Source organism: Dipodomys merriami, unplaced genomic scaffold (assembly GCF_024711535.1).
Source record: "Dipodomys merriami isolate MVZ:Mamm:240054 unplaced genomic scaffold, mDipMer1.0.p SCAF_14, whole genome shotgun sequence".
NCBI classification, from domain to species: Eukaryota; Metazoa; Chordata; class Mammalia; order Rodentia; family Heteromyidae; genus Dipodomys; species Dipodomys merriami.
Window position 1 is genome coordinate 8,458,976 of NW_027202715.1, and position 71,576 is coordinate 8,530,551.

The 71,576-nt window shown below is 45.5% G+C and overlaps 1 protein-coding gene across 1 annotated transcript; it reads left to right on the top strand.

The window, feature by feature from the left end:
* The first annotated feature begins 1,833 nt into the window (after positions 1-1,833).
* Positions 1,834-57,818, top strand: Sh2d4b (SH2 domain containing 4B). Its single transcript, XM_070020374.1, has 8 exons — positions 1,834-2,017; positions 6,893-7,052; positions 8,892-9,039; positions 16,627-16,774; positions 28,332-28,548; positions 33,629-33,753; positions 51,322-51,542; positions 56,200-57,818. The coding sequence occupies exons 1-8, from the start codon at positions 1,834-1,836 to the stop codon at positions 56,290-56,292; spliced, it is 1,296 nt and encodes a 431-aa protein (XP_069876475.1). The 3' UTR covers positions 56,293-57,818.
* Positions 57,819-71,576: the final 13,758 nt, after the last annotated feature.

A 71,576-nucleotide genomic window follows, 5' to 3' on the forward strand; every position in this document is an offset into this window, starting at 1 on the left:
CACAACGACCACCACCACCACCACCACCTGCCCGAAGACCCGGCCCTGTGCCCTCAGCCAGCCCCATTCTGCAGCTCTGCATGGCTCCCTTGTAGGAATCTGTGGTCCCCCAGAAAGAAAGGACACTGCCAGCAGATGGCCAGCCCAACCCCCTTGGCTCCCTGTCTTCCCATTGTCTGGATTCACCCAGCCACAGCAATAGCCAGGGCAGAGATGGGGGTGCTGGTAAGATGCTGCTTCAAGAAACCGGTAGAGAAGGGGAGCCAGGGGCTTGAGCTGGGGGAGAGTGGAGAGAGAACAAGGGGTGCAGGCTACAAGCCCAGAGCTCCAAGGATCAGCCCTTATACGCCAGCTGTGTATGTGGGGGGACCTGAGAAGGTCTGGGCCTGGCAGGGGTCCAAGGCTGATCAACTGTGCCTGATGACACTTCTTTTGGGGCCCTGGGGGCAACCTGCTTAGTCCTTCCTTGTTGTGTGTGTTGACCTTGCAGAGGACCTTCATTCACTGTCCTCGGGAAGGGAAGGGGACATGAAAATCACCAAGCTGAGCCAGCCATAATGCCCGCCAAATCCGATTCCTTATTTGCTTGTTGTCTCCTGGTGGTTCACAATCTTCCAACCCTTTGAAACCTGGCTCAGGCCCAGTAACTTAATCAGAGCAGCAACCTACTGACAGGGTAAGCCCATGGTCAAGCCTTACTTACTTCCACTGAACTCCAATTTCCTCCTCTCAATGGAAGGGCACTGAGAACAGAGTGGCTTTCAAGCTCATGCTTAGTCAGGAGCTTTCGGTCTTAGCCACTGTAGCTCCTCCCTGCCCTCCAGATTTCATTCAAGCAGGTGGCAATATACTACCTTAGCCAGCACCTCTGATCTAGACTAGAATGTGCCTTCCGGCTCTCCTCCTCCTCCTCCTGCTCCTCCCCCTCCTCCTCCTGCTGCTCCTCCTCCTCCCCCCTTTTTTGGAGGGGTGAACTCCAGCCACTTGCAGCAACAAGAAAATCAACAACTTCTCAGATCAGCCATGGTGGATTTGTCAGTGAGTACCAGCATAGCTTCAGGGGCTCACTTTAGGGGAAAAGGAAAGGCAGATAGCTTATTTCAAGTCCTTGAACCCTACGCTGCCTCTACTATGTCCATTTTATCTTCCTCCCTCACTATGATAGAGATGGGGGGAAAGATCTTTTCTCTCCCCAAAGGCAGAGTTTTAAAAGCATCACCTCAGTCTGCCTCAAAAAGAAGGGTGGCTAGGGTAGAAGGTAGAGCCAGGGGCCAGGGGAACCCAGAAACTCCTGGCTGACTCCCCTGGCTTCTATTTGAAATTGACTCAGAAGACATGGAATTAGTAGGCAAAGCTACCCATGGTTCCTCCTCCTCTTCCCTCCTCTTATCTGCCCGGGAGAGATCAGTTCTCACTGGCCAGGGCAGTGTCACTGATACGGCTGGTGTCATTGTTACCTTCCACAAACAGATCACTCGACACCTACTGACTGGTCCCGGCAGGGCTGGGCTGAGCTGGGCACTGCCCTGCTGAGCTGGAAGTTTGGATCCTTTTCCTTGTTGCAGGTGAAGTCAAGACCCAGGCAACTGTTGAGAAACCCCAGAGTTGGGTGCTCCCACGAGCTGCAGGCGGCTAAGTTCCCAGGGGCCTGTTGTCTGGCCCAACAGGCCTCTGATGCTGTCCTGGGCAGAGATGAGTTGATCGCTGGCTGGGAGCTGAGATGGAAAGTGACGATGCCGAATCAATGACGATGCTGGGAATGGACCTGGAGTGAGGATCTAGGGCTGAAGGGGTGGCCCGAGGCATTGGCCTGGCTGCTCTTTGGGGTGCATCATGCTGCAGCAGATCCTCCATGACATGTACATCGACCCCGAGCTCCTTGCTGAGCTGAGCGATGTGCAGAAGCACATCCTCTTCTACAAGATGCGAGAGGAGCAGCTGAGGCGCTGGAGGGAGAGGGAGGTCTGGGATGCCCTGGCTCAGGCAGACGGCCTCAGGCCCCCGAAGGTGAAGCGAGGTATGTGTCTGAGTGGGTAGAAGAGATGGTAAGGCCGGGCTTGGCTCTTCTGCAAGAAGGGGATTGGTAGGTCGAAGGCTGGGGGCTCGAAACCCGGTGCTGAGCTGTGAGGCCTCATTTGCCAGGTGCTTTTGTCTTTTGATCAAGACCACCTACAGGTCCAGGCTGTAGCAGGGACTAGACAGGGTTATAGTAGATCAGGGAAATGGAGACTTGCTTTGTCTTGTGATAGGTCCATATTCCGAGGGACCACTGGGAGCTCAGATGGTGGTCAGGTGTGTGTCAGTTGCATGATGGGAGAGTGCAAGATCTTAATTAACCCCAACGAATGTTCTTGGCCACTGGCAGTTCCTCCCTTCAAGAGTTCTCAGTGCACCAGGCCTCTTGCTCTGGATCCTCCTATGAGAGGAGGCTATGGGTTGGGCCCGAAGTCCTGCTGTGCATTTAGCAAAAGGACACTGGGCCAGGGCCCAGTGGCCATAGCAATTACAGACAAGAAGTAGGGTGGTTTATATGCGGTCATGTGCCAGTCAAGACTGTGGGTGTGTGAGCAAAGGCAATGGCTCAGGACCCCTGGACGGAAACAAGAAGGCTGCTACGTACGTGGAGGTCCCTCTTGTTTATGCAGTACTCACATTACACTCCACAGTGCTGATCCTTTTCCCTTTCTTTCATTTCCCACAGTCTTCTTCCACTTGACCTTCACATAATCAGAGTGAATGATAGGTGTTTTGGGGGGGAGGGTGCTGAGGGTCATTCCTGGGGCTTCTTCAACTGAGGTCCTCCCTCCCTCGCTTGGCTTTTTCACTCAAGTTTGACACTTTACCACTTGAGTCGCACCTCCACTTCCAGCTTTTTGCTGGTGATATGCAGGGAAGAGTCTCTTTTTGAACCAGGATTCCTCAGATCTCAGCCTTCTGAGTAGCTAGGATTGCAGGACTGAGTCACTGGGGCCCCTAAACAAAGCAGGACTCCAAGGAGGAGACTGGGGCAGGGCTGTGACTTGGCTACAAGTGGCTTGTGCCAAGTCTGAGGCCTTTCTGAGCTGGATTTGCTGGCAGTGGAATCATATACTGGTGGAGATGATGATCTACCTTTCCCCCTCCACCAGGCCTGGGCCCTGAGGACTCCCGAGGGTCCAGTAGCTCCTTCCGGAAGAAGACGGATGACTCAATTTTCAAAATGCAAAAATATTTATACCGAGATTTGTCCTTCATCGATGCCTACAGTTTCATGTATAAATTATATGTCATACACATTTGCGTTTCTGGCCCATAAGATTCTTTTCTAGGTAATTAAATTTCTAGAAATAAGGGGGGCACTCTGAAGAATATGTATGCTTCTCCAGGTCAGGGTCCTGGTCAGAGCTTCAGTTCTGCCCTTAGGAACTGTTTGGCTATGACTTAGGGAGAGGGATGCTGTGCCCCATGAGGCCAAAGAGCTTTTTGCGAGGGAGTCTCGTGCCTAAATCATGTTCTGAAAGCATGATGAAGGGCCGTGAAGGTGAGTTTATATCTGCTAGATACCTGCTCTTCCCCCAATGCCTCCATGTCTCTGTGGGGTGCAGGGCAGGCTTCCTGACCCTAGTTCAAGTGCTGAACCCCACAGAAGGGAGCCAAACCATCCAAGCTCACCCCAGTTGCTGCAGAGTAGAGTCAGGATGCGCATCTTGTGATTTGGCCCTGTTCTGAGGGCTGATGTTTTTCTTTTCTTTTTTTGTCGTTTCTCTTCCTTCCTCATTCAAGCATCTTCCTTCGAGGTCCTCACCCACTCACATGGTATAGAAGAGGCGTCTGCTGTGCCCGGTTGAGCTGTGTGCCAGTCTTTTAGGATCCCTGAACATGTCTGATCAACCTGTTAAGATAGTGTATCTCCTTTTCTTCTTCCTCCTCCTTGCCCGTGGCTGATGTTGTACATGCTTTTAAAAAACTCTTTTTAAAAATGTTTACAAAGTTGTTATTATGAAGGTGATGTACAGAGGGGTTACAGTTACATAAGTCAAAGTAATGAGGACATTTCTTTTTGGATAATGTCACCCCTCGCCCAGTTTTCCTCTCCTGTGGTATAGTTCATTGTATAGTCCAGTGAGTACCACTGCCGTATTTGTTCACCCTTTGTCCTTCCAAAATTCTGTGCCTCCCAGGGAGAGATAAAAAAACAAGGCAAAAGGAAAAGATAATAAAAACAACAGAGGGGGAAAACCCCTCTTGTTTCCATTTCCTGGAGTTCATTTCAATAAATAATATTTTATATGATCAGAGACGCATAGATCGATGAAATACAAATGCTTTTCCGAGCATCTATCTACCCATCTCTTCCCCACCATTCGTAATTTCTACCCCTTTGTGTCTCATTGTGTGGGAGGGCCTTTCCCCAGGCCCTCAAGAGGCCTGTTCCTTCTCATGGGCCTTCCTCCCTGATGCCCCTCTCAGAGAGCCCCATCCTCATCTCTCTGTTACAGTGACCTGGTTGATATTCTCCCCTGCACTTGCCACCTCTGAAAGTAATGAAGCACGCACAACGTACTATTTACCATTTTAACCACTTAGAAACAGGCAAGACAGTGACATTTACTACATTTAAGATGTTCAAGCCAGGTGCTGAACAGACTTGAACAGGCTCACGCCTGTCATCCTAGCTACTCAGGAAGCTGAGATCTGAGGATCGTGGTTCAAAGCCAGCAGAGTTAGGAAAATCCATGAGACTCTTATCTCCAATTAACCACCAGAAAACTGGAAGTGATGCTGTGGTTCAAAGTGGCAGAGCACTAGCCTTGAGCAACAAAGCTTAAGGGCTCCATAACTGACAAAAAATAAAAATAAATTAAAAAAAGATGTTCAGTCATCAGCACAGTATATTCCTAACCTCTGAAGGAAATCTCCTATACACTGCGCATACACATGCTTCTCCCTATTCTTCCTCCCTGGCAACCCCTCAGGGGGTCCCTTTTCCTCCTCCTCCACCTCCTTTTCCTCCTCTTCTTCCTCCTCTTCCTTCTCTTCTTCTTCCTCATTCGCTTTTTCTTCCTATGAAGGAAAAGATCAGAGTGACAGGCAAAGGCCTAAGAGCCATGTGTTCTTTGGGAGCAAGGAGAACACATCCAGATAGAGATCCATCTGACCTCAGCTAGGACTTCCAAATGCTCAGCTTACCCAGTCCCTCAGATCTGTAAAGTACCTATATGTTCTTCATAGAATGTGACAATCATTGATGGAAAGACATACCTGCTTCATGTCCTACTGAGAGAGGGATCTAAATTCAACCATGACACACCTTTAGTTGTAAGACATTTCATGATGGCTTTGTATGTGTCTTTGACCCAATAAAATGATGAATTAGCCTTCTTTATTTGATGTGTTATATCAGGGTTTGAACTCATGACCTGGGGCACCTTTTCAAGGCTGGCACCTTACCACTTGAGCCACAGCTCCACTTCTGGTTTTTTCTTTTTTGCTGTTTAGTTGGAGACAAGAGTCTCACTGACTTTCCTGCCCAAGCTGGCTCTGAAATGTGATTCTCAGATCTCAACCTCCTGGGTAGCTAGGATTACAGTTGTGAACCACGGATAGCCTGGCAATTATTATCATTTTTAATGGAGCCATTGAAATCTCAGGAAGGCTTCATTGCCTGCTTTGAGAAACAGGTAGGAGGTGAAGTTAGAATCTAAGTCTAGATCTACTGATATTCAAGTTTCTTTTTTCTTTTCTTTTTTTTCCCATCGCAACACATAGCATCCTATAAAGAAAGACCCAAAATTTTGGATTTTATTTCTACTTGCAAAGCTTTCGATTCTTTCTTCAACGAATTTCTCTGTAAACCGTAGCTACTAGCCACACATGTGAATAACACTTGGTTTTTCCAAACTCTTCCCTTAATAAGCATGGGGTCTGTCTCTTATGTTATAACAGTGTCTGATATTTTGAGCAGACTTATTTATTTTTCACCTGTATGAAATGTATTTCCAGCCATTCAGTTCACTTACCCAACTGCTAAAACAATGACACCCAGTTTATATTCATTTTAGCAACACCACCATTTTTGAGACAGATCTCCATTTTAGTTGTCAATGGACTCTGTTGTGGCTGTTGGCAATCTCGGTGGCTCACCGCCATTACAGGTGTATTTCTTACATTGCAGTATGATGCAGGTCATGGAGATGCAGGGCCCTAGGCTGCCTCATCTTGCAGTTCCACCATCTCTGATTCCTTCTTTCCAGCCACAAAGAAGGAGGGAGAAAAGGTTCATTGGTTCCTAACAGGCTCCAGCCTGCAGAGACCCAAGTCCACTTCCTCCCCCTCTTGCTGTTCTTTCTGGTCCAGCCTGGAGCACCTGTTCTAGAGGCCAGCTCAGAGAATGTGTTTGTGCTCTATAGAGGAAGAAGGCAGGTCCTGGCCCTTCTGTCAGACAAGTATCTCTCTAGGTTCCATTTTTGGATGATGGCAGTCTGCTCAGTGGTGTGATAGTTGGAGGCCCTGGACCAGTTTTTAGGGCGCTCCTTCCTTCCTTCCTTCCTTCCTTCCTTCCTTCCTTCCTTTCTTCCTCCCTTCCTCCCTCCCTCCCTTCCTTCCTTCCTTCTTTTCTAACTTATTTTTTATTTTATCAGTTGTGGGGCTTGAACTCTGGTCTGGGTACTGTGTCTGAGTGCTTCAGCTCAAGGCAAGTGCTCTACCACTTGAGCCCCAGCATGGCTTCCATTTTCTGGTAGTTAATTGGAGAGCCTGGGTTGGCTTTGAACCAGGATCCTCAGATCGCAGCCTCCTGAGTAGCTGGGATGACAGGTGTGAGCCACTGGCACCCGGCTAGGATGTTTCTTATTAATTAGAAATCAGATGTGTTTCTTCTTCTTTCTCGGTTCTCCTCCCATTGTGGGAGCAGCAAGCAACAAGCACCTCCAGTGGCTGCTGGGAGCGGATGGCGAGGTCTGGGTGTGGGTCATGGGCGAAGGCCCTGGTGACAAGCCCTATGAAGAGATCTCCGAGGAGCTGATTGCTGAGAGGGCCCGACTGCAGGCACAGAGGGAGGCCGAGGAGCTCTGGTGAGGGGCGGTGGCTTGGAGGGCACTGGGTGGGGCCTGAGTGTGGAGCCTTGGTGTGGGGATCCAGGCAGGTTGTCATAGGAGGGAGGAGATGGCATTTGCCTGGCTGGCTGTGTAAAGCTGTGCTCAGATCAGGTGACAAGTAGCATTGGAGTCTTGCATCAGGTGAACCTGTGAATTTAAGTCCAGGTCTTAGCAATCAGCTGAACTGGGGTCTCATTTTCCACATCAGTAGTGTGTGCGTGAGTGCATGCGTGCATGCATGCGTGTGTGTGTGTGTGTGTGTGTGTGTGTGTGTATGTGTGTGTGTGTGTGACAACCCCTTTCCATAGGCATGTGGTATAGATTCACCTGCCTAATACATACAATGTGTTCTGGCCTCTGCCTTCCATGGTTGTCATGGGTACAGTACAGAGGCCGGGGAGCCACCCTTGTTAATCAGCTTGGTCCTCTTTACATTGCTTGAGTTTCTCTCCACTGAACAGACACTTGAGTCCTCTGTAAAGTTTAGACTCTGTCTTCCTTCATCCACAGCTTTTTAGTATTTTCCATCAAATTTGCAAATACAAGTTTGGAGTAGACTCTAAGGTACTCCATTTCTAATGATAGTGAACCAGTTTAAAAATTACAAAGGCATGCAAATAACATTGCAATCTATAGAGTAATAATGAAAACCACAGCCAAGACCCACCATCCAAGATTAACCATTTAGATGATACATGCTTTGAAAGCTGTTTTATTTACACTTTGACAACTCCATTCATATAGATTGCTGATACTATTTAAGATTGTTCTATATTTACTTATGTGACAAGCCCAGTTTATTGGTTCTATTGAAAGACATGATATGTGTGTGTGTGTGTGTGTGTGTGTGTGTGTGTGTGTGTGTGTGTGCCAGTTCTGGGCTTGAACTCAGGCTCTGGGCACTGTCCCTGAGAGCTCTTGCTCAAGACTAGCACTCTACCACTTGAGCCACAGCTCTACTTCTGGCCCTTTGGTGGTTAATTGGATATAGAAGTCTCACAGACTTTCCTGCTTGGGCTGGCTCCCAAATATAATCCTCCCAAATAGTTAGGATTATAGACATGTGTCACTGGCACCCAGCAATATAATTGTTTATACTATAAAAAGTCTCTGATGAACATTTTGTATTTCCAATTCTTGTTTTTCTGGCTTCTAGAATGATCCTTCTGACTTATGTTGTGGGATAAGCCACCAAGAGAGACCACATGAACACAGAGTATAGCAGATAGAAAGTCTTTATTAGCTGGCTGGGACTACACTGGGTAATCAGATGCCCAAGGCAGTACCAAGCCTGTTCTGAGGCCCCCTTTGCTCAGGGGTGGAAAGTCCCTAAAGTTCTCTCCTGCAGGTGCAAGCCAAGTGGGAAGTTACAGAAGTCAAGCATAGCATTGAGCTGGGGCAATGTGACCCATTTCTAGGACCAGCTCTCTGACCCATTTCCATGACCCATTACTTAGGAACATAGACGGATCAGTGGATACATATATTTTTAAATGTCAAGCCATAGGGAACTAGTCTCATGGGTGGAGGTGCAGTGCTACCTTTAAGATGGAGTCACAAAAGCAAAGTGCAGTTACAGAAGCTAAGCGTAAACTCTAAGATGGCGAGGTTTGATAAGCCCTATCACACTGACATTCCCCTGTGAGAGTACCTATTTCTCTCCTCCTGTGCAAATATGGAGTTTGGTTGACCTTTGATATCTGCCATTCTCCATTCCAAGGAAAAATTACTCATTGTTTTTATTTGAAGTTCCATTGTGACCTGGACTTTTGGTTTTTCACTCAAGCTGATTCCTTTTGGGTACTCTCTTGGAAGGAGACAGAAAGAGGCAGAGATCACCAAGAAGTTTCGAGATGCTCTGGCCAATGAGAAAGCCAGGATCCTGGCAGAGAAGTGGAAAGTGGAGATGGAGGACCGAAAGGCTGCCAAAATCCTGGAGGAACGCATCCACGAGGAATTCAAGGTGAGCCACTGCATGGGCTTCTGGGTAAAGCCACCTGCTTTAGCCCACAAGGCCAGCAGGGCTGTTTGGCTCAGACTTTTCTTCATGAGACCGGAAATCAGGCATGTCTGAGCAGAAAGGAAATGGACACACCATTTGAGTCCATCCATGCCTCTAGTCAGATGAGGAAACTCAAGGTCCGGCAGGGACAGAGAATGGGCAAAGTCCACATGAACTAGACTTGGATGTTTGGGCCAGTGGTGAGAGGAAATAGCAGGTTCTCAGTAGACTTTGGGAGTCACAAAGAGCAATTAGGAGTTGGGTCTATTGGCTGGAAGGATGGAAGACCTTTCCTGCTGGATGGTCACACTGAAAGGAATGGCTCTCAAGTCTTTGAGAGGATGCTTTTGAGTTGAAAGAGACACATATTCACAATGGTAGGTACTCTTTAGGAAATGCTCCAGGAAAGGACAGCTAAACAGCTCTTATTAGGTTCTGGCTAGCTCTAACAACTCACTTGTAGCATTGAGCTTCCTCAGGCTATCTATCTATCTATCTATCTATCTATCTATCTATCTGTCTGTCTGTCTGTCTGTCTGTCTGTCTGTCTGTCTGTCTGTCTGTCTGTCTGTCTGTCTGTCTGTCTGTCTGTCTGTCTGTCTATGTATCTAGTGCCAGTACTGGGGCTTGAACTCAAAACCTTAGGCTCTCACTTGACTTTTGAACTCAAGGTTGGTGCTTGAGCCACACCTCCACTTCAGGTTCTTCTGCTGGTTAAAAAATAAGAATCTCATGGAATTTTCTGCCCAGGCTGGCTCTGAACTGTGGTCTTCAGATCTCAGCCTTCTGAACAGCTAGGATTACAGGCATGAGCCACCAGCACCCAATAGTAGGTGCTTTAGTGGGGCATGGTATCATCCATAGCACAGGGACATGGCACCCAAGTTATAGTTTGGTCCAGTCTCTTTGAATGAGACTTTGGGGGGAGCTGTTATATAGAGGTGCAGATGTGGGGTCTATGTATATGACATCTGCCCATTCTATTCTAAATGGCTTAAGATCCCCACACCCACCATAGTGACAGCTTAAAAAATATCATTTATATTGCAAATATTTTCTCAGGTTTTTTCTTGGTTTTGGTTTTGGTATTTTCAGATGTGCAGAAGCTCAAAATTTTTATGAGCCAAATGTATTAATCTTCTTTTTCCATTGTCTCATGCTCACATATATACATATACATGTATGCATGTGTTCACATATTTATATATACATATGTACATTATACACATGCATACATACATACTTACATACACATATATGCACACACATATGTGCAAACATCTTTTCTTTTGCCTGTTGTTTTGCTGAATAACTTGGAAGGAAGTTCCATAGCTCCTGGCACTGTGGTGTAGGTGTTAGCAAAGGCATTTGTGCAAAGGGCCAGGCTGTATTTCAGGCTGTGGGAGTCCTACCTTCTGCCCTATACTGTGCAACTCTACCTTTGTAAGATAATAGGAGCGACAGACAATATGTGAAGAGATGCATGTGGCTGCTTCCACTAAGACTTCATTTTTAAAAATAAACAGATGCCAGATCGGGCTTGGGAGAGTTAGTTTTCAAAAATCCTGATAAATCCCTCAGACCTTTCGGGAGCATCTCCTGTGAACGCAGGCACCGTCCTGTGGAGTAGGGGTACGCAGTGGCATGCCTACTGCAAGCAAGAATGCTTCTGTAATCATATGTCCAATCCAGTCCGCAGTGGGGGAGAGATTTGTGTTATTGGTTTGGCTGATGACTATTTTAGTCGGCCGGGGAGGAGGAATACCAATTCTCTTTTACTCTCTCCAGCAGTGACTGTCATCTGCTTCTCTGTGGGCTCCCTCCTCCACAAGGCTGAGCTCAGATACTGGGAGCTGAGTTTGGTAGAGTTGGGTGCACAAAGAAGATCATGTTCCTGAAGGAGATTCTCTGGTTGATGGTCTCCCTGAGAGTTTTGGTGATAGAAGGGGTGGAAAAATTGTAGGAGGCTCTGTGCCAGGGTTCATGGTGGAGTCGGTAAAGCTACCTGGCATGACCCGAGAGTCTTCACCTTCGAGGGACTCAGATGTAGAATGTCGGTGTCATTTCCAATGGAAGAAAGAAGTTCCAGTGTGTCGGTTTTAGAATATCATTTGTTGAGTGTGAATGTCATCCTGATATGGGCTGTCTTTGTTCTGAGGAGGCTTGGGAACTTGTGTTGTATTGAGAGTTCTGGAGGGGCTGCACAGGGCAGTGTCTGTGGGGAGCATCTGATACAGGGCCCTGGAGTCATCTCGGGTTTACCATCTTGGGTATTTGGGTGAGATCTGTTCCTTATGCACTGGCTTGCCATTGTGTCAAGCTCTTCATCCCAGGAAATAGTTAAACATAGGCTGGAACATTATCTGAGAGGTTTCTGTAGAAGATTCCAGACGGCTGGTGGCAAATTCTTCACTACTGCTTCCTCTGTGAGGTAGAACTTATTTCTCCTCATGTGGAGCCTGTGCTATCCTAGAGACAAGCTTTGATGTCTACAACACAGCACAAATGACTAACTGCCACTTAACTTTATATATATATATATATATTGGGTGCTGGTTGCTCACACCTGTAATCCTAGCTACTCAGGAGTCTGAGACTTGGAGGATTATTGTTGGAAGCCAGCATGGGTAGAAAAGTCCATGAGACTCCCTACTTAATTATCCTAGGGCCAAAGAGGGTGAGTAGGATGTGTCAGATAGGACAGTACCAGCTGAACAAGCAAGTTGAACAAATGCTGGCGAAAACATAGAAAAGTGTGTGTGTGTGTGTGTGTGTGTGTGTGTGTGTGTGTGTGTGTGTATTTACAGATGATTCACTTAAGCAAACAAATTAAAGTAAATAAGGATTATTTTTAGCTAGACTATTACCCAAGCTGGTCTTGAGATTCTCCTGCTTCAGCATCCTAAGGGATTACAGGTATAGGCCATCAATTTTTATTTAAATTTTAACGTATAAAAATGTAGAAGGTAGCACAAATATACAGGAACATGCAACTCACAAGTTCAACAAGTATAAATATTCTTCCATGTTTGCTTTATACTTGAGAAATAACAGTATTTCTGAAGCTGCTAAAGTATAATCTTTATATTCTTTCTCTCCCTCCCTTTGAATGCATAGTTGTAGTTTCTTTCTTTCTTTCTTTCTTTCTTTCTTTCTTTCTTTCTTTCTTTCTTTCTTTCTTTCTTTCTTTCTTTCTTTCCTTCCTCCCTCCCTCCCTTCCTTCCTTTCCCTCCTCCCTCCCTCCCTCTTCCTTCCTTCCTTCCTTCCTTCCTTCTTTCCTTCCCCCCTCCCTTCTTCCCTCCCTTCCTTTCCTCCCTCCTTTCTTCCTCCCTCCTTTCTCCCTCCCTCCTTTCTCCCTCCCTCCTTTCTCCCTCCCTCCCTCCCTCCCTCCCTCCCTCCCTTCCTTCCTCCCTTCCTTCCTTCCTTCCTTCCTTCCTTCCTTCCTTCCTTCCTTCCTTCCTTCCTTCCTTCTTTCCTTCCCCCTCCCTTCTTCCCTCCCTTCCTTTCCTCCCTCCTTTCTCCCTCCCTCCTTTCTCCCTCCCTCCTTCCCTCCCTCCCTCTCTCCCTTCCTTCCTTCCTTCCTTCCTTCCTTCCTTCCTTCCTTCCTTCCTTTTTTTTCCCTTTTCTTTCTTTTTCTTTTATTTTGGTGCCAGTTCTAGGGCTTGATCTCAGGGCCTAGACAGTACCCCTAAACTTTTTTTTCTCAAGGCTTGTACTCTACCACTTGAGCCACAGCTCGACTTCCTGCTTTTTGTTGGCTATTTGGAGATTAGTGTCTCATGAATTTCCTGCCCAGGCTGGCTTAAACTCATAGTCCTCAGACTTTAGCCTCCTGACTAGCTAGGGTTCCAGGTGTGAGCCACTGGTGTCTGGCTCCTGTTTCTATTTTATAAAATGCACAAAGACATAAAAACATAAAGCATCAATTTCTAAGGCTGGATTCAATTTTTTACTAATTTTATAATTTTATAAATAGTTCATGGTTTTCACATTTTATTTATTTCTGGTTTTATTTATTTTTTCAATTCTTTCCTGATGACTTTATAAGTGGTTTTCATTTGGGGCTAGCATAAAATATACTGTAATAGTAAACATCCTGAGACAACTTTCTTGTACATATATGGTATTTTTTTTCTTTTTTTCTTTTTTTATTGGGAGAATAGCATACAGAGGAGTTACAATTCCATGGGCAAGATAACGAGTACATTTCTTATCAAGCATTGTTGCCTCCTTGTTGTTTCCCCTTCCCATACCTTCCCATCCTCCTCCCCTCCCCACACCCAGGTATTTTTCTTTCCTTTGGTGGAACTGATGCTTGAACTCAAGACTTTACACTTACTGTACAGTCACTCTACTACTTGAGCCATGCCTTTAGTGTTACTTGGTAATGTATTTTATCTGTGCAACTCATAAGGACAGAATGCACAAATCTGCAGCCCTTTAACTGCCTCTCTTACAATGTTTGTTTTTGGGAGCTGATCTTTAAGAAACCTGCTACCCTAGATTACCATGCTGTAATGACAAAACAAAACAAAATAAATCCAAATTAGCCACAGAGCAAAAGTGGCTAGGGGCATTGAATTGCTAGACATGTCACCAAATCCTTCCTTAAGCCACTAGCCCATCCCAGGGGTGAGCCCAACCATGGCCTGACCTCAGCTGAGACCGTGTGGAAGAGAAAAGCCATCCACCAAACCCTGCCTGAACCATTACCCCATAGAATCATAAGGAAGTTAAATTGTTATTGTCACCAATTCCAGTTTCTGGTAGCTAGTTGCTCAATAACAGGTAACCGAAGCTAGCTTTTCCAAAGGGATTTATGATGTCTGGATTGGGTTAGTAGAGATAAACAATCAAGCATACCTCTCTCTCTGCTTCCAATGCTCTATGAAACATAGAGCTCATGTCTGTACTCCCAAAGATGGCTATAGAAGAGCTGAAGTTCTGTCTTTCCATGACATGCCCAGGCATAATTACTAAACCATCTCGATCAAAGAATGGCCTGGTTGCTGGGCACCACTGGATATACCTGTAATCCTAACAACTCGGGAGGCTGAGATCTGAGGATCATGGTTTGAAGTTAGCTGCAGCAGGAACGTCTGTGAGATTCTTATCTATATTTAAGCACCCAAAAAAGCCAGAAGTTGAGCTGTGGCTCCTGTGGTAGAGCACTAGCCTTGAGCAGAAAAAGCTCAGGAACAATGTCCCATGATCATGGTTTCAATCCTTGTTTTGAGAGTGGTTCCAAAAAAGTTGTTACTGCTCTTATCATTGGTCAGAATAAACAACTCCTCATTACTGCAAGGCTAGTCTTTCCCCTGAGGATGCTTTATTGTCCCTTTCAGTTATGGTCCCTTGTCATAAGGATGTTATCCTAGTTTTAAAGTGACTTCCATGACTAGAGAATGGCTTCCAGCAAAGACACATCCAAAATGAAGGCAGGGATGTTAGTCTCTCTTATTTTTAGTTAATTCTTGGGCCCAAGAAAACAGCAAAAGTAGCTTTCAGGCATTTCTCACAGTATTGTTGTAGCAGGCCAACACAAATAATGGTGATGCTGGCTGCTGGTGGCTCACCTGCACCTGTAATAATAGCTACCCAGCAGGCTGTGAGCTGAGGATTGCAGTTTGAAGCCAGCCCAGGCATGAAAATCTGTAAGACTCTTATCTCTCCAACTAACCACCAAAAAGCTGGAAGTGGAACTGTGTCTCAAATGGTGGAGTACTAGCCTTGAGCACAAAAGCTAAGAAACAGCACCCAGGCCCTGAGGTCAAGTCCCAGGACTGGTGCCAAATGCTTGTATTCTATTGGTTAATGATTCAGGTAGGGTTTCTTCCTGAAGCAGCATTTGCCTCCATGATAATGATGCAACATTTGTCTCCACGACATTGTCCACTGGGTGAGCAGACCCAGGCCTTTGTGAACTCCTGTGCTGTTACTGATGCATTATTAGGTAAGGGGGATTTGAATAAGCTGGACAGCTTAGAGGGCTTTGGGCAACTACCACAGGCCAATCAGTCCATTTCTGGATGGAATGGGAGAGTTGTACATCTCCTTCTTGGCTGGGTTGGCCTTTGGCTCTTCAAATGTATCTTCCAGTATCTCAGAGTGGCCAAAGATTTCTGATTGTCATTTAAAAAAAAGAAAAAAGAATTTTTAGGCAACTTCAGTAGTGTGAATTGAATCATTTTAGCAAGACCTTGGAGAGAAAGACACAATTCTGTGTGTTTGCAGTTGTGAAATGTTTTCCTTTTGTCATCTCTTTGCTTGTAAAGAGCTTGCCTTTGTCACCGTAAATGGCCAGTCATTTTCCTTTGAAAGAACGTTGCTGCAGACTTCTGACTCCCTGGGTGATACTCCCATTCTTAAAGTGAAGAGGTGGCACTGTCACTTAATGTCACTTAGTGTCCTCTTTCATGTTAGTCATAGCTGGGTGGAGTAAGAAAACCACTGTCATCTGAGATGGCGAGGCCCCATTTATCCATGGCCCTGTCCCTGGTTCTTCTCTGTGTTCTATTATGGGATGAATCATGTCTCCCCTAAATCCATATATTGAAACCCTAACTTCTGGTAACCTCAGCATCTAACTATTTGGACATAGGGTGTTCACAAGAGTCATTTAAGCTAAAATGAAATCTTTTGGATGAATTGGGCCCAAATTCAATAAGACTGGTGCTCTTCAAAGAGGAGGAAATTGGACAAAGATGGACACACACATACACAGAACAAAGATCATGTGGGTGGAAGAGATGGTGGGTGGGGGGAAGTCACCTGCAGCCTAAGGAAAAGGTCCTCAAATGACCCTCTGTACAACAAAAATATTTATATAGATACCATATAAACACATATACACACCCAAAGTGCACCGTATGCACACATGGACATGTTAAAATGAAATGCCCTTGTATACCTAGTCCATACTATGGATATTTTTTTTCATAAAAAGAATGAAAGCAGCTTTTCTGATGTGCAGACCTCAGGACTGTGAGGACAGGTAGTTCTCTCGCTTTGGCCCCTCAGCCTGTGGGGCTTGGTTATAAAATCCATTCAATGAGTGCAAGGGAGTAGGAGCATAGGTCTAGGCAGGGGTTGACTGGCTGCCTGCAAGATCTCTGTAGGTGGGGCCTGCGCCAACAGCATGGCAGGCAGTGCCTGGTGGGCCAGTGAGTGTTGGGATCACCATTAGAAGGCCACGAAACCCACTGTGCAACTTGGGAAGGGCTGTTACCCCAGGAGGAGTGATTTTTTGTGTCCCTCACTTTACCTGTTTACATTGTTGTTTCTCCTGACGGAGAATGGCTCAGGCTCCTCTTACTATGCTTATTTTTGCTTACAGATTTAGAGTTTACAAATTAACCTTCCATATTTCAACCAAATTGATTCTTCCCGAGTGTCCTGATCTCAATTGTGTTGGGACTGAGATCTGGGTGGGTAGGTAGGAGGCTCATCACCGGCGTACCGCATCCATGACGGCTCAGACCGGATCTGCTTCAGCTTCCCAAAGGTCTTACTCTCCTCTAATGTCAATCTATCTCCATGACTTCCTAGAGGAAAGAGGAAGAGGAGAGGAAGCGAGGAGAAGAGCAGATTCGCCTCCAGGAGGAGCAGAGGGCCAAGGAACTGTACTGGACTCTCAAACAAGCCCACCTCCACTGCCAGACCAGCGAGAAGGAGGAGAGAGAGTGGGAGGAGCAATGTGAGTCACACCTGCTGCCAGCCCAAGTGTCCAGCCCGCACCTCCACCCCCCACGTACTGAGGAAACACTCAGCCTCCCTGCAGTGCCCTGAGGTACCCACAAGGCTTTGCCCATGTGCATGGTCCTGCTGGTGGACCCAGCAAGGAAGGGCGCCGGGCCCAAGGGGCTTATGTGTCTTTTCCAGCGATTTCTTACATTATAAACATGTAGGCTAGGATGGCAGAGCTGCCAATAGTTTCCTGGCTCTGTGCTGTGCCCTGGGGGTCCAGTCATGAGTATCATGGTTTCTGTGTTGGAGGGATTCCAACCAGAGCAGAAGAGTGGACTAAAGGTGTGCAGGATACGTGTCACCTATGCTGGTGGGCTCCAGGGGATTGATGAAGTAAGGCTTGATGGTTGGCATAGGGATCACAGAGGCAAAGAGAGGCCTCCAGAGGGAAGCCCACACATGCACATCAGTGGCACAGGCTGTGGCAGGCATAGGGAGTGTGTGGCGGCTGGAGCTTGCCAAGTGATAGAAAGAGTAGCTGGAGAAGGGCTGCAGATGAAGGCCGGGGTTTTACGAGGTGCCTGGAGTTGGAATTTGAGAGGATAAATTTGCAGTTTTATGTGAGGAAAGCAGATCAACATTTCCAGACATAGGAAGACTCGGAAGGTGGCTCTGTGCGCATCTTACCTAAGAAATATTTATAAAAAATACATTGCTGAAAGATGAAATTCTCACCCCGACCTCAACCTTTGCCATTGTTCATGTATTAGGCAAGGAGAAGTGGTATTTCATTATGGCTTTTTTATTTTTATTTTTGTCAACCATGGGGCTTGAACTCAGGGCTTGAGGGCTGTCCCTGAGCTCTTTTGCCTGATACTAGCACTCTACCATTTTGAGCCACAGCACCACTCCTGGTTTTGGAGATAAGCATCTCATGGACTTTCTTGCCTGGGTTGGCTTTGAACCCTGATTTTCAGATCTCAGCCTCCTAGGGGCTAGAATTACAGTCACCAGTGCCTGACCTCCTTATGATTTTTCCTCATGACAGAAGCCACTGAGAGGCCTAGGAGCTGGAGGGGGGAGGGGAACTCCACTCTGGGCCCCATGGAGCCCAGGGTCAGATGCATGGAAGGTGGAGGGAAAGATGGAGTGAGAAATCACAGGCAGAAGCTTTTTTTTTGGGGGGGGGGCGGGTCTCTCTGAAGAGGTAAGACAGGCAGGTTTAGGATGTACTTCCACTGGGCTCTGGATGGAGGCAGCCACTCCAGGTCATTCATATCAGGCCTTGGGGGAAACTATGGCAGATAGCTATTGGCCCAGGTGGAAGGATTTGTAGGCTGGCTCTCAACTAACTAGCTGTAGGAAAGGCTTTCCATGGGAGGGAGTGGGAGGCCTCCCAGGCTCCACAAGGCCCGGAAGTCACAGTGCCAGGCTGTGGGGTTTGGGATCTGGGTCCATATCATGTGTTTTCTCCATTTGGGGACAGGCCCACACATACACATCAGGGGCAAAGCTCACTGTTCATCAAGGGCAGGGTCCAAGGTGATGTGGTTCCACTGAGACCTTCCGAGCCATGGTTCTTCCACTTTTGTTGTTGTTGGTTTTTGTTTCCTTTCCCTAGTATTGGAGCTTGAACTCAGGATCATATAGGTCTTGAACTCTGAACCTGGGCACTGTCCCTGAGCTTTTTTCATTCAAAGCTAGTTCTCAACCACTTTGAACCATAGCACCACTTCCAGATTTTTGTCTGATAGTTAATTGATCAGAGACTCATGGACTTTCCTGCCTGACCTGGCTGTGCATTGTGATCCTCAGATCTCAGCCTCCCAAGTAGCTTGAATTACAAGCCTGAGCCACCATTGCCCAGCTTCACAGCTAGCTCTTTGCCACACCTCTAGTTCTGTGTTTTGCTGCTTATTGGGAGATAGAATTTCTGAGACTTTCCTGTTTGGGATGGCTTTGAACTTCCAGTCTTCTAGATCTCAGTCTCTTGAGGAGCTAAGACTACAGGTATAAAGCTACATATTCCTGATAATTTGTTTGTGTTCCTTTGCATGGAGGTCAGATTTTTTTTTTTAAATTCAATTATATGTGCCAAACTCTGAGAATTCACAAAGTTTTAGGAGCGCCGTGAGGCACAGTAGGTTTTGGTGTTTCTATTTTATTGAGAGAAACTGAAAGCGAAGCACAAATTCAGCAGGCAGACTGGGCAATCTGCTACAGTGAAGGGTTTTTTCCTTCCTTGCTGCTGGACCTGTGCTCTAGCCTGAGGACTAGACAGATGTAGGATATCCGGTTCCCAGGTTATCCACACAGGAAATTGCACAAAGCAGCCAGGAGCCTGCCTTGATTCCTTCCTGCGGAGTTTCTGAAATACACTGCCAAGGAGCCCTTGAACTCCCACTTTCCACTCTCAAGGGGTGTGGGCTGAGGTCGTAAGAGCACCAGTTGGAATACTTGGAATAACAAAGTCGTTTGAATCAGCCCCCCAAAAGGCCACAGAGGTGCTGTCTCCACTGAAGCTCAGAGCTGGGTATCTCTGAGAGTGCCAGCTCCAGGCTGATCCTAGTGACAGTGTGATTTTCCTGCAATGCTTTGGCCTGCAACTCGTGAGAAGTACTCAACACTGCCCCTCCAACCAAGGAGTAACTGGATATATTGCTTGAGCTCCTATTGTGCCTACAGGTACATTTCCTGTCCTGAAAATCTCACACTCTAGATAAAGGGGCTCACATGAACATGTTACAATTCAATGAGATGTCCCAATAGAAGTTTCTATAAACACATGGAGTGGGGAAGGGGATGGGGAGGACCATTTGGAGAAAAGCAAGCTTTTTGGAAACGTCTTGTATAGTAGGTGGTATTTGATTTGGGAAATAATAGGTAGACTGCAAGAAAAGGTGTCATATTAGGGGGAACAGCACTGAGCAAAGTAAGGTCATTATATTGGTCTATTTTCCAATAGGATCACAAAATAACCAAGATTTCAGAAAGGAAAACATTGTGGAGATTAGAAGTCCAGACAGCATAGTGCAGGCTGCAGCCAGGGCCCCATTGGCAGATGCCATCCTAGAGGATGAGAGCGTATATGAGAAAGAGAGATCACGTAGTGAGACAAGGGGCTGGGAAGGTGGCTCAGTGGCAGAGCGCTTGCCTTGCATGCATGAGGCCCTGGGTTCAATTCCTCAGCACCACATAAGCAGAGAAAGCCAGAAGTGGTGCTGTGGCTCAAGTGGTAGAGCGCTAGCCTTGAGCTAAAGAGCTGAGGGACAGCGCCCAGGCCCAGAGTTCAGGCCTCACGACTAACAAAAAAAAAAAAAAAAAAAAAAGAAAAAATTAAAAAAAGAAGCCAGACAGCAGTTCAGCCTTTCTCTTGTAACAACTTGCTCCTCTAAGGACTAACTCCCGTGTTCCCAAGAGAACCAACTTAATATCCCTCCCACTTCCCACTAGGATCCATTTGTGTGTGTGTTTGTGTATGTGTGTGTGTGTGTGTGTGTGTGTGTGTGTATGTGTGTATGTGTGTTCCTGGGGCTAGGACCCAGGGCCTGAATGCTGTTCCTGAGCTTTTTTTGCTCAAGGCCCATGTTCTACCATTTGCGCCACAGTTCCCCTTCTAGCATATTATTTTTTTTTGGGTCCGGTCGTGGGGCCTGAACTCTGGGCCTGGGCACTGTCCCTCAGCTCTTCAGCTCAAGGCTAGCACTCTACCACTTGAGCCATAGCGCCACTTCCGGCTTTTTTCCTTTTGCTTATGTGGTGCTGGGGAATCGAACCCAGGGCCTCAGGCATGCAAGGCAAGCGCTCTACCACTGAGCCACCTTCCCAGCGCCCCCGTCTAGCATTTTGGTGGTTAATTGGTGATAAGAATCTTAAGGACTTTCCTGCTGGGGCTGGTTTCAAACCTTGATCCTCAGATCTTAGCCTCCTGGGTAGATGGGAATAGAGACATGAGCTACCAGAACCTAGCTAGGACCAATTTGTTTTTGAATAAGCAATGAACGCTTAATAAAACTACCACTTTAAGTTACATATTGAATATTGAATAAAATAAGAAGAAAAAAAGGAACAGGTGTTTTCCAGAGTAGGAGGGAAGGAGGCCTCTGGTGTTGGGGCAGGAGCTCCACAGAGCTCACTCAGGATGATGTGAGGAAAGATGAGGTCTTGATATCTACCCCAGAATTTGTCCTTTGAGATCTGGATTGTGGTGAGGCTGGGCTAAGCCTGCAGGAACTCAGTTCTCCTTCACGGGTAGAGGTGGGTCTGTTTTAGTTGAGAGCAGAGCCCACTAATCTCAAAAGCATCCAGGAGCGTCAAAAAGGAGCCAAGTACACCTCAGATACAGGGAGTAGTCCGTATTGAGATCCAGCCCATCAGAAACCTGCTAGAACTCTCTTGCTGCCATTGCCAGATATTGCTCTGTCATGGCCAAGGACAGAAGGGCTAGTTCGAAGTCCACAGCCTCGTGGTCACTGCAGGACCCTTCTTCTTCCTCCTGAGCTGGGTGTCGGCCTCCCTCAGGACCTGTGAGCATGGCAGCCAGTTCAAGATCCACAGCAGCTAGGTCGTCTTCAGTTGCCACAGCTGGAGATGGCAGAGCTAGATCCTGGTCTTCAGCAGCGGGACCATTCAGTAACTCCTCTTCTTCCACCAGATCTGGAAGTTGCTCTCCCTCGGTAGTCATAGGGAGAGCCAGGCCGAGATCCAAGGTACCTTGATGCTGTTGTGGCTCTTTTGTTGCCACAGCCTGCTGTGGGGGCATCTTAGCCGATGTTCCTACTCCGAACTTGAGACCCTCAGCACTGGGGGTCTGGGCTGGGCCATGGGAAGTCAGAGTGTCTTCCTGGCTTTTGTAAGCCTGCCCTGAGCTGGCTGTGACTGCCTGAGGGTTCATCCAGGGTAACCTCCAGGAATGTGGAGGTCCGGATCCAGATGTGGTCCAGCGTCTGAAGGCATGGGCCAGGCGCTCTCCCCACGAGCTACTGAGGCCGGAGCTGGGCGAGGCCGGGAGACCACAAGGCAACATAACGCTGTCTCCACTGTCTCCTCAGAAGTGAGCAGGCTGGGGCTGTTAGAGGTGTGGCTGCCAGGACACCGAGTTCCAGATTCCATTTGGGCCATTGTGAGGAATTAAGGTCATTCCTGTATCCTCTCACCCGAGCCACTTCCCCTGCTGCACACATGATGAGCTCTGGCTTGTGGCTGCCACAAATAACATATCTGCACAGTACCACCTCCCCCAGCAGGTCTGATGCAACTAGTGCCCAGGCTTCCAGGACTAGTATGGAGGATCCTTTCTTTCCTTCTTTCTTTCCTTCTTTCTTTCTTTCTTTCTTTCTTTCTTTCTTTCTTTCTTTCTTTCTTTCTTTCTTTCTTTCTTGCTTGCTTGCTTGCTTGCTTGCTTGCTTGCTTGCTTGCTTGCTTGCTTGCTTGCTTGCTTTTTTTAGGTCAGTTGTGGGGTTTGAACTCAGGGCCTGGGTGCTATCCCTGAGCTCTTTGTGCTCAAAGATAGTGCTCTACCTCTTTGAGCCACAGCACCTGTTTTTCTGGTGGTTTATTGGAGATAAGAATTTCACAGATGGGGCTGGGAAGTTGGCTCAGTGGTAAAGCGCTTGCCTTGCAAGCCTGAGGCCCTGGGTTCGATTCCTCAGCACCACATAAGCAAAAAGAAAAAAACGTGGAAGTGGTGCTGTGGCTCAAGTGGTAGAGCGCTAGCCTTGAGCTGAAGAGCTGAGGGACAGTGCCCAGGCCCAGAGTTCAGGCCCATGACCGGACCCCCCCCCCCCAAAAAAAAAAGAGTTTCACAGACTTTCCTGTCCAGGCTGGCTTTGAATCGAGATCCTTAGATTTCAGCCTCCTGAGTAACTAGGATTAAAGGAGCCACCGGCTCCTGGCCCACTTTTGATTTTCTGCCAGTTAATTGGGGATAAGAGTGTCACAGACTTTCCTGCCAGGTTGGCTTTGAATCGTAATCTTCATATCTCAGCTAACTGAGTAGCTAGGATTATAGGTGTGAGCCACCAGCCCTCCTAGGTTCCATTGTTAAAGGCCTCCTTGACTCTTAGTATTGCCACACTGGTGATCATACCTTCAATGAGTGGTACTCTGGGGGACACAGTTAACCTATAGTCAAAGCAGATGCCATCAGTCATGGGATGTGTTATAATGTAGTCACGGCCTTGGGTTCAGAATGGATAAAGATAAAACAAGAGACTGAAGATAAGAGTCTCTTGGGCTTTCTATCCAGGCTGGCTTCAAATTGGATCCTCAGATCTCAGCCTCCAAAGAAACTAAGATTATAGGCATGAATGAACCAGCAGTGCCTGATTACAAATCAAGAATTGAGAGGTCAAGACCAGGCTACATAGTGAAGCCCCTGTCTCAAGATGAGTTAAACTCCAAGCTTGTCATTCGAACCTAACAAAGCTATTTTGATTAATATGAAGGATCGAGGGAGCCATTACTCTGGGGAGGGGGTGTGGTTTTAATAAAACAGCCAAATTAAGTTCTCCAAGTTAAAAATAAAAGGATGTTACCTCTTTTAGTATCATTTGAGTACAGTTAGTACTTAGCTCGCATCCCCGGCCTCTGGCTTCTCTGAATATTTTCAGGTCATTTAATAGGCCAGTTCATTTGATAATTTTTCAACTTTGTAGGACTGTAGAGTTCAATAACGTCTTGTGGCCCAGAGATTTAGTGATGAACCAGGAGATGCTATTTATTAGTATTGTGTGGTTAGAAATGTAAATGAGATTTTAGAGCAAATAGCAAGACCTGGATCCACACCTGTCCATTTTGTGTGTGTGTGTGTGTGTGTGTGTGTGTGTGTGTGTGTGTGTGTGTGTGTGTGTGTGTGTGCTAGCACTAGAACTTGAACTGAGGGCCTCTTGCTCTTGCTTAGCTTTTTCTCTCAAGGATAGTACTCTACCACTTGAATATCACCTCCACTTCTGGCTTTGTACTGGTTGATGGGTAATAAAATTATCTAGATTTGTCTGCCATGCTGGCTTGAAACCCTGCTGCTCAGATTTTAGCCAGCTGAATGGCTAGGACTATTGGTGTGAATGACTTTGGAGCTCAGCTCACCCTTATCTTTGGTTTATTTGGGTTGCAGTTCCAAACCAACAAGTGGAATCCTATTCTCTTGTCCTTGCCCCCGAGAATGCTGACAGAGCTCAGGGAAAAAGGTGTGTGTGTAGGCTCAGCTCAGGGTCCTGTGATGTTTCTTCCATCCCCTTCCTTCTTAAAGAGAATACCTGGATCCTGGTTTGAAGTCAGATCTAACATGTAGTAGGCTGGGCAGAGGCTAAGTTTGGCTGAGCTGGTGAGGATGGTTTCTGGCCTGGAACTGGGATGGAGCAAAGTATAACTTGGTTTGGGAAGGTGAGCTCAAGGACAATACAAAAGAAGGGATTTTCTATTTGCTGGGCAGGAGAACTGATTGTGCAGGTTCTCTATGGATATCATTGTTACTTGAGTTAAAAGAGGTGAAATCCCCATAATTCCATTGTAAGTAAAAAAAAAAATGTATGAACTGAGAGGACACCGAATCCATCTCAGGAGGAGAACATCCTGGCTGACTCATACAGACCCCTTCACCTTGGGGTGCACATTGGACCCCCTGGTAGTAGTCTGAAGTGTCCCCCAGACTCTGGCTGATGTACTTTGGGCATTACAGTTCTGACAAGTGATCGCCTGAGCCTCTCTGTACCCGATGTGTGCCTTGTCCAGAGTTCTGCCACCTAGAGTTGCTCTAGAATGCCTAGGGGCTTAGTTTTACCAAGGTAGAGTCATTCCAACTCTCCTGTAGTGCTTGCTGGTCCTCAGGGACTCCTGCAGTTATGCCTGATGGTCACAGGAGGGCACTGTGAGCACCATTACTAGCTGGATAAGGATGGTTGGTCATTATCCCCAGGAACTCTGGGTAGGGCTGAGAGTCCCCTCTTTCCTTGGCCCAAGTTAGCTGCTGGTGAAACTTGCTTTAATGCCAACTCACACATTTTCTTCAGGTGACACGGGCCCCACAAAAGCCTGTGTGTGTGTGTGTGTAAGGGGGGGGGCAATCCCCCAACATCTAGGTACCTATTTCCTCTTCTAACAGTGCAGGAAGCCTTCATGGTCCATAGATTTTCATTTTTTCTATTCCCTGAGAGGAACACCTGAACCTCCCTCAGCCTCCTTCCCCTAACCATTTCCCTTGTAAGTAGACACACCGGTGTCCTGATCTCACAGCCTCTACAACAGGACCCTTTTCATAGATGACCTGGTATGTCGAAGCAGCCCTAGGAGCCCCCCACCCCCATACCAGTCTATACATGAAAAGATGAAGTACAGATGCAGCCATTCACATGGCCCACATCTCTCTGTGTTGGAGGGTTCCCCACTGATTTTCAGGGACGGCAGTACCCATCCCTTGCTGATGTTGCTCTACAGGATGGTGCTGGTCACCTGACCTATGAGGGTAGATGCTGACACTACCCCTTGGAGAGAAGAGGAGAGGGGAGGTAGCCTGTCCCAGGAACCACAGGCAAGTTCTCTATAGAGAGGGTTCACCAGGGCCTGGGGGCAGCAATAAAGGATCTTCCAGAGCCACTCGAACTTCCACAGGTAGCTCTTCCTCCCCAGTTCCAAGCCTCAGGCCTCCTCTTCCTCCACCTGTGCCATTCTTTACTGTCAAGGATGAAATCTTGGCTGCTGTCCTGATCTCTCTCTCCTGCTCACTACCAAGCCGTACACTAGCCCACATGTAGACACCCCCTTCTTAATCTCTAATTCATCACCCACTTACCCCTCCATTCTCTCCTCAATCCTTTTCCTGACTATGTCTTAGCTCAGATTCCCTACTATTATTCTTTTGGATTTCTATTTTCCAGGTTTCCATTCTTGCTTTTATCAGGTTTATTCCTACCACAGGAGCTCAATCAAGTGTGTGTGTTTTGTGTGTGTGTGTGTGTGTGTGTTGGTACTGGGGCCTCACATTCTCAGCTTCTTTTCATTCAAGTCTGGCATGCTACTGTTTGAGCCACACCCCCTACTTCTGGATTTTTGCTGGTTAACTGGAGATGAGTTTCACAAACTTTTCTGCCTTCCTGGGCAGGCTTTGAACCTTGATCTTCAGATCTCAGCCTCCCGAATAGCTAGGATTACAGGCGTGAGCCAATGCTGTGCTGCGCTCCGAGGTGATGCCTTTTTGTAGCTTCCTGTTATCTCTGGCAAAGCACAGCAAAACTTGTTAGCTGGTATGTAGAAGTCTTTAGCAGCCAGGCAGCATCCAAACACAGTGGCCTTGTGAAAACCAGAAACACAATTCCTCTGTCATTTATCAGAAAATGGCTCAAGTAACTGAAGACAGCTATGATGACCATGTGGTAACTGCGCCCCCTGGTGGTGTGCAGTGTGTGGCTTGCGCAATCTCAATAGTTGTCCTGCATAGTACTGAGCAGGCACAACCAGGCTCTAAATGAGTGTGTACTATGTACGAAAATGGTAAAAATCCACCCTCTCGCAACAACTAGCCTGTTTGTACCTGTGGAAATGTGGACTGCTCACAGGGATCCTGTCAAAAGGAAACCCATAACTGGGCACTGGTGGCTCATGCCTGTAATTGTAGCTACTCAAGAGGCTGAGATCTGAGGATCACAGTTCAAAGCCAGCCCCAGCAGGCTTTGAACCTCTAGGAAGCCAGAAGTGGCATTGTGGCTTTAAGTGGTAGAGTGCTATCCTTGAGCAAAAATGCTCAGGGACAGTGTCCCGGCCCTGACTTTAAGCCCACATCTGACAGAGAGAGAGAGAGAGAGAGAGAGAGAGAGAGAGAGAGAGAGAGACAGAGACAGAGACAGAGACAGAGACAGAGACAGAGACAGAGACAGAGACAGAGACAGAGAGACAGAGACAGAGAGACAGAGACAGAGACAGAGAGACAGAGAGACAGAGAGACAGAGAGACAGAGACAGAGACAGAGAGAGACAGAGACAGAGACAGAGAGACAGAGAGACAGAGAGAGACAGAGAGACAGAGAGAGACAGAGACAGAGAGAGACAGAGACAGAGAGACAGACAGAGACAGACAGAGACAGACAGAGACAGACAGAGAGACAGAGACAGAGAGACAGAGACAGAGAGACAGAGACAGAGACAGAGAGAGACAGAGAGAGAAGGGGGAGAGGGAGAGGGAGAGAACAGGAGCTCACTATTATGTGTCTTCAGTATTGAAATTGCTGAGCAGGAGGGATAAGAATGGGATTCTAGATACTTATCCAGCAGCCCTTGGATAAAGGATAGCAATTTCTCTACTTCTCAGGATTGGGAAAACTAAGACCCAGAAAGATGAAAACTTGCCCAATGCCAGAGCAGGAGTCAAGGGCATAAATCCCTATCTGTCTGTCACCATCTTGCTGTCCCCTAGGGATGGTAAAGTCCTCAGGGTTACTGGCCCTGATAGGACATGGGATTTTAGAGCAACTTGTAATGGAGTCACTGCAAAGCCTGGTGTGGGGCATGCTGACCCAGTCTGAGTTTCTCACACAATGTCTGGCAGATTTTGTGGGTTTCTTGGTATCTGAAAGTCAGTGGGTCCACAGAGCCCAGTTTTCCTGCTTGGAATGGCCTTCTGCTTCTTTTTGTTCTTGAGAAAAGTCTCCTCTCGATCTCTGCCGACTGTCTTGGTTCCTTTTCTGTTGTTGTGCAGAACCCCTTTGGCTGCTCATTGAAAAAGGAAACAGGTTCATTTTGTCTCAGGGTTCTTGGAAGTCCAAGGGCAAGAGGAGAGGCAGTGAGCACAGAGGAGCCAACCTGCTTTTAACCACCCGCTCTGCAAGAATGAACCAATTCCATGAAATCCAGTCTCACACCTCAATCATGCTCCCTGCCCCACCCCCAACTCTGCTATATTAAAGCAAGTTTCCGCATGAGTTTGGAGTGGGGAAAAACACATCCACCCTCCAACATAGATCTAGGGAAATTCTCCTGCTCTGGCTCCTTACAGATTATGAACTCTGATACTATGTGTGTGTGTGTGTGTGTGTGTGTGTGTGTGTGTGTGTGTGTGTGCGCGCGCACGTGCTGGTATTAGGGCTTGAGTTCCTGCTTGGCTTTTTCCACTCCAGGCTGGTGCTCCACCACTTAAATCACACTTGCAATTTTCGGCTTTTTGCTGGTTGATCAGAGACAAGAGCCTAACAGACTTTTCGGCCTGGGCTGGCTTTGACTCTCAATCCTCAGATCTCAGCCCCTCCGTGTAGCCAGGATGACAGGCCCGCAGCTCACACACAGTATTTTCAAGGCCATTCGGCGGTGACATGTTCTATTCTTGAGGAATACAAAATGCACAAGGCCAGAGAAAAAGGCCTCTCGAATCTCGAACCTGCAGAGTGTTCATTGTCCAAAGACCCCCTCTTCTTCCCCCCCCACTTCTCCACCACACTCCTGGGCCTGGGCGCACGGGTCACTGGAGCTGGGTCCGTGCTCCCTGCAGCTGGGAGCCCCTGACCCGAGGGGTCCTCGCAGGTGCCCTCCCCTCGGCCCCGAGGGTCGCGGACGGAGGCCCAACGCTCCCCTTCTTCCTTGCAGTGCGCAGGTCCAAGGCAGCCGACGAGGAGCGGAGCCGCGGGGCGCAGCGCGCGCGCGACGAGTCCCGGCGCCACTCCCTGCGGGCCATCCAGGAGGGCACGGTCGCCGGCCTCAGCTCCATGTTCCAGGGGCTGGGCCAGAACCCCGCGCGGGAGGCCCGACTCTACCATCACCTCCCCGGCCCGGGCCCCCCACCGCCCGGCGCCGCGCCGGCCAGGTGGGTCCGCGGGGCGGGGAGGAGGCCTGGGGGCCCCCCGGGGGCTTTCCCCTCCCCGGGGCCGCAGTGTCCTGCGGGGGGGGGGGCGCAGGCAGGGGCTCACTCCCGCAGCCTTACAAGTTGGCAGTTGCTGAGCCTTAACTCCTCCCTCGATAATCCCAAGAAAAGCTGTGACCCTGGTCCAGAGCACCGGCATCTACTCAGTAGGCTGGTCCCAGTTGGAAGCCAGCTCGGGCAGGAGTGTCCATGAATGCGATCAGTGCCCACGAGTAGGGTTTTTGATAAACATTCATTATTTATATATTTATTATTCTTGCATTCATTATCATTAAACTAATGTATAATGTTAATACATTCATATTTTAGAAATATTATTTTAATAAATATAAAAATGTTATGAACATATTTTATATTCTTATATATCACATAGTATATTTTATATAGTATCAATATATTAAATACATATAAATACTTTAAATATTGTACATATTATTTTAATAAATGCTTATTTACAAATCAATACTTACTTATAAATAGATATTTACGAAAAACTATTAGTGGGCAGTGGTGTTATTTCAAACCTTCATCACTAACAGTCCTTTGAATCATCATCCCCTAGAAATTAATTTAGTATAATTGCAATCATTGTCTACAAGAAGAATTTCTGAAGTGGGAGCTTTGGGTCAGGGATTCTGTATTTGACCCTCTGCAGGGTTGGTGTGTATTTACGCTCCTTGCTAGCCTGGCCAGCAGGGTGTGGTCCAAGTTTTTCTGTGAGAATAACATATCAGAGCAGATTCCAACTCGCATTTCTTCATGAGAGGGATCAAGCATTTTATATATGTTTATATTTTTTTCTTTTTTGGTGCCAGTTTTGGGGCTTGAACTCAGGGCCTGGGTGCTATCTTCGAGCTTTTCTGCTCAAGGCTGGTGCTTTACCACTTGAGGCACAGCCATACTTTCAGCTTTTTTTTCCCTTCTGGCTATTTGAAGGTAAGAGCCTCATAGCCTTTCCTGTCTGGGCTGGTTTCAAACTGGGATCCTCAGACCTCAGCCTCCTGTGTGGTTAAGATTACAGGTGTGTTACTGGCACCTGCTGCCTTTGTATTTATCTGTGTGTTGATTCTCATGCCAGATTTTCTAAAAATTGATTTCTAGATACTCCTTAAATATTAGGCAGAAATTGTGTGTGTGTGTGTGTGTGTGTGTGTGTGTGTGTGTGTGTGTGTGTGTGTGTGTGTGCATGGTGCCTACAAACACAAGCTGGTACTGAGGCTTGAACTCAGGACCTTGTGCTCTCTCTTCACCACAAAAGGCTCAAAGCTGTCACTCGACCTACTTGAGCTCCACTTGTAGCTTTTTGGTGATTAATTGGAGATGAGTCTCACAGATTTTTCTGCCCAGGCTGGCTTCAAACTGTGATCCTCAGATCTCAACCTTCTGAGGAACTAGGATTACAAGTGTGAGCCATTGGTGTCCAAACTAAGATTTTTTTTTTTAATTTCTGAGAAACATTTTTTTCCCCTCAGCTTGCCATTTATCTTACACTCAGGTGGTAGATTGCACTGCTATGAGGAAATTCTCGATTTTTATAAAGTGAATGTTTTTATGTTTTCTGAGTTTGGGGAGCATAATTGAAAAAAAATCTTTCCTGCTTGTGTGCTTTGAACAAGAAGCCTATTATCTGTCCCTTGGGCGTCTGCGATGAAGCTGCATGGTTCATGGTGTTCCAGGCTCCAGGTGGGCTGTGTGCAATCAGTAGGGGAGGGGCAGCCCCTGCACACAGCAGTGCTACAGTTTCTGGGCCTTACTGCCCTGAGTTCTTTGGTGCAGGCGAATCTCACGTTTGTCCAGGTGGAGGGGTGGGCACGCTTTTGTCCATGTGGAGGGGTGGATGCATACTGCCCAAGGCAGGAGAACCCCAGGTGTGGGAGTGTGGCTGGCTGCTGGCTAGGAGGCTCTTGGGACGCCTGTCTCATCACTAGCATTTATATTCTGGGGAATCAAGTTCCCTGCCTAGAAACAAATCCAGATTCACTGCTTAGAAACAGAGAGACAAGAGGGAGTAGACAGTCCTCACTGTTATTTATAGCCCCATTGCCTTCTAAGGAGCAGAGCCATAGAAACTAAGAGAATCTTTTCTCTGAGCAGCTGTTTAGGGGGGATGTAGTGGAAGAGGCTGAGCGGGGTAGGGTGTCTAGGTCTGCTAGGTAGAGAGAAAGGCCAGGTGGATAATCCTAGCTACTCAGGAGGCTGAGTAATGAGGATCACAGTTGGAAACCAGACCAAACAGAGAAATTCCCAAGATACTTATCTCCAATTAACTAGCAACAGGCTGGGAGTAGTGGTGTGTCTCAAGTGGCAGTGACAGGCTTGAATGAAGCCCTAGTACAAGAGAGAGGGGGGGAGGGAGAGAGAGAGAGAGAGAGAGAGAGAGAGAGAGAGAGAGAGAGAGAGAGAGAGAGAGAGAGAGAGAGAGAGAGAGAGAGAGAGAGAGAGAGAGAGAGGAGAGACAGACAGACAGACAGAGACAGAGACAGAGACAGAGAGACAGAGGGACAGAGGGACAGAGAGAGACAGACAGACACACACACACAATGAGAGACAGAGACAGAGAGAGACAGAAAGAGACAGACACAGACAGAGAGACAGACAGACAGACAGACAGAGACAGACAGAGAGATACACAGAGAGACAGAGATACACAGAGAGACACAGAGACAGAGAGGAACAGAGAGATACACAGAGAGACAGAGACAGAGAGACACAGAGACAGGTAGAGAGATACACAGAGAGACAGAGAGACACAGACAGACACAGAAAGAGACAAAGAGAGAGACAAAGACAGAGAGACACAGACATAGATACAGAGAGACACACAGACATGGAGAGAGACAGAGAGACAGAAATTACAGAGACTGAAAGGAAGAAGAGTGTGTGTGTGTGTGTGTGTGTATCCTCAGGAAGATGGACAGCAAGGTCAGCTGGAAGGTTGTAAGGACAGGAGCAAAGCCTAGAGAGGGGACTAAAGGGTGCTGGGTTTGAAGAACACACTTGAGGATGATGGCTGCTATGTCTGGATGTGGTTTGAGTCTGTCCCTCCCTCAAGATTCATGCAGTGGGGGCTTGGCTCCCGGTGTGATGATGTTCAGGTGGCACCAAGTAGGATCCTTAGGTCTCTGAGGGGGATGGCAGGGGGAGGCCTGACAGGGGAAGGGACTCAGGTAATCTATATGGACAGTTCTGAGCTAGTTCTCAGTGCAGTGAGTTTATAACTTCCCTATCCTGACCCCTGCATTGTATTCTGGTGCCATTTTTTGTAAGGTGATCTGTTGCTGATGAACTTGCTCTTGCCCTGGTATTACTGGTCCTTAGGTTTTTACCAGAGACAGAAGCCATAGGGCCGCCTGCTTTTAGACTTTCAGCTTCTGAAACTGTAAAAATTAAACCTTTTTATAAGTAGTCTGCCTTGGGTGTCGTGAGAATCAGGCTGGCACAGTGGCTTTAAGTGGTGCAGTGTAGCCTGGCCCTCTACTTTTCTTCCAGCATCTTTTCTGTCATCTTCCCTGTTCACTATTGTTCTTGTGTGTGTGTGTGCGCGCAGGTGAGTATAAGTGGATCCGTTGTGAGGCTGAGTTCCATGCCAGTATGTTGGTTCAGGGCTGATATCCAGAATACCAGATGGGGAGTTAGAGTCTATGTTATGCTTAAAGATACAGTAGTGACTTGTGAATGCCAATACTGTTAGGTGGGTAGCAATGACAAAACAGGAATGTACCAGGCTCAGCTGGAAAACAGAGAGGCCAAGGTTGTTCCAGGTGGGCTAAAGCCTTGTTTTATCAGAAGTATTTTCACCATGTTTTATGCAGTGTGGTCCTGCTACACTGACTCCACACATTATTGGAGCCTGTTGTGTGTCATGCGCTGTCTAGCCCTTCCTGGCTCCATTGTAGACTAACTCAAATGTGACCAGGGTCTAAAATGGTCCAGTCCCTGTGTGCACTTAAGAACTGCAATTCTAGCTGGATGTGGTGGTTCATACTTGTCGTACCAGCTAATGGGAGGCAGGGGTCAGAGGCCAGCCTGGAGGTGGTGGTGGGGGAGCATGAGACTCTACCTGACACATAACTAAAGTCAGAAATGGTCTAGGACTTGGCTGAAGTCCTTGGTAACTGAGTACTTGCATAGCAAGCAGGAGACCCTGAGGTCAACCCCTAATTCTGCAAACAAGCAAACATGAAAACAACAACAAACTGTAGTTCTGACATAAATGCAACGAAATCATAGCTCACCTGTGAGAAAGCATCTCAAGTGTCCGGTCCACTGTCCTTAGATTCTTCCCAGGCTCACCCTCCCCCAACCCCCTCACCAATACCCTGTCCAAGGCCAGACAATGGCTGGTTTTGTTTCGTTCCTATTTGCTTTCCTCTTTCAGCCATTTTCCAGAGCAAGCTGTCTGATTTCTCTCTTTATTTGCTCTTCTGTGCTTGCCTTCAAAAAGCGTGGGCTCTAGTTGCCAACAGGATCCCTCGAGAAGGCCACAAATCAAAACTCTTCAGTTGTTGTTGGTGGAGCAGGGGGAGGGGAGAGAGGCAGTCCCCCGAGAACGCATGCATCCCTACCCTGGAAAGCATCATTCTTTCTCTTTTACATCTTCATGTCCTTGTGTCACTCTGTCCTGTGTGGTTCTCTGAAACATGGGATAACACTTTGATTTTTTGGGGGAAAATAATAGCTTTTGCATTATAAGGTGCAAATGGGACTTTTTCAAGTACCAGGGCATTTGGGGTTTTCTTTATAGGCACAAGCATGGGTGTCATGCATATACTCAGTGACCTTCTCTTTTTTTTTTCCCTCCCTCTCTCTATTCATCTCCCTCCCTCTTCTTGTCCCTTACCCCTTCCCTTCCCTCTCTTACTCCTTCTTTCTTTCTCCCTTCTCCTTTCCTTCTCCCTTCTGCTTTCTTTCTCCCTTCTGTTTTCTTTCTCCCTCTTCCTTCCACTTCTCTCTCACCCTTTCCCATCCCTCTCTTTCTCCGCCTCCTCCTTCTCCCTCCTGTCCTCGTCCCTGGCCCCAGCAGGACGTGGGAGCGCCCACTGCGCCCACTCTCCAGAGAAGTCATCGTCCGTTGGTTTAAGGAGGAGCAGCTGCCTCGGCAGGCTGGCTTCGAGAGGAACACCAAATCCATCGCCCCCTGGTTCCATGGTAGGACCACTCTTTTGGGCCTGGTAACAGGTGGTGTCTACTCCTCTGCTTCCCTCTGGGGGGGGGGGAGGAGGAGGAATGGAGAACTTAGGCTCTGGCTGCACTGCCTCAGTTCTGCTCCCAATAGCTTCTTGCTGGAGGCCCCCGGGATGTAAGACACACACCCTATCTGCTTGATGGAGAGGTGAACACCAGTCCTGCTCATTTCCATCTTATGACCCCCATGGCCATCCAGGCTCCACCGAGGAGTCCTTCTGCTCAAGGGTCAGGCAGCTCTCCATGGACTCTGAGCTGCTGGCCAGAAGGGCTCACCTATTGCTATCTGAGTTTGTAGCCTGGGGTCTAGCCGTAGCTCCACACACTCAAATTCTGAAAAAAATCTTGTTGAGGAGTGACGGCTGAATAAATAGGCCACAGTCATCCAAACAGAGTCTTAGAGCTAGGTGGCTCACTGGTTGTCATCTCGTTCCTTTTTGAAGATGTAGAAACTGAGGCTCCACAAGGAGAGGAAGTGTTCATAAGTTACCAAGTGACTTGTAAAATCAAGTTCAAGAATATATCTCACGGCCCCAGTCCAGATCTGAATACACCAATGGCCTTCAGCAGAGACACAGGGCTGTGACTTCAGCAGAAACTGCTGTAGAAAAATCGGGATGGCTTGCCAGCCACCAGTCCCCTGTCTGCATCCCCTAGCTCTTGCTGGTTGACAAATCACCCTGAAAGTCAATAGCTTAAAAACAAAGAAGCATTTATTATTTATTCATGAATTTCAGAGTCAACAGGGCAGCTCTTCTAGTGAGGCAGATGGTTCTGAAGAAGCTTGTTCCTGGGTCTCTGGGCAGCTGGCAGGTCGGTGAGGACTGGCGGATCCAGGATGGCTTCACTTGCAATGGCTCCTCTCTGTTCCTTGTGCTCTCTCAACTTGCCAGCTTTTTAGAAGAAGCTTTATCTTGGCTTTGTTCCTGAGCCTTTACTCCCTAACCAGCACTGAGCTCAGCTTTGCCTGGAAACTCCTAGAATGATCTGATCTGCCACAATGATCATCCATCTGACTTTACTTGTCTCTCTGTCCCACCTACCAGTCTCTTGGAAGCTTGGCTAGTTTCTACCTTTGCCTGTATTTCTCCTGCATTTGTCCTGGTGACAAGAGCTGCTTTGCCACTTCCTGCTAGCCTCTGCATATTTTCCCCCTTCTATCTAGATGGAAAGACAATCCCAGAGCCATTGCTGGCTCCAGAGAGCTGGTATCTTGGTTAGTAGATGGTTGGTAGAGGGAAGATGTAGTAGGTAAGCTCTGGGCATGGCTGTGGTTTCAGTGAAGGCCTTAATGGTGCACAGAAGGAGGCATAAAAGACAGGGCAAGGTCACCTGTACTTCACCCTCACCTCTAGGAGCCTGAAGAGCCCATGAGCTGTGATGTACAGGCAACAAGCTCACAAATGGGGCAATTTAGGCATAGGTAGCACTGCCAGAGGCCATAAAGGTGTGGCACTGTTGGTCCAGGTGACAAATTTTGTCCAATGGGTGCAGTGAGATTGAAAAGGATTAGTCTAGACATATATGCAAGAAAATATATGTAAGACATATATGGTCAAGAAAAGCAGGAGAGAGCCCAGGGGACAGACTCAGTGAGCACCTGAGATTACTCAGTTCTTTTTCTTTTTCTTTTTTTTTTGGTTGGTTGGTCATAGGGGCTTAAACTCAGGGCCTGGGCACTGAACTTTTTTTGCTCAAGGATAGTGCTCTAACACTTTGAGTCACAGCACTACTTCTGGTTTTCTGGTGGTTCTTTGGAGATAAGAGTCTCACAGACTTTCCTGCCTGGGCTGGCGTCAAATGTTGATCCTAAGATTTTAGCCTCCTGAGTTGCTAGGATTACAGGCGTGAGCCACCAAGAGGGCGAGTCCTCTTTTTTTTTTTCTTTGCCAGTCTTGGGGCTTGAACTCAGGGCCTGGGTGCTGTCCTGGAACTCTGTGCTTAAGGCTAGCGCTCTACCACTTGAGCCACAGCTCCACTTCCAGCTTTTTCTGAGTAGTTTATTTGAGATAAGAGTCTCACAGACTTCCCTGCCCAGGCTGGCTTTGAACTGAGATCCTCAGATCTCAGCCTCCTGAGTAGCTAGGATTATAGGCGTGAGCCACCAGTGCCCAGGCTTGTCCTCAGTTTTTAACTAGTAAGAGAATACAGTACACATTAGCCTGGTGTAGTTTGGGTTTACAGAACAAAGGGCACCTTCCAGGAGATAGATAACTGGAGGTCTGGAGGCAGTAGACATTTAGGGCACACAAAAGAGGAAGCACTCATCCTGTCTCTGGATGGGATCATGGTGTAATGAGGAGCATTCCGAATCCTGTGTCTCGGTTGTTTTTCTCTGAAGCACGCAACAGAGCTAACGTGCAGCAGCAGTCATCCGCTGGCTTCAGGCTTTCTCTACACACACCATCCAATCATCCTTCACACAGCTACACCCACACATAGCTCTCCTGGGGCTCTAGGGTTCCCACAACTGTCAAAGCCCACAAAGGTGAGCCACCAAGCTGGGCATCGGTGGCTCATGCCTGTAATCCTAGCTACTTAGGAGGCTGAGATGTGAGGATTGTGGTTCAAAGCCAGCCTGGGAAGGAAACTCCGTGAGATTCTTCCCTCTAATAAACCAACAGAAAACCAGAAGTGGTGCTGTGGCTCAAGTGGTAGAGCGCTCACCTTGAGCTGAAGAGCTGACAGACAGCGCCCAGACCCAGAGTTCAAGCCCCACGACTGACCAAAAAAAAAAAAAAAAGGGTCAGCCACCAGGCAGCAGAGGGCTGCCTTCTTGTCTCCTTTCTATTCTGGCTCTGAAATGGTGTATTCTCCAAAGCATCCTAAGATGATTTTCACCTTAAGCAGATCCTGTCTCTTCCCTGCTTCCTCTGTTTTCCTTTTGTTTGTGTGCAACTATGGTCCTGGGGCTTGAACTCAAGGACTGGGCTCTGTCTCTGAGCTTTTTTTGTTGTTGTTAAAGGCTAACACTCTACCACTTGAGAAACACCTTCACATCTGGCTTTCTGGTGGTCAACTGGAGATAAGGGTCTCACAGATTTTCCTTCCCTGGTGGGCTTTGAGCTGTGATCCTCCATTTTCAGTCTCCTGAGTAACTAAGATGATGGTTTTGAGCCGCTGGCACCCAGTGCTCTGCATTCTTTTATACATGCAGTGGACTGTAAACCCCATCCTGCAGCCCCGCTAGGTAACAAGGCCTACACCCCACCCCAACTTCATCCTAGCATTCCTTTTCTGCCTACCTTGTCCTTGAGCCTTCTTTCTGCTCCTCAGATAAGTCATCAATTCTTGTCACAGACCCCTTTCCGTTGTGATGGCTCTGCTCCCCCTTTGCTATCTCCCTCAAGCTATTTGCATGGCTGATATATTTGCTTTCTCCACTTGGAATATCCTCTCCTCAAGCAGCTTTTCTCAGTTCCTCTCAATCAAACCTTTTCACTTCCTTAAAATTGCTCTTTCCATTGGCATCTGTCTTTTCTCTCGCCTGAATGTAGTAGGCACAGGAGGCTAAGGACCTTATCTGTTTTCCTTAGTGCCCACCACAGTTGGTGCCATGGGAGGAATGACTGAGGGCAAAAGTGAAGGGTGAGAGATGGAATTAAATCCCAGACTTCCTAATTCCATAGAATAGCCCTTTCTTCTTCAAATGGGGCCCTGGGAGGTGGGTGCATCTCCTTAGAGACTAGGAACAATCTGAAAATCCAGAGCCACATGTAAGAGATTTGCTTGTCTTCTCTGTTGGCTAGATGTTCAATAGGGGCTGGACCCTATGTCCTAGCATCTTCACTGTGCAGGTCATCATGTGCAGGTTAGGCTCAGTAACAAGTATACCCAAAGGCTCAATGGCCTTCACTCTTTGTGTCAATGCCTCTTAGGGTGGGTGGGTGGATGGCTGTGGAAGTTAATCTAGACCTCAGAGAGAGGAGGGGCCTCGTCTATCAGACTTGGTGAAAATTTGTTGAGCCACAAGATGGCCCTAAAACTTCTGTATGGAAGTGACACCTGACACTTTTGCTCACATTTCATCAGCCAGAGTCCACCAGGTTGTCAATGGTTTGGAGTAACGGTGGAATCTAGTATAATGACCATTCACCAGGGCGCCACATGTCCACTCGAAGGATGGAGTGGTTCTTTGTGACTCAGTGAGAAGATGGTCAACACTCATAAGGGACTGAGCCAGGCAATCCCTGGGGCTGGCTCTGGGCATTTCCTGCCCCTCAGCTCTGTCATGTTGTGTGTGTGTGTGTGTGTGTGTGTGTGTGTGTGTGTGTGTCCCTGTGTCCCTGTCTCCCTGGAGAGGGCTTGTACATCATCACTACCTTCCTTCTTGTGGATGCATTTTTCTTGTCATGGAAATGCTGCATAGAACCTATGACAGTGCAGCTCAAATGTCCTGTGGAGGGAGGAGGTTGGCACTGTACTGCTTGCTCCTAGGTGCTCATGGCAGCCAATGGAATCAGGAAGCAGAGAGGTGTCCAAATGTTTCTTTAGCTTTATTTTGCAGGTCGATGAAAAAAAAAAGTAGTTAGTTCTATGTCACAGAACAAACTGTATCAGAAATCATGCAGTTGACTTCGTGTTCTGCTGCAGGTCCTACCACACAGATGGAAGGAAAGTGGCTAAGACATGGGAATCTATGATCCCATCCTTCTTTCAACTGTAGGGTCAAAATGTCCTACCGTTTGTCATGGATAGTGACAGTAAATAGTGCTTACATTTCAACATTCCCCTCTCTGGGAAAGTCAAAATGTTAGCAGGTTTTTGTTGTTCCTGAGACATTAATTTTTTTAAAATTATCTTTTAAGTAGTACAGAAGAGAGGCCATTTAACAAAGCAGTTTATGAATACAATACATCTTGATCGGTGTCACCCCCTTTAACCTTCTCATCCCACTTCAACCTACCCTTTTTCCTCACTTTTCTTTTTCCTGTTTTGTTGGTCATGGGACTTGAACTCTGGGCCTGGTACTGTCCCTCAGCTCTTCAGCTCAAGGCGGGCACTCTACCACTTGAGCCACAGTGTCACTTCTGGTTTTCTGGTGGTTTATTGGAGATCAGAGCCTTACAGACTTCCCTGCCTGGGCTGGCCTTAAAACATGATCCTCAGATCTCAGTCTCCTGAATAGCTAGGATTACATGTGTGAGACAACTGGCCCCAGCTCTTACCTTTCTTAATTTTGTGATATCTATGATGAATGTGTCTCTAAATCTATGAGTAAACATGTTGGGTGGTATGCAAGTGGTTACACAGGAATAAACTGATGTGTAAAAGGCTCTATGGAGAGCTCAAATAGTTTAATTATTTAGAAATGATAGGTCAAAATAAGCACCAGGAAAGGGGTACACGCAAGAGGAGGAGTGAGGCCAAGAGGAGAGGGGTAGATGAGTGAAGTGAGGAAGAAGAGGGAGACCTTTTCTTTTTTTTCATAACATTATCTGTTCTTCAAACACCAAAGTCTGGAAAAACAGATATTCAGCTTCCTTCTGTTCCCAGCCCTCAGAAATAAGGAACTTACCAGCCCACAGGCAGCCTGCACCAGCCTGTTAGGGAGTGTTTGTTGCTGGTCGGCAGGGATTCTGGTCTTGCCAGCATAGCACCTTAGGACCTCTTAGCTGGCCCACCATGGATCTCTCCTGCCCCTCCAGGAGCCCCTGGGCTTGGTCCAGCCTGCCCTTCTCATGGTGATAGCAACAGGCCCAGAGATTGATTGGCAGCACGTAGGGCTTTCTAAGTCTTAGAAGCAGTGCACTGCCCTGACTGCCTCATGCTGTTGGCCATGATTTGTCACAGACTGGAGGGGTGGGAAAAACACCTTCTGTCCTTTTCTTGCGAGGAGCTTCAAAGTTGTACATAAAAGGAGGTGGAGTTGGGGAGCCAACAATACAATCTATTATAATCCCAGGGTGGTTTTTTTTTCCTTTCCTGGGTAAGACATTCTTAGTTAATTTAGGTAGATTCTAGTTGCGGGTTGAGAATGACTATGACACCTGGATTTGCACTTCTTCCCCTTTCCTCAAATATTTAGAAGTACCTAGTGTAATCCAAATGGCTATGCAACCCTGAATATGTGACCTGTAATTCCTCACCTGTGAAACTGGCTTCACAGGATACCTGTAAATCCAGGTGACAAAGCATTTTGTCCTTTACAAGGAGCCAAATTGATGTATGGACTGATAGGTTCTGGAGTCTGGCATCAACTGCCTACAACTCCACCTCTTCTGGTACACAAAGTGAGGGAGATGGGACTGGGGCTGGATTTCCTCTGGGACTATAGGTTTCCCAATCAGGTCTAGGTTAAAACAAGTGAAGGAGCTGGGCACGGGTGGCTCACTCCTGTATTCCTACCTACTCAGGAGGCTGAGATTTGAGAATTGCAGTTCAAAGCCAGCCTAGGCAGGAAAGTCTATGAGACTCTTACCTTTGAGGAGCCACTACAAAGCAGAAGTGGAGCTATGGCTCAAGTGGTAGAGTGTCAGCCTTGAACAAAAAGAGCAAAGTGAGAGTATCCAGACCTTCGTACTAGGACACAAAACTACAAAAACAAGTGAAGGAAAAGCAATTCCTTCTTTCTTCTCTGCTCATTGTTATCTTCCAGGAAATAGGGGAAAAAAAAACTTTCAGTCATATAAAAGTACTCCTGAGAAATGCCAGTGCATACAGTCCTAACTTGGAGAAAAAAATCTATTTGTGGACTTCAGCATGTATTTAAAATTATTAAGAGCATCCTTTGCCTGAACATGGGCTCATTCAGAACCCATTTCTCTTCTGGAACTTTACTTATAGAGAACACTTGCAATATGGTCCATGGTTTATTGGCTTGGCAGCAGTCCACTGGCTGTAGTGCAGTTTGCCTTTAGGGCTTGGCACAGAATGGGACTATGTGATCGAGGGTGGAGTTAGCATTGGTGAGTTATTCCTGTGGGATTCTGTTCAGGTGCTAGGAGTGAGTCCTGAGTGGGACTCACCTGGGCTTAAGTAGGGAGACAGCTGCAGTCTGGTGAGATGTTTTTTAACTTTTGGCCAGTCCTGGGCCTTGAGCTCTGGGCCTGGGCATTATCCCTAAACTCCTTTTGCTCAAGGCTAGCACTCTACCACTTGAGCTATAGCACCACTTCTGGCTTTTTATGTCATTAATTGGAGCTTAGAGTCTCATGGCCTTTCCTATTCAGGCTGTCTTAGAACTGTGATCCTCAGACCTCAGCCTCCTGAGTAGCTATAATTATAGGGATGAGCCACAGGGCCCTGGTGGGTGAGGAGTTCTTGGCTTAATGCTTCTTCTATCACACATCCAGTGGGGAGCAAGCATGCCCCATCCACTTAGGTGGTGCGATCTGCAGGAAGCCTGCCAATGGGGGTGACCTTTTCTATGCAGAGTAATTGCTTCAAAGCAGGACAGGAACCTTCTTACACTGGCCATATTTAGAAAGGTACAGAGAAGGCTAGAATCTGTTAGGATCCAAAATGTGCTTCCATCTTTATACGCCCTGTGTACATTGCTGCTTCAAAAGTGCTTGAGGGAAGGGAAAGGAATAGAAATCATTTAAAAGGATGACTTGGGAACTGTGCCTTTTCAAAAAGAGAGGTTGCGGGGTGGAATACATGGAAGAATAGAGCCATCATTTCTCAGTGTTTTGAGCTCTGTCTTGAGAAAAAGGAGGCTATTAAAGAGATGATACCTGGGTCCAGAGATGTAGGTTTAAAGAGGCACAGGGCACATTAGTAGAAGAGAAAGCTCCTGGGGGGCTGCTGTTGATGGTTCTTGCTGTCTGGAGAACTCCCCAGCTGGGGGAGTGGAGGGCTGCTTGCCATGCAAGGTATACTTATGCAATAGTCAGAGTCAAGCAGGCAGCTCCCAGTGTTCGGGACTGTTAAGCTAACAGGACAAGGACACTGGGAAGAGGCTTCTTGTATTAAGGAATTAAAAAGTATTAACTAGTCGATTATTAATAGCAAGCTCTGTTGTGGGCGAGGCAGCATGTTAAGTGACAGGATATAAAATGGCAGACAGAACTGACCACTTTGCTACCTTTACAAAACTGGGAAACAATGGGAAAGTACCCCTACAGAGCAATATAAACAAAAGGAGACGTTTTCAGCTCATATAATTGAAAAGAAACAAAAGTAGGTCTATCTTCAGGCTTTGCTTGATCCAAGGTACTTGACAAGCTTTCAGCCCCTGGATTGTTGTTGTTTTCTGTCTTTGAGTCTTATTACCTGCTATGTTATTTTCATCCTCAATCAATCATCACACAGAAGTAGGGTGCCAACATTCTCCAAAATTCAAATACAGCCAGCAGGGAGGGCATGTTTTCTCCCAGAAGCCCCAATCATTACATTGGTGGATTGATTTTGGCCACATACTCACACCTGAACCAAGCCTGGTGGCTGGGAGTTGGTAATGTGTGATTGGACAGGCCAGAGTCACATTGCATCCTGGAATGGAATAGGCAGAGTACACTCTGTTGGAATTGCATAGACCAAAAGCAAAAGAAGATGAACAGTTTTCTTGTCAGAAGATGGTCAACAGGACTGACCAGGTAAGACCAATCTATAGAGAGAAAAATCACCAGGCTTCTACTCTAGCAAGTAGCCAGTGTAGTATGGAATTAGCATTAGGCAAATAATCATATAAATTTACATCTTCAGTTGAAGTAGGTTCTACCCCAGGATCCTTATGTAGCTAGCTTCAGAAATCATGTTACCATGAGGATTTGGGTCTGGAATATTCCCCGAATAACTGTATGGTAAAGGATCAGTCCTCAAGGTTGGACTGTTGGGAGGCATCAGAAACTTTTAAGAGGTGGATCCTAGCTTGTAATCCTAGCTACTCAGAAGGCTGAGATATGAGGATCTTGGGTTTGAAGCCAGCCTAGGCAGGAAAGTCCATGAGACTCTCATCTCCAGTTAATCACCAGAAAGCTGGAAGTTGTTCTGTGATTCAAGTATTAGAGTGCCTGCCTTGAGCAAAAAAAAAAAAAAAAAAAAAAAGCTCAAGGACAGTGCCTTGTCCCTTAAGTTCAAGCCACAGGACTGGCACAGAAAAAAAAGAACAAAAAGAGTTAGTGCCTAGTGGGAGGTCTTCAGGTTATTGCTAGCATGCCCATGAGAGGGATGGTGAACCCATGGAATCTTCTTGTCTTTCACTTCCCGGCTGTAGGCAGACAGTCTTGCTCTACCATGTATTCCTTGCCACTGCCATTCAGCTTCTCTATGCATGGCCTGAAAGCACTGGGTCTGCCAGGTCACAGTCTAGAGCCATGAGCCCAAATAAATCTTCATTCCTTATAAGTTGATTGTCTTGCGTATTTGTTAAGATGACAGAAGGCTGACTGGCCCAAGTGGCATTAATAATTAGAACCTGGACAGTTGTGGACTTGTGTAGGGTTGATCTTGCGCATAAATATACCTGGAACCAAAAAGCTTGTCCAGTGAAACCCTTGTCTCAGCAGTTTAACCATGATGAAATTTCATTTGGGGTGATAAAAGATGAACTCATTTATCACACTCTCCGTGGCTTCAGGATGCTTTGAGAAACTGTGGCAAATGAAGAGCTTAATAACTCCAGCCTCTTTAATGACATCGTCTGGGAAGTATGGCAATAACAAAGAAAGGGAAGTCACAAAAATGAATGAGAAATAGCTAAGCAGTAATGGAGGCATTGTCAGCTGATGAGGCGAAGCCGCAGTGAAGGCTTTAAGAAATACGCACATCAGATAAATTGAGACACATAAAAAAAAAGGAAACGTGGCGCTTGGCTTGCTTGCATTTCTTTCTTTACATTTTTGTTTTTTTTTCTTCTTCTGAGGATAAAGTGCTAACAGAGAAATCATAAGAGCTCATTTGGTGGCTCAGGTTCAATGCTAAGCTAATGGTTTCAGGGGCTAGAATGGAGTTGGAGGAGGGGGACTGGGGACAGTCACCTGGTTATCTCTGAGGAGGTGCTAGAGTGTGATTTGTGGGTCCATTAGAACCCAGCGACTTTTAAAAGCACAAATACCTTTTCTCTTCTGGGGCTGCCATTGATTAGCAGCAAAGGGGCAAATATTTTATTAGTGAAGCTGTTGGTGTTATTTGAGGGAATATGTGTGGGATCCAGCAAGATGGTTAAGGAAGGCATCAGAGAGCAGTCTGATGTAAGAGTTGAGTGGGAGGGGGGGGCTAGGAGCTGCTGGCCCCTCATGGAGGGGCTGCTGTGATGTGCTGGTAGAGGGCTTGTGTGCTGGGCCTTCTGTACTCCCAGCTCTCTCAACATCCAGACGCAACACATAAAGGATGAATAGAGGCTTCTCTTGGCAAGGCCCATCTGGATTTCTACATTGTCGTGTTCTGTAGATACCCAAAAGGGGGCGCTGTAGCATTGGACATTCTTGAAGGCTTCATCCCAATGGAGTCCTGCACACCTGCAAGCAGGCTCTGCACGTCTATTTTTAGTCCTTGTCAAGGGCTCAGGGTTGTATAGTTGGTGTTTGTCTTGGTGTCCTATTACAGCTGTATTCAGTTGCCATCGACCTTTGAAGTTGATGACCAAGACCAAAGCCAACTGAGTTTGTGTCCTACCCAGAAGTCTTCAACATTGTAATGCCATATCCAGGATTCCCATGGGCAGTCCTTCACTTAATCTGGCCCAAGAGCTTGTGTGTATCAATGTGAGTCCTTCTCATCATCAAAGAGAGAAGGACTTGTTCAAGGGTAGGCCATAAATGGCAGGCCACCCAGACTTGTTTAGCTTTGGTGTCAACTTTCAGCAAAGTGATAGATACAGTCATATCCGTGGCTTTCACATCTGCCAATTCCTCAATGAACTGAGGATGGAAAATGTAGTTAGCTCCTACAGTGGTTGAACGTACAATGAACACCATCGTGTTGCATGGTTTTAAAAATGTTGTATTAGATTTTATAAGCAAGCCCAAAATGACTCAAAGTATTGCCTATGGGATGTTGATCATAGCTTAGACAAAGACGACATCATTTATATAATGGAATAGATCATCTTTGGAGTTTGGCGTTCATAGGAAATCCTGGGGTGGGGTGTGGAGAAGTGACTGTAAAATCTATGAGCAGAAATTGTGCCTAGAATGGAGGGCAGAGGGTCTTTGTAGTTAGGGGAGATTTGGGAGCAAGGCTGGAAGATTAAGGGAAGTCATACCTCTGTATCCATGGAAGGTTGGTTCCAGAATCTTTCTTAGTCCAGACCTAGTGCCTTCTGCTTGCAGATTTTATACTCACTGCTCATCTTCCACTCCACACTACATGTGTTGAGCCTCTGACCAAACTTAGACCTTCTGGGTATTGATTGTTTGGTTGTGGGCAATGCCCACTGGCTCGTTGTCTTTGGCTCATCCTGAATAGCAGGTGACTGAGTGGTTTCCACAGACTTCCTGCCTGAGACCTTCTGGTTTATGCCTGGAGCACAGCAGGCCTGAGGAGAGAGTGGGTTAGGCCCATCCATACCACATGCACGTGTTCCTCCAGGAGCTCCTGCATGGAAGGCACTGGGTCTGGGCTGCATCTGAGGAAAACAGACTGTACACTCTAATAAGAAGAATGTACTAACTGAAATATGGTAGATTTGAAAGAAGACTCTAAGAGTGTAATTCCTTAAAAAGGCAAAATCAGGGGAAGAACATACAAAAGAAGCAAAAGAATCACACAGGCTGGGCGCCGGTGGCTCACGCCTGTAATCCTAGCTACTCAGGAGGCTGAGATCTGAGAATCGCGGTTCAAAGCCAGCCCGGGCAGGAAAGACCGTGAAACTCCTATCTCCAATAAACCACTAGAAAACCGGAAGTGGCGCTGTAGCTCAAGTGGTAGTGCGCTCGCCTTGAGCTGAAGAGCTGAGGGACAGCGCCCAGGCCCAGAGTTCAAGCCCCACGACCCACAAAAAAAAAAAAAAAAGAAGAATCACACAGTAAGTACATTAAAAACACTAGCAAGAAAGAAAAACCCACTTGTGTCCCTGTCTTGGAGTACATTTTGCTTAACATTATCTCATGTGGTCATATGTACATAGCCTTTGACCTTCTCTGCCTGTCCTAGACATGTATTAGTCATTGCAAACAAGGGAAACCATGGGACCTATGTTTCTTTGGGCCTGACTTACTTCACTTGATGTTAGTTTATTCCAAGGCTTTCCATTTCCTAACAAATGAGGCAATGTCATTCTTTCTGATGGAGACATAGAATTCATATATATATATATATATATATATATATATATATATACCACATTTTCTTGATCCATTCATCTACTGAAGGACATTGGGCTTGGTTCCATATTGTAGCTATGATAAATAATGCTGTGGTAAACATAGTTGTGCTGGTAGCTTTGTTATGACCTTGTTTGTGATCATTTGGGTAAATGACCCAAAATGGGATTGCTGGGTAAGGGAGCTCTCAGTGTTCTGTACCTTGTATATACATTTTTTTTTGTCATTTTGGGAGGGGAAGAGATATTGGGGAATGCTTAAATGGGGATGCAGCCTGACCCATTATTATGATGAGATGTATAGGACACTATGTTGAAAAGGAACTTTACAATGGCAGGGTGCGAGTTGGGGTGGGGTGGGGGGATGGGAGGAGTTGAGGAGGTGGGAAGGGAAGTGATGATAGGGGGAAAACAAAGGAGGATGCTCACTATGAAATGTAACTCATTACTCATGTAACTGTAACCCCTCTGTACAACATTTTAAGGGTGGATTAATGAAGACAGGAAGAGGGGGAGAATGTAGCCACGAATCTAATGTATATCCTATAAAATTAAGAAGAGTGAGAGTTTATTGGGGAGCGATGGATGAAAATGTTGAAAGGCATGACATTGGTCAAGGTGTATCATATTCATAACCTGCTTTGTTAAAATGGCAGCTCCCTTGTACAAGTACTTAAAGATTAAAAAGAAAAAGAATATAGACTTTGGCGGGCACCAGTTGGCTTATGCCTGTAATCTTAGCTACTCAGGAGATTGAGATCTGAGGATTGTGGTTTGAAGCCAGCCTGGGCAGAAAAGTTTGTGAGACTCCATTTAACCATTAAAAAGCTGAGAGTGGAGCTGTGACTCAAATGGTATAGTGCTAGCCTTGAGTACAGAGACAGTGCCCAGGCCCTGAGTTCAAGTCCCAGGACACACACACACACACACACACACACACACACACACACACACACACACACACACACACAAATATGAGTGTCAATTAGAAGCATGTTCTTCTCTCCTGGTTTGGCCACTTAATCTCTTCTCCAATCCTCCCTCTTCTCTCTCTTTCTCTCTGTTTGACTCTGTCTCTTTCTCTTGAGCCAGCCTTATTCTTTAGTTTGACTCAATCACTCTTAGCTTTGTTTTCTACTGTAAAATGGTGAGAATAGAAATACTGATGTGAACCGGGTGCCGGTGGCTCATGCCTGTAATCCTAGCTACTCAGGGGGCTGAGATCTGAGGATCAGGGTTCAAAGCCAGCCCGGTAGGAAAGGCTGTGAGACTCTTATCTCCAATAAACCACTAGAAAACCAGAAGTGGTGCTGTGGCCCAAGTGGTAGAGCACCAGTCTTGAGCTGAAGAGCTGGGGGCAGCGCCCAGGCCCAGAGTTCAAGACCCATGACCAAAAAAAGAAAAAAAAATACTGATGTGAAGATATTACGAGGACTGATTGAACTAGTGCTTATAAATTTCTTAGCATAGTGGTGGGCATATGCTTATGTCTTATTCATGCTGGGTATGGAATAATACTCTCAATTAGTCAGTTCTAGATACTTCTTGTAGACATGAAGATACTGTGTGTGTGTGTGTGTGTGTGTGTAACAGATGGGACTATTGTGGTCTTAGATCTTGTGATTGTAAAGATATGATGGAAGGTATGGTATTTTTAAAAAAATATTTCTGATACTGGGGCTTGAACTCAGGCCTGGGCTCTGTCTCTTAGCTTTTTCATTCAAGGCTGGCACTCTACCACTTGAACCACATTTCTACTTCTGGCTTTTTGGTGGTTATTGGAGAGAAGAGTCTCATCACAGGCTTTTCTACCCAGGCTGGCTTCAAACCTCAGCTCTCAGCTTCTTGGAATCACAGGCATGAACCATAGGTACCTGATGGAAGCCATGGTTTTGCATAAGTATCATTATACATTACAGTATAAAATACAGAGTAAATTTTCTTGTTCAGTTATCAACATGCCTTAGAGGCTCCTGGATGGTATCCATGCAGTAATTTCTTTCTGGGTAATCATGACTTCCTTTGATAATGTCTACAGATAGTTTTGACTGTCATAACTGAGAGGTGCTTTTGGCGTTTGGTAGGAAATGGCCAGGGATGCAGGCAGATACCCTGCTTTGCCAGGTAATGAGGCTTACAGGTCAATTCTGCAAGAGAAAACTCTCCAGTTTACTATACTGGCATCTTCCAGGTAGAGTCACCTTGGTCCATCTCTATATCTTTATCTCTATCTCCTCACTCTGGAATTGTTGCTTGAAGGTTATGCAACAAATGGAATGTCTAATTTATGTGTTTTGATAAGGGAATCTCATCTTACTTTGGACCACTATTTCGTGTTAGTGATTTCAAAAACGCTCAAAGATAATCTTGAGTCAAAATATCACTTGACATTATACAAATATGTACAGCACTGGCCAGTATGGGGGACTGGACTCAGGTCTTTGTGCTTGGAGGCAGTCAGTCTATAACTTGGACCACATACCTAGCCTGCTTTCACATTGGTTATTATTTTTTGAGTGCCAGTCCTGGGGCTTATAGTCAGGGCTTGGGCTCTTGAACATTTTTTGTCAAGGATAGTGCTCTACCACTGGAGCCACAGCTCCACTTCCAGCTGTTTCAACGATTAATTGAAGAGTCTCATGGACTTCTCTGCCCAGGCTGGCTTTACACCACCATCCTCAGATCTCAGCCTCCCGAGTAGCTATGATTACAGGTGTGAGTCATTGGTGCTTAGCATATTGGCTGTTTTTAAGGTTAAGTCTCACTTTATGCTTGGGCCAGCCTGTTCTATGATCCTCGTGCTTTCCTGTAGTTGGTATGACAGATGTGCCAGGATCTCCATACATTAGCTGAGATGGAGTCTCTTGAACTTTTCTGACTGGGGCTGGTTTAGAACCATGATGTCCCAAATCTCTGCCTCCCAAGGAACTAGGCTTGGGCCACTGTACCCAACCCAGCCTGTATACTTTTTATATGTTGATTTAAAATAATAATTAACAAAAAGAAAAAAAAATAAGAAAATGATTGGCAATCTTTTGGAAAGATAGTCCAGTCTTTTCTGGTTTTAGGGTTTTTCTTCAAGTTTAACTCTTCAATTTTTAGCAACTATTTCATCATTTTAATAGCTGTATCCCTTTTTCCCAAAGAGCTGAGACTTCAGGTGAGTGCTACCAGATCTGGCAATATTTGTGTACAATGTATGCATACCCATCTGTGAAGAGCATAAGAAAGCCTGAGGAGCAGACGCAGCAATGGGCTGGGAAGTGGATCAGTTCTCACCTCTCATGGCGTGCTATCATTGGCTCCAATTTTTCACCATCATTCCTTCTGATTTCTGTACTGCTTGCCTATTAACTTCCAGACACTATAGCATTCAGTTTTGTGAACTTCAAAATTGGATAGAAGTGCAGCATTCTTATTTTTGTTATTTGCTTTTGCATGATTTATTGAAAATTTATTTTTTTCTCATCCTATTTTTTGACCTTCATTATTTAGAGATTATACTCTTTCAACCTCTGCCTTTTAGTGTTTGATTTAGGTGATTTACCATGCACATTCTAGAAATATAAGTATATGAATATTATTTTATAATTTCTTATATATGTCTATGAATACACACATATAAGCTATATCTGTATATTATATATAAATCACATTTATTTAGAAATATGAGTTTCATGGACTTTCCTGCTGGGGCTGCCTTTAGAGTACAATCTTCAGATCTCAGCTTCCTGAGTAGATATGTTGCAAGTATGAACCACTGGTACCTGGCTCTCTGAAACTCTTATCTCCAATTAACCAGCCAAAGGCCAGAAGTGGAGGTATGGCTCAAGTGGTAGAGTGCCCACCTTGAGCAGAAAAAGCCAGTTGAGAGCACAAGGCCCTGTGTTCAAACCCCAGTATTGGCACGCACATGCACACACACAGACACACACACACACACACAGACACACACAGACACACACAGACACACACAGATACACACACACACACCAAGAATAAATTACAGAAACAGCATCTTCCTGAGTGTGACAGAGAGCAAACAAGTGTGTGTGTGTGTGTGTGTGTGTGTGTGTGTGTGTGTGTGTGTGTGTGTTTGTGTAGGGTCAGTGTACTACAATTCATCACACGGAGCTCAACATTTTCACAAATACCCTCAGAGAATCCTGTGTCTGAGGGGAAAGCCATCATGGGCCTTGAAAGTAGATAGGTGATGATCAGTTAAATGTTAAAAGACATTGGGAAATTAAGCGTTGGGCTAGAAGATCCCATAACCAAGCAGAGGGCAGAGTTGGGGGAGCAGACCTACCTCTCCTGGCTTCCCTTTTCTCCTCCCCATCATGCAGTTTGGCTCAACAGACACCAGGCCTGTCCTATATAATCCCAAAGACAGTGGTTCTCTCCCTGACAGCATTTCCAGGGGTTGCTGCCAGTTGAGAAACACTTCCAGGCTAGATTTGGCTTCTGTACAGTAAAGTAGACTGAAGACCTCATTGCCTATGGTGGTGACACCTATATGGATTCTTTTCTCAGAACAGAAATGTCCTGTTGTGAAACTAAGAAGCTTCATGCCCAATGTGCACAGGTGGTTGGAGGAAGTATTTTTAATGCCTTAAGGGGAAGTACTGATTTTAGGTTCTCACCTAGACTACCAGGTTGGTAAGAGCAGGGGCCACCATCAGTCATTCGGGTGTAACCCATCAAAGTCGGCTCTCCGTCCCTCCACAGCGTGGTGTCGGCTGACTTGTATTTGTAATCGATACGTGCTATTATTCTAGTTCATTGCTAATTCCTTGCATCACCAATCAATCTAAATTATTCTTGATTTATTTGTAAGAAGGGTGCTTAAGAAAAGTTCTTTTTTCTTTTTTTTTCTTTTTGTTCCAGTCCTGGGGCTTGAACTCGTGGTCCAGGGCTGGTTCTCTAGCTTTATCACTCAAGGCTGGCACTCTTTCATTTGAGTGAGTCTCAGCTCCACTTCTGGCTTTTTGGTGTTCATTTGTAGTTGAGACTTTCCTACCTGGGCTGGCTTTGAACCATGATCCCTAGATCTCAGCCTTACTGGATAGCTAGCATGAGCTACCAATGCCAGGCTTCAACTCAAGTTCTTGTAGAGACTGGGTTCATGGCTGTTTTCCCTGGGCCAAGATGTCCCTTCTGCATCAAATTCTACCCAGTCCTTTGCCTGCCTTGTCCTTCTCACAGCTCTGACAGCACGGTTGGGCTCGTGGGCAGAGCCACAGAGTGAGAGGCAGGGGTGAGCAGAGAAAAAAAGAGGAAGGAGGTGCAGAACCTATTGACTTCTATTTTCCTTCTAAAATTAGGAATAATTAGCCGAGAAGATGCAGAGGAGCTCCTGGAGAACATGGCTGAAGGAGCATTTCTGGTCCGTGTCAGTGAGAAAATCTGGGGGTACACCCTTTCCTACCGCCTGCAGAGGGGCTTCAAGCATTTCCTCGTGGATGCTTCTGGGGACTTCTACAGCTTCCTGGGAGTGGACCCCAATCGTCACGCCACCCTCACAGATCTCATTGATTTCCACAAGGTAGCCAGCCCTCCTCAGGGTGTTCTTGGGCATGACAGGGGCAGAAACTTGGGTTGAAAAGAGCCAAAGCAAGGCTGTGAGCAGACAGCATGGGCTGCCAGTCTCATAGCTATAGAACATTTGGGCAGAAGAGACCCAAGGTTGTCCAGGCCCAGTGTACTCCTTTGTCTCCGGCTGTGATTCACAGCTGCACCTGTCACCCTGTCCCTAGGCTGTTTCTCATCTGAGGACCTGAGTGCTCCCTGTGGTCACCAACAAGGGTTGGGTAGGTTGATCCTTCCTCCAAGTCTGTATCTCAATCTTGGAAATGTCACCTGAAAGATACCTTACACCAGGCCTCTGGTAGCTTCTGAGTGTGGCAGGACACACCAGAGAGAGCGGATGATCTAGACATGGGAGAATGAATTCAAATCATTAAGACCAGGCAAATGGATATATTTAATATTTAGTGAGACAGTGATGGTGTCTCTAGTCCCCAGCATCTATCTGAGCTCTGAAGATGGAGAAAGGATCACAGAATTGTTTGACTGCTTATTGGGCTTTTGCTATAACAGGGACTCTCAGATACGGGTGACTTTATCTCATTATGGACATTCCCAGGGCCTGAGAAACAGCTCCAAACCTGCCCTTATGTGTAAAGCCCACAGAAAACTACCCATTCATCCGAGTGTGGTGGTGCTTGTAATCTCAATACTTGGGAAGTGAAGGCAGGAAGGTCATGAGCTTAAGGCCAGTCTTGTAAAGTAGGAAAAACTGTTTCAAAGAAGAAATAAAGATAGATGGAGGGGAAGAAAGAGAAAAGAGGACAGAGAGACAGACACAGGCAGATGCAGAGACAGAAGAGAGAGACAAAGAGAGCCAGAGAGGAACAGGTAGAAGAAAAATGAAGGAGGAAGAGGAGGGAGAGGAAGGAAAGCAGGGAGGAATGAAGGTAGGAAAATAGGGAAGAAGAAATTGAGTGCCAGTGGCTCCAGCCTGTAATCTTAGCTACACAGGCGGCTGAGATCAGGAAACTGAGATCTGAGGATTGCAGCTCAAAAGCCAACCCAGGCAGACAAGTCCCGGTGAAACTCTTATCTTCATTTAACCACTCAAAACAAAACAAAAATAAAACAAGAAGTGGAACTGTGGCTCAATGTAGTAGAGTGCTAGTTTTGAGCAAAAATGCTTAGTGACAGTGCCCAAGCTCTGAGTTCAAGCCCCACAACTGACCAAAACCAAAACCAAAACAAAAAAAGAAAGCTAAGGAAGAAGGAAAATTTCCCCATTCACAAATACCTTGTATAGAGCACTGCCCAGCAATCGGGAGTAACCAGGATCAGCTGTCTCCTTGTGTTGGGTGAAGCCTTGCCACAGCCAGAGCAAGCAGAAGATGAGTCAGACACTGCGCCTGCTCCTCACTCCTTGCCCTCATGTAATCTCAAAGCTCTATTAGGGAGGATGTTAGCCCCAGCATATTAGCCCACTCACAGTTCAGAAAGCCAATGACAGCGAGGCTGAAAAGCTTGGCTTTGGTCTGGCGGCTAACACCAGCTAGAACCAGGAGTTAAGCTGCAGCTGTCAGTCCACAATGTGTGCACCCTGCCAGTGCCACAATATTTGTTTGCTCTGTCTATCACAAGCTCCTTTAGCAATGATGAGCTTCTTGTTCCGGAAAGTATTTCAGGCAAAGGGTAAATGCCTGTCTCTCAGGGCAGGGCTCTGAAGGAAGGCCAGATCAGATAGCTGTGAGGCCTTTTATTCTCTTCCAAATGTCAGTCTCTTTTGAGACTGACCATTGGATTTCTGGCACTACGAGGAGGTATCGTATGTGCCCACATGGAGATCTCTTATAAATTGAATTTTAATCACACCATTGTTTTCTTGATTACATTGTAAGAAACATCAAACATAACACCAGGTGAAAGCCTCATTCATGTTAAATCTCTGTTTCTGTCCTTCCTCTCCAGCTTGCTGGTAATTTCTGGGAACTAATCTCAAAACTTATGGACATAAGGGAATGCATTTTTTAAAATCACTTTTCACAGAAATCAGATAACTCTTTATTTATAGCTCAGCAACTTTCTATATTAAAACATGATTAATAAATCATGGAATTAAGTGTGTGAAAGCATAGTCTTTAGAATCAGAACACTGCTTTAAATCCTAACATCATTATAAAGCATGATTTTAGGCCACTACCTAAAGTCTGAATATTGGCCTAAAGTTTTCTCTTGAGTTCACTGTGCAGTTTCAATGAGATAATAGGATGGTTTGTTTTTTTTAGTCCAAGATTGGGACTCAAACTTGGTATCTGATGTTTTCACTCTTTGGTGCTCTACCACCTGAACCATGCCTGCAATCCCAGAGATATTATTTTGTAATGTGTTGGAACAAAAAGTTACTAGTATGTGTTGGCTATTATAAAAATGTGTCTATGAGATCTTTCTGTGTCCGTACAGTGCCAATCCTTGTAAATGCACGACGTCCCCAGGAATCAATGTGTATCACAGCTTAATCACTTACATTCCTCCCTCACACCCATTTCGCAGCTTCCAGTTTCTTACGACCTTGAATGGTGCTCCAGAGCCCTCTGCACTATGCATGTGTGACCTTCCCTATGGACACAGAAGTAGTAACTTTCTAGGATGGATTGCTGGAACTGGATTTTCTGGAAAGAAAAGTAGGCACATTTTAATTAGCAAAGATCTGCCAGATTGCCCTCCCAATGCACGATGCCAGTTAACGTTCCTGCCAAAACTGTATCAGGCTTTCTCCCTATACTGCTGCCAGCGCTGAGGATTTACTGGTGATTTCATGATTTTTTTTCCCTGTCAGTGAGCAGACACTGTGTCTCCCAATTGTTTAGCTTGCATTTCTCAGATTTCCCCTGAAGCAAAGGATCTTTTCATATACTCACTGGTCACTGTGATTTCTTCTTCAGCAGGAAGCCATCTCTTCATATCTGCTGTCTATTTTTTGATTTGGATATCTTTCTTATTGATCCGGTCATTCCTTCAGCTTCTCAGTGGCTCTTCCATTATGTCCATGATGCCTTTTTAGTTCTTTCACTGAAAAATTTCAGTAAAAATGTCATGCTCATTCTTGCTTCATGGATGACTCATTTTATTCTGTTGAGAAAGTTCATGCACAGCTCTCAAAGGCTCCCTCTGTTTGCTTTATGAACTTGGTATTTTCTTAGGAATCAGTTCTATGATTGACTTTGGCATCTTTCTTTTATAGTCATAGTGATCCTTAAATATTTATAAATTTTGCATTTATGATGTGATATTCCAACTTTAATTTCTGGTCTACTCATGGTTGCCCAGTTTCTCTTCCTCTATCCCCAACCCAGTCTCTTCATGCTCTAGGGGTTAGAGTTGACCATGAGTAGCTCATTTTTGGCATGAGAGTATTTGAACTTTTGGGGTGTCTTTTGTCTATCCAGGAAGGGGGTATCATAGGATATATTTCCTACTATTTCCTGATCTATCTGAGGTTAACATGTTGGATCTTCGTCTTCAGCATGACTTCAACTTTAGCTTTAATTCTACATTCAGTCTCTAGACCATCTATTTCTATCTTGTTTTCAAGATCCTTCCTTTGTTGCTGGCCTCCCTCCTACTATTTTTTATTTAAAAGTGTTTCCAGGGCTGGGAAGGTGGCTCAGTGGTAGAGTGCTTGCCTTGCCTGCATGAGGCCCTGGGTTTGATTCCTCAGCACCACATAAGCAGAAAAAGCTGGAACTGGCACTGTGTCTCAAGTGGTAGAGTGCTAGCCTTGACTGAACAGCTGAGGGACAGCGCCCAGGCCCAGAATTCAGGCCCTATGACCGGCAAAAAAAAAGTGTTTCCAGGTACCAGTGACTCACACCTATAATACTGGTTACTCAGGAGTCTGAGATTTGAGGATCATAGTTCAAAGCCAGTCAAAGCAGGAAAGTCTATGAGACTCTTACCTCCAATTAACCACCAAAATTTGAGACATGGAGCTGTGGCTAAAGTGGTAGAGTACTAGCATTCAGCAAAAAAGTTCAGGAACAATACCTGCTCAGAACCTAAGTTCAAGCCTGAGGACTGGCATAAGACACACACTACACACACACATAACTCACATACACACACTCATACATTCTATATTATAATTCTATGTTGTCAGGACTGGTACTATATATAAAACAATTTTATATGTGTATGTGTGTACATATATACATATATGTATATATATGCATAATAGATATATGTAAATATCTATGTATATATGTGTATATACACATATGTGTTTATACATATATATGTTTATATATGTATTTATACAAATAGTTTGTTCTGGGGCTTGAACTCAGGACCTCTGTCACTTGGCTTTTTGCTCATAACCACTTGAGACACACTTTTACTTGTAGCTTATTGTTGGTTAATTAGAGATAAGAGTCTTGAAGAGTCTGAACCACAGTTTTCAAATTTCAGCCTCCAGAGTAGCTAGGATTATAGGTGTGAGCCACCAGTGCCCAGCAATGTCTTTGATTTTCCAGTACTTGAAGGGCTCCTTTCTTAGAGCAGGAATTAGGATGGAGATGCAGATGTATAGCTTTTTGTGTTGAGGCAGTCTCTTTGAGGTGACTTTTTTAAAACCACTTTCATAATTACAAGTGAATTTTCCTTTTGTTCTTCTATTTTAGGAGGAAATCATCACCGTTTCAGGAGGAGAGCTGCTGCAGGAACCCTGTGGGCAGAGAGACAGCCCGCCAGACTACCATCTGTTGTTTGAATGATTTTTTTTCTTCCCCTTATGAATTGGATTCCTTTGGGCATCCTTAAAAAAAAAAAACTCGGCAAACTTTCCAACTTAAATGTTACAGCCTTCTGGAAGATCCAAGGGGAACTCATACATGAATCAATCTCAAGGAATGTGCATAGATGACATTTGTGTGACTGTTCCCATTGCGAAGCTCAGAACAGAAATGGCTGATAACCAATGTAGCCCTTTCAGGGAGAGTCCAGTGATGGCGGCAGAAGACAAAGCCTATTGGTCATGGCTGCCCTCGTTGCAACTCCCTGAGTGCATGGGTCAGTTTTTAACAACCCAAAAGGATTTCAGTGCCTAACTCTGAATTTAACATATGGTAGATATTCAGTCAATGATGGTTGAATGAAAGCATTTTGGAGAGCATTCCAATGCTTGTCAGTAATGACTTCTAGTAAGTTATTTCCCCTTTCTCATTCTTTATAAAGTCATAAAAATGAAGGATTTGTGTGGAGTCCACAGATACTGCGTCTTGCATGGAGTTCATTGCCCTCATTGATAAGACCACTGGGATTACCCAAGGCTTTCAGGCCAGGACTGATGATAGACTTTGTGCTACTTTCCTTATTCAACCTCTTCTGTCACCTTCCTATGTCTTCGAATCTTATTATGACCCTGATTTAGTAATGTTAACCAGCTATTTCATGTACTCTTTTTTTAAAATGTGTCAGTGCTGGGACTTGAACTCAGGGCCTTAGATTTTTCACTCAAGGCTGGTGCTTTACCCCGTGAGCCATACCTTCACTTCTGGCCTTGTTTGTGGTTCTTTGGAGATCAGGTTCTTATAAACTTTCCTGCCGTGGCTGATTTGGAACCATGATCCTCAGATCTCAGCCTCCTGAGTAGCTAGGATGACAGGTCCTGGCTTTCATGTATTCTTCTGGATGTGTCCCCAAATTGGGGAGGGTTATGAACTCAAGGATGGTTTTTAGACACTGGAGGGACCTTTCCTCTCTAGGGTACTTTCCATATTCATGTTGCACTCTGACCCCATTTTTTTGTTTTGTTTTTAAAAATTTCATTCTGTTGGTCTTTCATTTAAGTAGGTTCTTTATATTGACCAGAAGACTCTTCCAATGACTCCTTAGTAACTCTCAGGGATGGTGCTTATTTGTGTGGAATCATGTTCCACATTTATGGGGCAGTTTATGATGGGTAGATTATAGACTCTGGAGTCGAGAAGGTTCAAATCTTCCCCCTTTCATGTACTCACATTGTAAACGCTCACATCATTGTATTTGGTGAATGCAAGAGGACAGAAGGAGTCTGGGTTCATCAGGGAACTCCTTTCACTGGCTAGCTGTCTTCAACATCTCTTATGTTCTTCTTAACCTCTGCACACACCCATTCTTTTTTTTTTAATTTTTTTTAAATTTTTTTATTGTAAAGATACTATACAGAGGGTTACAGTTACATGAGTGAGGTAATGAGTACACTTCCTCTTGAGCATTGTTACCCCCTCCATTGTTTTCCCCCTACCATCCCCTCCTTCCCTCCCTTCCCCAAGGTTTTTTTTTTTTTTGATTGTGATTAAGTGATTACTTAATTTCTGGAAATTCACAGTATTGTGGAATAATGATGCTCATTTAAAGTCACAAGTTCATTCTAACTTTCCTGGAGCAAATTGTCTATCACAGTCTGTAATATATAACGGTGCTCACATGTTATATACCATATATGTGATCAGCAGCATGGGGATATTTGGTAGTGGTTCAACCAGATGAGTGGGAGTTCTTTGTTTCTTAAGTCCTGTTAGTTTTGTCATATCACCTAACATTTTGGATTTATCATCCACTTATCAGGGAGACCATGTACTGTTTGTCTCTTCGTTCTTGGCTTACCTCGCTCAACATGATTCCTTCTAGCTCCATCCATTTCCCTGCAAATGCCATTATTTTGTCATTTCTAATGGCTGCATAATATTCCATTGTGTATAGATGCCACAATTTTTGGATCCATTCATCTGTGGTGGGGCATCTAGGTTGTTTCCATATCCTAGCTATTGCGAACAGTGCTGCAATAAACATGGAGGTGCACGTGTCCTTGTATATTGGTTCCTGTTGTTCAGGGTAGATGCCTAGAAGTGGTATGACTGGGTCGTAAGGGAGGTCAATCTTTAGCTTTCTAAGGACCCTCCAGACTGCTTTCCAAAGTGGTTGTATGAGTGTACATTCCCACCAGCAGTGTAATAGCGTTCCTCGTTCTCCACATCCCCTCCAGCATTTGTCGTTGGCTGATTTGTGGATGTGGGACATTCTGACTGGGGTAAGGTGGTATCTCAGGGTTGTCTTTATTTGCATTTCCTTCACCACCAGGGATGATGAACATTTCCTCATGTGTTTCTTTGCCATTTTTATTTCTTCATTCATTTGAGAAGTCCCTCTGTAGTTCCCTTGCCCATTTAGTAATTGGTTTGTTAGGTTTGGGAGGGATTAGTTTCTTGAGTTCCCTGTATATACAGGATGTTAACCCCTTGTCTGATATATTGCTGGTAAATATTTTTTCCCACTTAGTTGGTTGTCTTTCTAGCTTGGTTGCGATAGCTTTATCTGTGCAGAAGCCTTTTATTTTAAGGTAGTCCCATTTGTCGAGTCTCTCTCCAACTTGTTGTGACCCTGGGACTCTGTTCAGGAAGTTCCTTCCTGTGCCTATTAGTTCAAGTGCACACACCCATTCTTTGGAGCTTGGATCACTGGTCTCCCTGGCCACCATCCCTGTAGCCAATTTTGCATGGGGTTTGCATTTCCTGCCTGTGTTGATCAGGATCACATGAGCATGAACCCGTGGTGCTTTCCCACATACTGTACTGTATATAGGCCTCTCACCCCCTCGTATTGAGGAGTCAACATTCAAAAGGGCTGGTAAGTTAAGGCCTATAGTGGCTGACACTAGATCAATGGGAACCTGAGGCTGGTTGGCTCTTTCTCCTCCCTTCTTCCTCGTTGAGCTTCTGCTGTAAGGGGCAGCTCTTACTATGGCCCCATAGAAAGTCCTATAAGATGGAATAATGACATGAGGAAACCACGCAGTGGGCAGATCAGTATGACACAATGCATTCTATTTTATGCACTTCTCCCTATTTTACTCTGGGATTATATCCCAGACTCAAGTCTCACGTCAGAAGCACCGGCCACCAGTATCTACCTGGGTAAGTACCCATAGTGCACTTGTGTTTAATAAATACCAGTTTTGCAACATTGCTCTATAACTTCCCCTCAGTCTGCCTGCCTCCCTGGGTAGGTAGTGATAGAGGCGCTGCACTGAGAGTGCAGAATTAATTTAAAGCCATAGCTGGTTTTATTCCAATTTCCTTATTCCTACTGGGACTCAGAGGTACCAAGCTTCTATTTGGCTCTGTTCCATTTCGACCGTGAGAAGTTGTTGAAATCATTTAACCTCTCTAAATCTACACACAAGTGGGAAGAGGAATTTTCGGTATGGCCACCGTTGGCGTTTGCTAGCTGGCAGTATCAGTTAAACAACAAATAGGGAAACTCTGTCCAAATGAAATGTCTTATGAACCACAGCTACAGATACCACAACAATGTCGTGCTGAGCAAGGGACATGTCAGGGGAAATGAAGTGATGATTTCCAACGTGTTGAATGAAACTTCCAGCAGCAGCTCTGAACGCAGACCAAGATGGGTTGAGAACCTGAGTCCCTGGGCTGTTGTTCTTGTCAGCTCCTAATTAATATGTGAAAGACAACAGCTGAATTTTTCTATCCCTAGCACATTTATTTCGTTTTATTTGGGGTCTGCACTTTCTGCATGTCTCATATATTTTAGGTTTTACCTGGCTTTAAAATAAATTCCTTATAAGTTGTCCTGCAAATGGAATTACTGTCTGGAAAACGGCAATTTCATCTTGAGAGTTTTATTATGCTAGTAAATGTCAGGATTCTCAAATAAAGGAATTTCCCATCTCTCTCTCTCTCTCTTTTTCTAAGCTCTACACATATAATGAAAAGCAGTCAGTTAGCTACAAGACTCAGCGGAGGGAAAATTTACAATCTATAGCTAGAAAGAGAAGTTGTGAAAGGTGAAAGGCACTATGCAACTATGGAAGACAAGTTTTAGGGACTTGAGGGAAATGGGGTACAGATGCAGGGTGATTCCCTTCATGGTAGCTATTCTTGGGGATTGTCTGAGGGTTCATGGGATAAAAGGGGAGAGAGCACTATTTAAAGGAAAACAAGAGCTGTAGTATCTGGGGCTTGTTCCTTTGTTTCCCTCCTCCCTTCCATTTGTGACATTACTGGGGCTTGAACTCAAAGCCTTTCACTCTCAATCAGCTTTCTTGCTCACAGATGGCACTCTGCCACTTGAACTACACCTCCACCTCCAGCTTTTTTGCTGGTTAGTTGGAAATGAAGTTTTGCAGATTGTTCTGCCTGAGTTGGCTGTGAACTGTGATCCTCTAGGTCTTAGACTCCTGAGTAACTAAGATTATAAGTGTGAGTCAGCTTCTTGAATATTCACCTTCAGGACTAACTTGTATTTCCCAATGAATCTCTCCATTCTCTGGGCCATGCAACATGCTGCTTGTTCCAGACAATGATTATGAAAATAACGTAAGATTCTGTAATCATACTGACAGATGTTGGTGTAAGTCCTGTAAATGTGTGTGTGTGTGTGTGTGTGTGTGTGTGTGTGTGTGTATGTGTGTGCATGATTGTGTATGAATTCTCACAGTCATGCTGAAGGAGACTACATTCTCCTCTTCATCTTGTACTTAGGGAAACCAAAGCCCAAAGAGGCTCTGTATGTTCCATGGGATACTTCTCTGGGAAGGCTCAGAGCAGAGATGAATCTGCACAGGCTGCTGAGTCTGCCTAGATCCTAAACTAGTGCTTCTCAAACTGGAATGTGTGAGCAGAACGTGTACTGATGTTAAAAGTGTAGAGCCTCTTGCAAGGGGTCTGGGATTGGGCATGAGCTCCGGCATTTCTAAGAAGCTGAGGGTGGGTCTTCTGTGGCTGGACTGTGGACCACACTTTGAGAACCTAGCTTTGTGTGTGTGTGTGTGTGTGTGTGTGTGTGTGTGTGTGTGTGTGTGTGTGTGTGTGTGTGCGCACTGGTTCTGGGACTTGAATTCAGGGCCTGGGCATTTTCCCTTAGCTTTTCATTCAAGGTTGTCTCTGCCACTTGAGCCACAACAATACTTTCAGCTTTTTGGTGTTTATTTATTTATTTATGTTTTGGGGGAGGAGCGTAGATAAGAGTTGCATAGATTTTTTCTGCCTGGGCTGGCTTTGAACTGTGATCCTCAGATCTCAGCCTCTCAAGCAGCTAGGATGACAGGCAGGAGCTACTTGTTTTTACTTTTTCATGCCAGTGATAATACTGCTAGGGACATGGGTATACATCTCATGATGTTTGTGTTCCAAAGCCCCAAACCACTGAACACTCCAGCCAAGTCCAGCTTACAGATTTGGAGCAATCTTTGCTAAGGATATTCAATTCCAGCTCCCCAGTCTCAATACATTTCCTGACTTTCCCTTTCAATGTCCCATGACTTGTCTGGCATGTGTTCTCCTTTGAGCAGTAAGTTAATACACCTAACTTTGGCTACAGGTGTATTCCTGGCAGGCTTGAGCTATAGTCATCCATGAAGCAAGCTTGGTAGATAGTCTGACTCTGTGTCCTGATTTGCACTTCCTGATAAGTGCTGGTGTTGAGAATTTTTTTTGCATACTTGTCAGCCATATATATATAGCTCCTTTGGAGATATATCCATTCAGGTCATTTTCCTATAAAAATTCCATATTAGTATTTTTTTGTTAGTACCTATTCTAGGTATTAACTCACTTCTGTAGGAATATTTGCCAACATTGTCTCCCATTCTCTAGTTGTCTCTTCATTACGTTGGTTGTTTCCTTTGATCTGTGGAAGCTCAGAATTCCACAGCATCCCATTTGCCTCTCTGTGTTTTTGGCTTGTGGAGTCTTATCCAGAAAAAACACTGCTTTACTAATGTCTTGAAATGTTTCCCAGGTGGAATCCCTAGGGAAATGCAACTCAAAATGTCATCTCTCCCCACTCAGAAGGGCTATTGCCAAACAAAAAAAGTAAAAAATAAGAAATGTTTACAAGCATGCTGAGCTTGGGAAGTATGGGAACTCTTATACACTGCTGGTGGGAAAGTGAATGAGCCGTATGTCCACCTATTTCCCCTCCTTTTCCTGTTGCAGTGCTGGGATCAAACCCAAAGGTTCCTGCATACTAACAAGCAATCTAACACTGAGCTCCATACTCAGCCATTAGTATAGCCATTATGGAAAGCAGTATGGAGACTTCACATAAAAATTATTCAGTGATTCTGCTTCTGGGTATATACCCAAAGGAAAAAGGAAAGAGATACCGGAACTTTCATGTGAATTGCAGAACTATTCACAAACAGTTGGATGAACATGGATGTGGTATAAACACACAATGGAATACTACTCAACAACAAAAAATCCCAGGCATTCTTTACAAAATAGATGTCAGTAGAGGACCCTGTGATAAGTGAAACAAGCCATACAAAGAAAAACAAATACTGCCTGCTCTTCTATTGGAAGCTAATAAAAGCGGGTTTCAGAGAAGTGAGAGTAGAATAGTGCTTACTGAGGCTTGGGAAGATCGGGACAGGAGAAGGGTAGAATGAGGTTGGATAAAGGGTCCTAAAGTGTAGTAAGGAGAAATAAGATCTAGTGTTCTATAATCTAGTTGAGAGAACATAGTCTATAGAAACTTATCTATCAAAGGCTCCAAATGCAAAGAAAAGACAGAAACGCTAATTACTCTGATCATATCATATATGCATGTATGCAAATACCACAGTATAGCCCATAAGTATGTATAAAGGTTATATCAATTAAAAGTGCAGTTTGAAAAGACAATTAAAATGTTAGAAAGAATGGAGGACGCTTGTAAGAGAGGAACCATCGGTATAAGTGAAGATCTGGAGACACCACAATTGTGTGTGTGTGTGTGTGTGTGTGTGTGTGTGTGTGTGTGTGTGTGTGTGTGTGTGTGTTATAGAACTGAAATGGACCTTTAAGGATATTATACTCTCCTCCTGCCTTATCCCACAAACTAAGCATTTGCATAGCCAAGTTTTTCATCAGGGACGAATTCTATGCAGAGTTTCAGTATGCACCCACAGACTTAGACACTCTGTGAGCCTAGGAGATGGTAGGCTTTGTATTGATAACTTTAGAATCCACCAGACATTGAGCTGAGACCTTCCATGAATTGCTTTGCTCTTTGTGTTTCTTTTCCTGACTTCTTCCATCAATACAGTGCCCTGCTAACTGCCTTTTCTATCTTTATGCTGGTATGTCCACTGGATAAATTTCCCTCTTCTCAGATCTCGAGGGTCTTTAAATCTGGCTTACTCTGACTGCAATGATTGTTTTTCATTCTGCCATTCTTTAATGACTCTTCTTTCTCCCTGGGCACTATGAACCCGGCTCTTGTATCTGGCATGGGTATTGTGTTCAGTCTCATCTTTCTATTGGCAGCTGGTGGCTGAACAGAACTACAAGAGTTCTTTGGGATAATTAAACATCTTTTCAATTTCTAGTTTCTAAGGATTTGTGAAAAGTAAAGAGCACTTATGGCCAATACAACAAAAAGACCTACCAAAATATTACACAGAAATGAGAAAATAGTGTTTTAATACATCACTAAATTAATTTTAAAAATTCTGTGAGCTATTGAGGGGAAGTTAGTTGTCGTTGGCTAGGTAGATAGGGATAAAAAATGATGTCTGAGATGGGCTCTCATGTGGTAGGGGGGAATATGGTTTAGTGGTAGAGTGCTTGCCTAACACACATGAAACCCTAGGTTCAATTCCTCAGCACCACATACACAGAAAAATCCTGAATTGGCGCTGTGTTCAAGGAGTAGAGGGCTAGCCTTGAGCAAAAGAAGCTCAGGGACAGTGCCCAGGCCCTGAGTTTAAACCCCAGGAATGGCAATAGATAGATAGATAGATAGATAGATAGATAGATAGATAGATAGATAGATAGATAGATAAATGTGGTAGGGAAAAGTGACAAAAGCAGTTAACAATACCTGTTTTGTTCCCATGGGGCCTTGGGTCCTAGTGCATGCACCCTTTATGGATATGGCCTGGGGCCTGCCCCCAGCCTCCATCCAATCAGGAGGCTTTTCTGTTTTTATGCCTGGAGAGGAGGGAATCCTGTCATAGGGAAACTTCCAGGCTCCTGCTGCAAAGTGGAAGAACCAATCATGAAACTCCCTGTAGGGCATATCTACCCCTGGACCAATTGGATTAGGAATACACCCTGAGGGGGAGGAAAACGAGGGGCCCTATATCCCCATCCAGGGACCCCTCCTTATATAAGGATTCCATTTTTTTGCTGTATCTTTTGCTTTCAAAATGATCCTGCTCTGACTGCCTCAAACATATTCCTGCCCTTTAATTCTTTAATCCATAGAGAAAACAAACCCGAACTCTTAGCAGTATCACTGGTAGCCCAGAGTCTGGCTCTAGCATAAGTTGTAGGAACAAATCAGACTGTTCCCTAAGACTGTCTAACAAAATACTGTTTGCCATGAACAATTTAGCAATTTGTTTAAGATGCATGGAGTCCCTGAAAGAATGGCCACTGGGAAACTAATTAACAACACTCCCTTAGACACATTCTTAACCTTAAAAAAAAGCAGACACTAATTCAGCTGAAGCAGAAATATAAAATCATCTTAGCAACAACTTAATTTTTATTACTTAGTATATACCAGGGGAGAAATACTGTGAGTTAACAGCATTTACCTGACACACATAGAAGAGCAAGAAAGCCCAGGCTGGGAGGTGATGTGCAGAACACCATTAAAGAAGAAGCATCAGTATTCACCACAGAAGTTTATGTTCTCCATTAAGCAATTCAATTATTAGCTTAAGGGAGGGACCATCTCTCCCAACAATTTTGAAAGCCCCTGAAACTGTAATTTCTAACCAACTGCACTCAAAAGTACAATGATGACTCAAAGAGAAGAAAAAGTTAGAAACTCATTTTAGATGCACAAGCTTCTCCCCCCCCCCATCTCTGTTTCTTTTTTCATGTTTCTGCCTCATTGAATATACAAGTTTTCTGCAGACACTCGAGTATGGCTGAGACAGAGCAGATCTGCTTTAGCCATTGTCTTTGTAGGAAAGAACAGAAAGCCTCAAAAAGGGTCATTTGAGGAAAACTCAATTATTATCTTAGCCATTACCCACTTGGACTGGGACAAGAAAATGTGAAACAGAGAGTACACACAGAGCTGGTCATTTGGGAAGGGCAGGGCTTTGTCCAGGGTTACAGCCAGCTCAAGAAACTCTATAGAGAGGCAGCCAGGGCAATAAATACATACCAAGATACTTCTCTCTCTCTCTCTCTCTCTCTCTCTCTCTCTCTCTCTCTCTCTCTCTCTCTCTCTCTCTCCTTCTAATGCCTATTGATCTCCCCATTAGTTGGACAAACTCACAGGCTTGGAACTCTTGAAGGACTTGGAACAAATAGGTCAGACTCCCAGGGTGGCAGAGAGCAAGAATATATCTCCATCGAGGTATATAATCCAGGGATCTTAAAAACCAACCACCAACAATGTTCTTATTCTACAGATGCTAATAGCCATTGCTTGTGTGTGAGCCTCCACAGGAGCATATTTTAAGGAAATAAAGGCTATGTTTCTCGAGGAAAGTATCTCCCTCCACAGGGTACAGGATAAAGATATCATATCTTTGGGGGAGTCAATGACATTCTGCCTAACGTAGGAAACAGGACAAGCAATGCAACCTTGCTGGGTGCTGATGGCTCATGTGTGTAGTCCTGCTACTCAGGAGGCTGAGATCTGAGGATCACAGTTCAAAGCCAGCCCAAGCAGGGAAGTCCCTGAGTCTCTTCTCTCCAATGAAACACCAGAAAGCTAGACATGTTGCTGTGGTTCCAGTGATAAAGCTCCAGCCTTAAGTGAAAAAGCTAAGGGACAATGTCCAGGCCCTGATTTCCAATTTCCAATTACTGACAAACTCAGGTTTTTCAGACTGAAATTAGGCAGTTTACAAGCCCGTCTTCTTTGCAGGGTGGATTTCCAGCCCTGGGGGATTTTTGGTGGATCCTGGCATCTGATGGGTTCGGCTGGGGGTCGTCTGCCTGTCAGGAGATGCTCTATTCCATTCAACAGCTGCTCATCTTTGGGGTCTGTATTGTTTGCTTCCCTGATAGACCCTGGCTGGCTGATCTCTGCTATAGGATTCACATGACATGAACGTTCTTGCTCCCCCTGCATAGCCACACTGGAAATGGTTTGTCTGCTTATTGCAGTCTTTCTGTTCAGGTACATAGGGCCTACATGACATTATGGTGGGCCCATTCTACTTCCTGATTTTGCCTTTCTGAGGCTTCTGACCTGGAGGGCTGGGAGATGGCTCATTGTCAGACCCCACCGAAGCTGGGTGGGGTGCCATGAATCCTTTCAGGCTCACACTCTAGAACTCTAAAACGTGTGGTTCCTTTGGAGACTGCTCAGCCAACTAGAGCTATTCTATCCTTTGCTTGGATGCTTTTTCCATTGCCAATGTGAAGAATCTGTATCCTGTTCAAAGGTTGCATTGATCAGGGTTGAACAGGGTTTAGTTAATTTGTGGCCTTTTAAGTAGTTCACTTATGTTTGGAATTCAGCCTTTGGCCTTCAGGCCAAACTGAGTTGGTCATTGTCAAACTGGCTGAGGAGATGTGGAGATCCATTTTTCTATCATTTCTACTTGGGGAAATGTTTGAAAATAAATTTTTTTAATGATAAAGGCAGTTTGGAAGAAACTTTCAAAGAAGCAAGGATTTGACAGATTTTCTGGTTCCCTGATGAAAACAACCCTAATGGGTACTGCATGTCTAGATTTCTGAAGGAGGAAAGATCTCAGGGTCAATAAACCCTGCGTCTGAGCCAGGTTCAGTGGCTCACACCTGTAATATTGTAACTTTGGAGGTAGAGCTTGAGGATTGCTCTTTGAGGCCAGCCAGGGTAGAAAAGTCCATGAGACTCCATCTCAATCAATGGCTGTGTGCACTGTGTGCACTGTTACCTCAGCTACAGGGAAAGCAGAAGTCATTTGTCTGTCATTCATCTGCAATAACAGGAGGATCACAGCCTAGCCATCATCGAGTCCCTTGAAAATAACCAAGGAAAAAGGGACCAGAGAGGTGGCCTAAGCAGTAGAGTGTCTGAGAGACTGAGTTTAATCTCCAGTACTTCTCACCTCGTCCCCCTAAAAAATAGTGTGCCTGACGGGCACCATTGGTCATGCCACGCACCACAGGCTCAAACCTAACTACTCAGGAGCCTGATATATGAGGATTGTGGTTCGAAGCCAGCCTTGGCAAGAAAGTCCCTGAGACCCTTATCTCCAATTAACTACCAAAAAAATTGGAAGTGGAGCTGTGGGCTCAAGTAATAGAACACTAATCTTGAGCAAAAGAGTTCAGGGACAGAACCCAGGTCTGAGTTCAAGCCCCAGGGCTGGTGCACACACACACACACACTAATAATAATAATAATATTAATAATGTGCCATTATCTGTGTGTTTCAGGGTCTTCTCTTTAAACCGGGAGAAGGAATTGCCCTGTAACTTTGAGCTTCCTCTGAGGATGGCCAGCCCAAAGGCAGAGGGTTCAAAATTGCCTTCCCTCTCTTCAGAGTCTGCTGGGATGAAGCCTTCTAGGTTCTCCTGGGAAAGCTCATCTGTCAGGGGATTATAAGCATATCTGGTCCTACCTTGCATTTGCTAGTGGGCAAAGAGAAGCAAGTAACCGCAGCCAATCGTCCGTGTCCTTCGGCTATTTTATATGACTTCAAGAAGCTGCTCACATTAACTGCAGCTTCTATCCCCACCTCTCTTCCCCCTGTGAGGCACAGGAAGCTATAATCCTGATGGGTTTGGGAACTGAAAAGTACACTGCCTTCTCTGGAGACAGTGCTCCCTGAGCAGAGTCAGGAGACCCCAGCAGATCCCTTCTGAGGATGGTGTGGTCAGGACTTGTACAACAGTAAAAGAAATGGAAATCTGCCTTGGAAACCCTCCATTTATGCCTGCCATCTTCCTGCTTGGTTCTTCAGGCTTTCTGTTGCTGCTTCTTTTCTTTCCTTTTTTTCTTTTTGTTGGTCATGGGGCTTGAACTCAGGCACTGTCCCTGAGCTTATCTGCTCAAGGCTAGCACTCTACCACTTCAAACCACAGCTCCATTCTGGGTTTCTGGTGGTTAATTGGAGATGAGAGTCTAATCTTCCTGCCCCAGCTGGCTCTGAACTATAATCCTCAGATTTCAGCCTCTTGATAGGCGTGAGATACCAGCGCCTGGCCTATTGCTTCATTTTTAAAAAAAAATTTTATTATGAAAATACCATATTTGGGCTGGGAAGTTGGCTCAGTGGTAGAGCGATTGCCTTGCATGCATGAGGCCCTGGGTTCCATTCCTCAGCACCACATAAGCAAAAAGAAAAAAGCCGGAAGTGGTGCTGTGGCTCAAGTGGTAGAGCGCTAGCCTTGAGCTGAAGAGCTGAGGGACAGTGCCCAGGCCCTGAGTTCAGGCCCCACGACTGGACCCCCTCCCCCCCGCAAATAAAAATACCATATTTACCATAGCTAAGATATGGAACCAACCCAGATGCCCCTCAGTAGATGAATGGATCAAGAAAATGTGGTATATATACACAATGGAATTTTGTGCCTCCATCAGAAAGAATACATTGCCCCATTTGTTAGAATATGGAAAGACTTGGAAAAAATTATATTAAGTGAAGTAAGCTAGGCCCAAAGAAACATAGGTCCCATGGTTTCCCTTATTTGCAATAACTAGTATATGTCTGAGACAAGCAGAAAAGGTCAGATAAGTTGATGTTAGGGAAATGAACCCCAAAATAAGTATTCAAATGTTTTTTTTTGTTTTTGTTTTTCCTTTCATGCAGTTGTTTCTAACATATTTATAAGATGATTTCTATGTTGCTTTGTATTTCCTTCCCCTGCTGTATAACCCATGCTTTCATTGTATTTGGTATATTGATGTTGGTATAATTTGTGGAGGGGAAGGGAAAAAACAAATTGTTTAACTAGGGATACAGGTGGACCCATTTCAACAATGAGATATACAAGTCGTTATGTTGAAAAACGAACTTTACAACTTTGGTGGGAGGTGGGGGGAGGACCAGGTGGGGGGGGGAGGGGGTATATGGGAAAGGAAGGGAAGGGGAAACAACGAGCAGGCAACAATGCTTGATAAGAAATGTACTAGTTATCTTTCCCATGTAATTGTAACTCCTCTGTGTGGTATTCTCACAATAAAAAAATAATAAAAAAAATTCCATACAGAAGAGTTACAATTACATGGGTAAGATAATGAGTACATTTCTTATCAAGCATTGTTGCTTCCTTCTTTGTTTCCCCTTCCCATCCCTTCCCATATCCCACCCTACCCACCTACCCATAATCCCCCCTCCCAAAGTTGTAAAGTTCATTTTTTGACATAACGACTTGTACATCTCATTGTTGCAATGGGTCCACCTGTATCCCTATTATTGCTTCATTTTTATCCCCTGGAAACCCACATGTCTTGTCCAGCCAGTGTGTGTTCACTTTTCAGTTGTCTATTTCCTGAATGCCTGCTAAACTCTGATGCAGTGCTGGATGCTGGAGGCACAAGGACAAATCAGAGACAGGTTGCACTGTGGGTTCTAGAGGGGGCTCTGGAGTGGATGGGGACAGTGACCTCATTTTCCAGCCGCTTCACCACCCTGGCTTCTTATCCTGCTTTCTGTAGTTCTCACCTGCTGCTGCTGATGGCTCTAGAGCGACCAGAGCTCCTTCGCAAGGCATTATGTTGGAGTTAAGATTTCCATCTTGTTCTCTAACCCCAGCTGCCATCCCCAAGGTCTCTTCAGTGTGGATTATGGAAACATAGCTCCTTGATTTAGTTTAGGGGCCATGGTGAGGTGTTATTTGCTCTCTTGTGTGAGTCAGGAAGGAGTTAGGCTGAAGTCATGCTCTGTTCATTCTTGCCTGAAGCTACATTCTACACTCTGTTCATTGTTGCCTGGGATCTGTTTCTGGCCAGGCTTCTCTCATTTCTGGATCTCTTTTTTTCCTCTTCTTTCCCTCCCCCCCCCATCCATCATAGATCTTCTCTTGAGTCTGGGAGAACTTGCTTCATAAATCACTCATGTATGATTTTTCTTTCAAGGTCAGCTTTGGGGAAGGAGACGAAAGCAGCCACAGAAATGTATTTTGAACACTTTCAAAGCAGATGGTTAAGTTGAAAGGGCATTGGAGGCACAGTGTGTGTGTGTGTGTGTGTGTGTGTGTGTGTGTGTGTGTGTGTGTGTGTGTGTGTGTGTGTGTGACATAGAGGACGTGCACCAGGAAAGGTTGGTGCCAGGATAATGATAATGCTTATGTAATGGTGATAATGCTTATGTGATGGTGGCAGAGCTGGGCCAAGGTAGGCTGCAGGCTGGCAGTGTGGTTGTGCACAGACCCATGGCCTTGGCTGTGGTTTTGACCATATTTCCTTTCATTTTTGTTCATCCTCCAATAATTTTTGAAAAATTACTTCTCTTTTTGGTTTTACTTGGATTTGAACTCAGGTCTTTCATTTGCTGGGCAAGCGCTCTACCACTTTGGCCACCTGCCCAACCCCTCTTGCTGTTGTTCAGGTAGGATCTTGCTTTGTTCTGAGGGCTGGCCTCATGAGTAGGAGCTTCCTGTGTATACTTCCTGCAGAGCTGGGATGACGGTTCATGCCACTATAATGCCCGACTCCTGGTGATCCTTTGAACTACCTGATGAATGTTCTGTTGCAATCTAGAGCCACAGGAGTGTTTGAGTGAGAAGTCTGGGATAAGCAAGAGAGAAGGAAAGGGAGGGGCATGCACCTATGCACGTGGGTGTGTGGAAGAGAGCCTGGGGCTGGGGAGTTATGAGAGTTTAGCATTATTAGACATGAAAGCAGGAAGGAGGGGAGAGAGAGAGACAGAGACAGAGAGACAGAGAGAGAGTGAGAGAGAGAGAGATTAAGAGTACATGTGTTAGAGAATGTGAGAGAGTAAGCTGGAAGCCAGTGTTGGGGGAGATAGGACATAGATGTTTCAGTCACTCTGTTTCAAAATATGACCCAAATGGGGAGATAGCCCTTTAACCTTTTAGTAATCTAATCTATCCCTCTTTTTTGGTCTCTCATTTCCTTCTTTCTCCCTCTGCTTACATTTATT

Excerpts from the sequence above, each read along its gene's own strand:
- Sh2d4b (XM_070020374.1), top strand. The coding sequence starts at position 1,834 with ATGCTGCAGCAGATCCTCCATGACATGTACATCGACCCCGAGCTCCTT. Across the intron at positions 28,549-33,628 it reads CCCGGCGCCGCGCCGGCCAG|GACGTGGGAGCGCCCACTGC; the intron begins GTGGGTCCGCGG and ends TGGCCCCAGCAG. Across the intron at positions 51,543-56,199 it reads ATCTCATTGATTTCCACAAG|GAGGAAATCATCACCGTTTC; the intron begins GTAGCCAGCCCT and ends CTTCTATTTTAG.